At 37.8% G+C, this 72089-nt stretch overlaps 1 protein-coding gene across 1 annotated transcript; it reads right to left on the reverse strand.

Annotated features, from left to right (window-relative positions):
- Window positions 1–44056: 44056 nt before the first annotated feature.
- Window positions 44057–44995, reverse strand: LOC149244038 (uncharacterized). Its single transcript, XM_089371384.1, has one exon. The coding sequence runs from the start codon at window positions 44993–44995 to the stop codon at window positions 44057–44059; it is 939 nt and encodes a 312-aa protein (XP_089227510.1).
- Between the last annotated feature and the right edge of the window lie 27094 nt (window positions 44996–72089).

Below are 72089 nucleotides of genomic sequence, written 5' to 3' on the forward strand. Positions count from 1 at the left end.
TTTCAAGTCAAGGAGAGAAAAATATGCCCAATGTAATCATACAAAACGCCTATAGATCCGTCTTTCTTCTCAAGGAGGGAAGGACTCGAACCGAGGCTAGCCATATTATTTGTAGCAGTGGACCCTGTTGCAAGAACATTCTTGATGGATACGCAGAGGAGATGTTGAGCCCGGAGCTGTTATAGGAGCAACAGCAAGAATGCCATTTAGAGTATCAGAAAAAGAGTGGCAGATACACATTCAAAATTAAAAGTAGAAACCTTTTACCGTTGCACTCACTGAGGCAGACTGATGCCCTGGTTAAGTGCCTGCTCATTTCGTGCTTGTCTTAAGCAGGCTGTTACGGGCCAGCTCAAACATGAAAAACCAGCAGGAATGCCGGTCTCAAGGTATTCATGAAACCCGGCGTTTTGAAACTTGAAAAATTGAAATGTCTAAGCAGATTGTTAGGGGCTAGCTCAAACATGAGCAAACAACATGAATGTCGGTCTTGGGGGATTCATGAAGCCAGAGCTTTTTGAAAATTCAAAATCAAAATGAGAGGGAATGCGTCTAATCAACAAAATTCAAAATTCAAATGAACGGATGGCATCAAATAGTACTGCGTCTTGAAAGCCATAGGTAAATGGATGACTATGTGATGGTCATCCGGCAGGACCATGGCAGCAAGATCCTCCATGGATACTTAAGTTGATGATCATCAGGCATAACCGTGGCTGTTGGATGCTCCATGTATGGATGGCATCCGGCCTGCAAATCTGCAGCCGTATGGATAGCGCTCACTCAGACACTGAGTTTCAGTAAAGTGAAAAGACGTCTAGGAGTCGTCGATTGCGGATTCTTCAACGTTTTTCCGATTTCAAACAGCACATCTTTCTGTCAACGCAAACGGAGCCAGAAACGGAAATAGAAGGGCCCGCAGACCACGTCAACCAGTCTAAGTAATCTGCAATCGACATAAGCTCGGCCTGTTGGGAGTAGCATGGCTATTGCGAAAATTCAATATAAACTGAGGTTGGCACATCAAAATTTTCATTAAAATTTGGACGACACGTTTAAAAGCACGAAAAGGCAAAGGTCACGTGCAAGGTTAATATGTTTTGTTGAAGCCATTTAATCAATATTTCTACGAGCCTTTGCAATATACGTTATAAATTTTCAAAAGTTGCATATGTTTATAAAGAGAGCTTTATAAAAGTTTTTAATGAGAGATATTTTTTATTGAGAGATATCAAAGTGTTTAAAGTGATTTTTGGGGAGTTTTTTTTTAAAAGAAAGTTTACGATTTTGTAAAGGTTTATTTATTTGTAAATTTTTTTTGATGTTTTGTTAAGCATGGCAATGTTTTGGATTCATATGTTTTGGTTTTGAGTTTCATTCAATTAGTATTGGGTGAAACAGTTGTGTGAAATGTAGTAAGGGCTACATCTTCCAAGGAAGTGTGAAAGATTTTGGAAGTAGAATTTGGTGCAAGGGGGAGTGACATGCAGTCGCAAGATGTGTTACAATTTTTTGAGTCAGCCGTAGATTTCAAAGTAGATAAGCAAGACTCTGAGAAGACAATAGAGCTTGGAGAATCTCACTCAAAAGTGGATGATGGTCATCAAGACCATAAAATTGAAACACATTATGCAAGCATGCATATGGATGAAGAAAATGCAACAAAGATTGCAAAGAGAGAAGTTCAAGCTTCTATATGTGAAGCAGAGCAAAATAATATAAATGCTCAAGGACTCCACTGTAACATGGATGGTGCAGATGATGGTGAATCTCATTATGATGAGATACACGTGGATGGTGACTACAAAATGACATGTGAATTTGTGAATCCAGTTGCAACTAATGGATTTGGTGAAGTTGAAATTGTTAATGAGCACATGCGTGCTCAGATATCCCACAATAGACTGGATGGGCATTATGTTGATGTTAAATTTGATGAAGAACATTTAACTAGTGCTGAGTGGTTGCACATGATGCAACATAAAACTCATATTGATATGTTGTTATTTGGTGAGAGAAGCCTACTTGTGTATAAAAACCAAGTGGAACACAACATGTTAGCAGCAGCTAGTGATTTCAAAGAAGATGAAAATGAATTGATTCAATAGTTTTTTATGAGAATGTCCACATAAAACATAAGAGTGGAAGATAGTCTTGATGCAGGGGAAAAGAAGGCAGAGAAGGAAGAGGAGAAAGCTCTCACTGTAGAGCATAATGAAGATATTTTTAACATTGATTTTGAGTGTGCAGGTAAACATGATAGCATTCTATATAAAAGAGAATATGAAAAACGGCATGTTGGAGTAATTATAGTGTCCAACAAACCGATTCGAGTGCGTAAACCGCTTCGGGTTAGCTCCTCCATGTTAAAAAACATAAGAATCAAATTTATTGAATTAAACCTTACCAACTCATAGGTGTGGAACACCACCTGGAGACTACCTCTGCAGAACATGCTCAGCCATTACAATCATTACATGAGAAATATATAATTTACACACAATTAGGGAAGTTGAAACAACACCCTAGAAATCAGGAACAAACTCCTAATCTAAGGTTCAGTTGAACTGTCACTCCATTAATACATTTCATCATTAATCTCAACACTTCCCCTTAATGGAGAAATGGATTCACACATATGCCTAACACTTTTCTAAACAGTTCAAACTTGATCCTACCAAGAGGTTTGGTAAAAATATCAGCAACATTGTCACAACTATTACAATACTCAATATGGATTTCTTTTGACTGAAATTTCTCCCTGACAAAATGAAATTATGTATCGATATGCTTTGTGTTCTTATGAAATACTTGCTTATTTGCAAGTTTGATGAAGCTCTGGTTGTCGCATTTGATCACTGTTGCAACCTTCTGTTCTTCTCCAGCATCAAGGAGAAGTCTCCTCAACCAAACTGCTTCACATGTTGCTGCACACATAGCTTGATATTCAACTTCCGTAGAAGACAAGGATACCGTGTTTTGCTTTTTGTTGTTCCATGTAATGACCCTAGATCCAATGCTAAATTCATAGCCTGTTATGGAACATCTGCCATCTACATTTCCAGCCCAATCAAAGTCTAAAAGGCCTGTCAATTTAACATCACATGAATCAGTGTAAACAATACCAAAATCTAAGGTTCCTTGGAGATACCTTAAAACACCTTTTGCTGCAACCCAATGGCTCTCAAGGGGATTTGACATAAATTGGCTCAATGCACTGACCGCATAAGCCAAATTTGGCCTAGTTGTAGTCAAGTAGATTAGACTCCCAACTAGTGGTCTATACAAAGTCGCATCTGCCTCCTTAGATCCATAATCATTCTAAAGTTTTATATTTTGCTTTGAAGGTACTGCTACAGCTTTTCACCGATCCATTCTAAACTTTTCCAGTAAGCTCTTGACATACTTACTCTGTGACAGAAAATTTTGTCCAGAATCCTTCTAGACTTCCAAACCCAAACAATAATGTGGCTCTCTAAGGTCTTTCATCTCAAAGACTTGTGACATATTCTCTTTGATTTCTTTAATGAGATTATCAACATTCCCTGTAATGATTAGATCATTTACATATAAATAAATCAAAACAATCCTTCCCTCTTTATCAAACACGGTATGAATATTATGGTCATTTTTGCTTCTTTTATAACTGTGATGTAGGAAAAATGAATCAATTTTGTCATACCATGACCTTGGTGCTTGTTTTAGTCCACACAATGCTTTCTTCAACCTGCAAACTAGATGTTCTTCACCCTGTTTGACAAACTCCTCAGGTTTCACTAAGTAGACTTCTTCTTTTAAGTCCCCATTTAAAAAAGCAGATTTAACATCTCGCTGGTGAATCATCCAATGGTGTTTGGTAGCTAAAGCAATTATCATTCTGATTGTGTTTAGTTTAGTTACAAGGGAAGATCTTTCATCATAATATATGCCTTCTTGCTGCGAATACCCCTTTGCAACCATCCTAGCTTTATATTTATCGATGCTCCCATCTGCTTTAAATTTAGGCTTATACAACCATTTACATCCTATGGGTTGTTTTCCTTCAGGTAGTTTAACTAAATTCCAAGTTTTTTTATTTTTTGAGGATTGACTCATATTCCTCTTCCGTAGCAACCCTCCATTCACTATATTGATTGGCTTCTTTATAGCTAGAAGGTTCAACAACATTGATCATACTAGTTATAAAATCATTTTCCCTATATCTTGCTGGCAATTGAACATTCCTACCTGATCTCCTGAGTGGTGGGGTAGCTTCAAACATTGTTTGATCATCCTTTTGTGGACTTGGCTTGACAGCTACATCATCTTCTTTCCCTTCATGTTGCTACTGCTGCTGCTCATTGTTGTCACCTGATTCATCACTTCCTTCTTCCACCAACAAGGGCACGTGCCATTCTTCATTAGCACTCTCATGGCTTCCATCATTAACCTGCTCATGAAACACTACATCTCTACTCGTAAAAAATTTATGAGTAGAGGGATTAAACAATTTGTAAGCCTTAAATTTTGTACAATACCCAACAAAAATACATTTGATGGCCTTTGAATCTAGTTTCTTTCTATCTTCCTTTGGGACATGAGCAAAGGCTTTAGAGCCAAAAACTCTCAAATGATTAACTGCGGGCTTATACCCAAATAAAGATTCAAAAGGAGTTTTGAAATCTAAACTTCTTTTTGGACTCCTATTCTTTAGATATACTACAGTATTAATTGCTTCAACCCAAAACCCATTAGAAATATTCTTACCTTTTAACATACTGCGAGCACCAGGGAAAATTTTAAGAACCCCCCCTAAATTTATATATATAATAAATGGGCGAATCTCCATGGTATATAGGAAAAATGGAAGGCGATTTTATCAATAATATAATATGCATATATAATTTTTTGGCGAATCTCTCACCAGGCATGGCGAATATTTTACTCAATTATAAAATCTTGTGTTTGTTCAATACACAAATGAAATCATTGAATTTCTTCAAAATATCTTTTGAAATCAAAATTACCGAAATTACATATGGATAACCTAGTGGGTGTAGGATAAAAGCATGTGAAAAAACCTAATCAAAATTACCGAAATTACATATGGATAACCTAGTGGGTGTAGGATAAAAGCATGTGAAAAAACCTAATACTATATATAAAACCAATAAAAATTCAAATTCATCACTTCTAGGGACCTCGTAACCACCCTGCTAATACACAAGTATGTTCCCATTTACAGTAAGAAAAATTACCCAAATTACAATCTGTTTACTCCAGCATATGTTGGAAAGTTATAGAAGGATGACTAGTGCAATCAATCCATTCCTTTTAGCCCTAGTTTTGTTTCAATTTAAAACAGAAGTATACAAATATACTTGTCCAATGTCTACGCTTTAACCATTCACCTTAAGATGTTTTTACAATATAATTTCCTAAGTCTATTTAATATCTTCATTATCATAAAAACCAACCTATATCCATCTTGACTCCACATCTACCACTCTTAGGGGGATGAAATCTATTTATCCCTCTGAGCACTTGGTAGACCTAGAATTAAGATGGATCTAAGAAGATAGAATTTCCCCTTGAAATAGGCTATGCTCACATGAATATCATGGTATTACCATGGGTCAATACCATGGGTTATCATAAACCTGGAGCTTAAAAATTACTATTAGTAATTTATAAAAATTAATAAAATTAACAGTTGATTTTTATTTTATTTTTTATTTTAACCAAGCTAAAATATTTAACATACATTAAATTACAACATCCAAGCCCCGAGAGGGATCAAATATTTTCACTCTATGCTAGTTTGCATATCACGATATTTGATACCTCTCAGGGGTCAGTAGATCCAGAGTAAAGATGGATCTATGCTGGTTTAATTCCCCCATTTAAATAGGCTACATTCCAGGTGAATACCATGGGTCAATACCATGTGCCATTTTGGTGAATACCATGGGTAAATACCATGTGCCATTTTTATTTTTATTAATACTAATATTAAGGTTAATAATGTTTTTTTGCATGGTATTAATAACAATCTAGTCCATGGTATTTGTTCCATAGTATTGTGCCCATAGGTTTCACCTAAATATAACGCATTTTTTGAGTATTAGTAAATATAAGGTGACTTATGGAGTAAATATAAAAAAATGTTTTATTTGTTTACCATACCTCTCGTTTATTTATATTTTTATTAATTTACCATACCTCTTTTACAAATATGGTATTTGGCCCATAGGATTCACTTAAATAAAACCTCTTTCTTGAGCCTTCATAAATAGAACGAGGGTTATGGACTAAATATAAAAAGAGGTTTTATTTATTTACCATACGTCTAGTTTATTTATATTTGTATTTATTTACCATACCTTTTGAGTAAGTATAAAAAGACGTTTTATTTATTTACCATACCTCCACTTTACTTATATTTTTATTTGTTTACACCCTTGCATGTATATAAGATGACTTATGGAGTAAATATAAAAAATGTTTTATTTATTTACCATACCTCTCATTTATTTATATTTTTATTAATTTACCATACCTCTTTTATAAATATGGTATTTGGGCCTTTGGCCCATAGGATTCACTTAAATAAAACCTATTCTTGAAAATGGGCGAATGGATTCACTTAAATAAAACCTATTCTTGAAAATGGGCTAATGGAAGGTTGTAACTCCTAATTTCAAGGGCTAAATTTACCTTTTTTACCCTCTCCCTTAAAATAAGGTGGGCTATTTGAGGTGATTTGTAAAAATGTACTATGATACAAAATATTCGCCCACTAAAAATTTAAAACCCCTTAATTTCGCCAAAGGGCGAACATTTGCCCCTAAAATTTTCTATGGCGAGCACACTTCACAAGGGTTCTGTTCTTCCTCTCTGCAACCTCGTTCTGTTGAGGAGTGTGGGGTACTTTAAACTGTTGTCGTATCCCATGATCTTTGCAGTATTTGAGGACTCAAGCTTTCTTGTACTCTCCCCCTTGATCTGAGTGGAGAATCCTCATGCCTTTACCTGTCTGCTTTTCAACCATACTTTTGAACTCCTTGAAGTATTCAAAAGTGTGGCTCTTCTTCCTGAGGAAATACACCCAAGTAAATCTAGTATAGTCATCAATAAACAGTAAAAAATAGTATGCACCACCTAATGACCTTGTCTGCATAGGCCCGCATAAATTTGTGTGTACCAGCTTGATTATATCTCTCCTCCTATCAGAATTCACATGAAATTCATCTTTGTGCATCTTTCCAAGTGCACATGCATCACAATCAATATGGACAGGCTTTAAAATAGGAAGACCTTCGACCATACCTCTTTTCTGTAATAGCAGTAGATCATTGAAGTTAATATGGCCGAACCTCTTATGCATTAAGTCCACTGTAATCATTGTAGATGATGTCAATGCTTGATGTGGTGCACTTTTAACATTTAGCTTGTACAATCCTCCCACATGAATACCTGATGCAATAGGTTTCATACGATCCAATAGGTCTTTGATAACAGAATATGATTTATAAAATTCTACCTTGAGATTCCGATCAGTTATCGTAGAGACATAGATCATATTCTTTTTGATCCTGAGTACATACATTACATTATGAATATGTCTAATATTTCCATTAGGCAAAACAACAGGAATATTACCACAGCCTTTGATTTGGTACCCTCTATCATCGCCAAGATAGATGTTTGCTCCATTGCTGGTCTCTTTGAAGTCTTTAAACCACTTTCTGTTCCCTACCATGTGGATGGATGCACCTCAGTCCACAAACCAGGCATCTGCTTCATCATCCTTAGCCGAAAACGCAGAGTCAGATATGAACAGTTTGAGGCTCTGACTTTGTTCCTCATCAACAAAATGACCAGCATGTTGTTTATGTCTCTTCCAGCCTTCATCAAACTTCTTCTTCATGCAATATCTGGCTATATGGCTGGTTCTACCACAATAAAAACATTTGGTCACAGATTCATTTCTACTGAAAGACGTACCTTGAGCTGGGGGCATCTTTCTCTGTGGGGTTTCACTGCTCTTTTGTGCTGCATTTGGCTTTCCTCTGAAGGGCTTCGTCTTTGCCATTAAGGGTAGATATGAACTCTAAGTTTTATGAGTTAGACACCTTTCCTCCTCTTACATGAGGATCCATGTCAATTCTTCAAACACGGAGGCCTTTTCTCTTGTATTCAAGTTAGTGATGAACATAAGATACTCGTTAGTCATACCATTCATGGTAATCATGACCAAATTTGAATCTGACACAACTTCACCGATGTCACCTATCTTGTTCTTGAGCTCCTTGATCCGCGAAATAAATGGTACAACTGTCTCATTCTCCTCCATCTTGATGGAGAGAATATTGCTTTCCAAGAAAAACAATCGATTAGTGTTCTTGACCTCATGGAGATCCTTGAGTGTCTTCCAGATTTCTGGTGCAGTCTTGCAATCACAGATATGGGGAATAATGCAATCTTTGACTAACAATTTTAGGAGCATTCTCGCCTTAGTCTCCCACTTATCCCAGTCTTGGATTGTTGTTGTTCCTCCTGCAAGAACGTTCAACTTCACCTCATCATTATTCACAATTTCCCATGCATTGTGTCCCTCAAGCAGGGTCTGCAGCTTAAATTTCCAACCAAAATAATTGGATTCATCCAACTTGTTATTCTCATTGAGGTATGCTTCTGCTAACTGATTATTCATCTTGAATGAATAAAAAAAAACTTCAACCCCAACAACTTAAAAAATCAACCCCAGATCTTAAAAACTACTGCAAATTCCAGATCCAATGAAAACTTCAACTAAAATTGAGCCGAGATCCCTTGTTTAAGAGATCACTCCAAATTCCTTCTTTAAAAAAAAATTGCCCCCTTTATCAAATTATGAGCCCCTTTTTTAATCAAAGAATTAAATTAAAAAAAATCAATATCCCCTTCCAATATCACCGTGACTTTCAAACAAACGCAGAAGAAATCGAGCACTTGTGAGTAGAGAAACTAGCCTTAGTTCTTTGACAGACCTCACCAAAACGAAGAGATGAGAGGAACCGCAAAAACAACTTAAAAAAGGGAGTGTGCATGTCAAAGTGCCTTTTAACCAAATGGTGAAGAAACAAGACACTTTCGAGCATCAAGATAAGAGGCCAGCAATGGCGAAGCCCTAGTTGGCAATGGGACCCCAAAAATGAGTTGTTTTGGGGTCGACAGGACTGTTCTAAAATGTTTTGCAACGCTGCCATTCCTTGATTTAGTTGTACTTAAAGTACCCTTTAGATCTGCCAAAGAGAAAAAGGATAGTGATGGTTTCACAATACTCAGAGGTATGTGGGGGTTTCCCTTTCCTTCTCGCTCGATAAAAATAGCTGCAATATGCACATTCACTGCACATAGTCAGTTCTTCATCGTCGACCAACATCTAGTACCAACACACGAGGCTTAAAACTTACCTTCTTAGTATTACATGATTTACAATTATTTGTGACTTGGATTTCATATGTATAACGAAATATATTTTCGGTGTTGCTGCTACCTGTCTCCTTCCAAGTCGCCGATATGTCACTCACGCAATTCGTTGCAGATGCAATGGTCCACAACTCCTTGCGAACCTCCTTGGAGATGCAATGGTCCACAGATCCTTGTGAACCTCCTTGCAGATGCAATGGTCCACAACAACACAGAAAATGGCGGCCTCCTGCGGTGTCCTCCACGTTTCCCTTCATGTTGGCTACAGACTCCTCACAGAGCACAGACAATGGCGGCCTTCGACTTCTTGAAATAGCAAACAACAAACCCCTTCTTTCGTTACAGTGGAAGAGATATGGAAGATCACAGAAAAAGAAAAACCCTTTTCTCACACAGCAAACTCGGCGCCCTTCAACTATGGTAGAGTCGTGTCGTTCTGGAAAATAAAAACGCGTAAGGCCAGGACTGGATCAACGTGACTATGGCGCTGGATCCCACGCTCATCGTACTTAAAAAACCATTTGGTCTAATTTCACATAGATCTGCCACCCAGGCACATAGATCTTCCTCTCAGTCTTCACTATAACTCCTCCACTCAGGGTTACAGGCAGTCCTCAGCCCTATAGCTCTGATACCATGTTAAAAAAAACATAAGAATCAAATTTATTGAATTAAACCTGAGCAGCTCACAGGTGTGGAACACCACCTGGAGACTGCCTCTACAGAACACGCTCTGCCATTACAATCATTACATGAAAAATATATAATTTACACATAATTAGGGAAGTTGAAACAACACCCTAGAAATCAGGAACAAAGTCCTAATCTAAAGTTTGGTTGAACTATAATTCCATTAATACATTTCATCATTAATCTCAACACTCCAATCATATATTCCACTTGCGTAAATACCATGTATGTGTTATTATTTTTAGCATTATTCATTTATTTAATGTCTTAATAATTGTCAACAATTAAAGTGTTTGAATCATTTTTAGGTGGAAATAGATTCAACGCCATCAAAAACATTGAGGAATTCAAAATATTCAGCACTATCAAAAATCTTAAGGCATTCAAATTTTTAAAACTTAACTACTCTAACCCAGATTTCCCAAAATTTCTGCCAAATTTTATTTAAATATTAACAAAATTTCCCATTTTCAAAGAAAAATTATAAACTCTTATGAACTACTCTTTCGGAAACTAGCTTAATCCAAAGTTGCTCTTTTTTAATTAACTTTATGTGACTTGCAACGCATCACATTTACCACATTTATCAATATGGTGAATTCACACGTCGAAAGATAAGTATCCACTGGATGTCCATTTCAGAGGCGAATGTGTCGATCTATTCGTGCTGGAATTCCCTGTAGATTTGTCATCATTGTTGGGTACATTGAAGCAATTTCCTGTGAACCTTAAGTTCCTCAGCATCAAAGGATGCTTTGCTCTGGAATCCCTTATTCTGCGAGGCATGATATCTTCAAAAGATATTAAGGATTAAGTTGCATAAAACGTTTGAGTTGTGTCAATATTTCAATAGACAATGGAATTTTTTCGGAAGATGTTTACGATTTTTTGGTGAGGCTTTGTTCGTTACCCGAACTAGTTCATATAATTTTATTTTTAATTTAATTTAAAACTAGCACAATCATATAGTAAATGTAAATGTGGTTGATATTATATATTAAATAAATATTTATTAATATAAATATTGTTAATGATATATTGTTAATTAATCTTTTATGAAATAAATATTGTTATTTAATATTTATGAAATAAATATTGTTAAGTATTTCATTTATTATTAATTAATTAATTCAATAAAAAATAAGTATTAATTCATTATTAATTAATTAATTATTATTATTATTATTATTTTTTTTATGCTGTGGTTCACGGTCACTGAGTGGCCACTACATCCACGGTAAATATCGGGGCAGTTCCACTCGAAGGGATCTGCCCGTCGGCCAATCTTAACAGGCCTAACCCCGAGGGCGTCGAGGAGATTTGACCCCGTGACCTCCCAACTGGGAAAGTGCTTAGCAACGGGAACTCGACCATTTGAGCTATCCCTTGGGGCTTTTAATTGTTTATTATTCATTAATATTTTCTCATTTAATATTAGTTTTTCATCCATTATTATTTAATTCAAAATAACCGATTAATATTATAAACAAAATAGAATAATAATCCCAAGGGATTAATACCAAAAACCCAAGGAGCAATACTAAACCTAAGGGATTAATATTAAAAACCCTAGGTATATAAATCCTAATATAAATACTATAAACCCTAAAATAAACATGGTTGACCATGTTTTACCATAGTTGATTTTCATATTGAGACAATCTTTGTCACAATGTGACATTTGACCATGGTTGATTTGCTAAATAATATTTATCATAATGTGACATTGGACCATGGTTGCGAATGGTTGACCATGATTATAAACCCAAGGGATTTATATAAACTCTAGGATTAATATTATAAGCCTTTTGAATAATATTATACCCTAGGAATATGAACCCTTAGATTGATAAACCCAAGAGATTTATATTATTAACCCAATGGATTAATTCTAAAACCCCAAGGTATTATAAACTCAATGGATTAATATTATAAACCAAAGCAATATAAACCCTAAGATAAATATTATAAACACAAGGGAATAATTAACCCAAGTGATTAATACTAAAAACCCAAGGGATTATAAACCCAAGGGAATAATATTAAACTCAATGTATATAAACCCTAAGATAAATATTATAAACCCTAAAATAAACATAGTTTACTATGGTTGACCACAATTGATTTTCTTAATAATAAAATAGTTGTCACAATGCAACATTAGACTATAGTTGACCATGCTTGATTTTCATATAAAGAGAACCTTTCTCACAATGCGACGTTGGCCAATTCTTGACCATGGATGATCATGTTGTCACAATGTGACATTGGACGAAGAGACAATCTTTGTCATAATGTGACCACAGTTATTGACCATGGTTAACCATAGTTGATTTTTATATTGAGACAATCTTTCTCAGAATGCGACATTGGAACATGGTTGACCAAGGATGACCATGGTTATCACATGTGACATTGGACCAAGAGACAATCTTGTCACAATGTGACCATGGTTATTGACCATGGTTGATTTTCATATTAAGACAATCTTTGTCAGAATCCAAAATTTGAACAAGGTTGACCATGATTGATTTTCATAGTGAGACAATCCTTCTCACAATGCGACATTCGACTATGGTTAACCATGGTTGAACATGATTGATTTTAATGTCGAGAAAATCTTTGTCACAATGCGACATTGGACCATGGTTTATTTTCATATTGACAAAATATTTATGACAATGTGACGTTGGACCATAGTTGACCATGGTTATAAACCTAAGGCATATAAAATCTAAGATAAATATTATATAAACCTTAAAATAAACATGGTTGACCACAATTGATTTTCATATTGACAAAATCTTTGTCACAATGCAACGTTGGACTATGGTTGACCATGATTGATTTTCATATTGAAACAACCTTTCTCAAAATGTGACATTGGAAAATGTTTGATCGTTGTTGGCTTTCATATTGAGACAATCTTTATCATAATGCGACATTGGACCATGGTTGACCATGGATAACCATGTTGTCACAATGTGACGTTGGATCAAGAGACAATCTTTGTCACAATGTGACCATGGTTATTGAACATGCTTGAACATTTTTTGCCATGGTTGATTTTCATACTGAAACAATCTTTGTCAGAATTGTAACATTGGAACATGGTTGACCATGGATGACCATGGTTGTCACTATGTGATCTTGGACGAAGATGACATTGAACAATCTTTCTCACAATGTGACCATTGTTATTGACCATGGTTGACCAAGTTCGATTTTCATATTGAGACAGTATTTTTCAGAATGCAATGTTGGAACATCGTTGAGCATGGTTGACTTTCATATTGAGACAATCATTGTCAGACTGTGACATTGGACCATGCTTAACCTTGATCGATTTTAATTTCGACACAATCTTTCTCTTACTGCAACGTTGGAACTCACTAGTGGTAATAAACCTAAGAAATTATACTAAAAACCCAAGGGAGTTATATTAAACCTAAGGGATTAATAATATAAACCCAAGGTATATAAACCCTAAAATAAACATTGTTGACCATGTTTTACCATGGTTCACTTTGATATTGAGACAATATTTGTGACAATGCAACATTATTCCATGGTTGACCATGATTGATTTTCATATTGAGACAAACTTTGTCAGAATGTGACATTGCACCATGGTTACGCATGGTTGACCATGATTATAAACCCAAGGGATTTATATTAGACCCTTATGGATAATATTATAATCTAGGAATATGAACCCTTAGATTGATTAACCCAAGGGATTAATTCTATAACCCCAAGGTATTATAAACCCAACGGATTAATACTAAACCCAAGGGATTAATATGATAAGCCCAAGATATATAAACCCTAAGATAAATATTACAAACCCTAAAATAAACATGGTTAACCATGACTGATTTTCTTATAAACAAAATATTTGTCACAATGTGATGTTAAACTATGGTTGACCATGATTGATTTTCATATTGAGACAAACTTTCTCAAAACGTGATGTTAGACAATGCTTGATCCAAGATATTTTGCTTATAGATGTATTAAAGAATTACATGCATAAATTGTAGCTTAAACATAGAAATTTAATGTGCACATGAGAGAAGAGGAGAAACACATAAACCATGAAAGAAGACAAGAGACTTGATAACGGAGTTCGTCTGATTTGGACTATGTCTTTGGGTCTTGCACGATCAATGGGGAGGCCTTCATTCATTAAGTGGCATGAGAAAGAAGAGTACAAGCATTAGTTACAAAAAGGGGGTCTTATACCTCCATACTGAAAAATGGCCGAAAATGCAGAACTTTGTTGGAGAAACAGACAACACCATTGCGTTTGTGGCGTCGAGAAATGCTGAAACCATATAAAATTTGTCAAAATCTGACAAAGTGAAAATCTGCCCCCCGGGAGAAATTGCTTAGATCATGGTTCTTCCCCTCTCTCTGCACTGCTCATGGTTCCGCCACCTACAAAATACCCTGCGTTCAACTACGTGCGCTCTCCTCCTCTACTTGGGTGCATTGATGACTGAGTTTAAATATGAAAAAGATGGGTGGAGTTTAGAAAAACTCCGTTGGCGAATTGGTTAAAGATTCGTTTGTTGTGGAGCGGGTCGGGCTATCAAACCCTGCCCCCTCCCATTTTACATAACAACAATACGTTTTTGGAAGGGAGTTCTAGCTAGGCCTGCCTTGGGTGCCCCGCCCACTTCACGTGTCCCTTATCCTGCTGTGTCGTATCCTTATTAATGGGCAGTGTTTTTAAAAGGTGGTCGTGGTTGGGTTGGTGCCCCAAGGGCCAGCCCACCACTTGTTCTGCGCACAACGGTTCTACCGGGTATGTGGGGAGGGGCCGGGGGTAGTGGCCCACCCCTCCATAATTACAAGATACGGATTGGGGTGGCGGGGTTGGTGGCCAGCCACCCCTTTTTTTAAACAATTTTTTGTTATAAAAAACAATGTGGCAGTTTTTGAAAATCCGGATTTTTGACTGAAGGAGACATTTAACGAGTCGACAATTTCACCTGGAATCTGGCCGGAGTTGGCCAGATTCTATCCATTGGAAAAATTCCAAATTGTGTCTCCATTAATCCTGCCCAGTCAGCAAAAGTCAACCAAAACTTTGACTGCCTCTATCTTCCTCATCCAGACTTGGATTGGAGTGTTGTTCACACTGTTGGAATCATGGCAACGACCACTTCAATCTGATGTCACGTTAATCATATTTCCGCCATTTTTAATTTTGAGCCTTTTCCATGCCATTGGTGTCTGGAGATTCACCTAGATCAATCCTCCCCATTGAGGATCTTTTGGACCACCAAAAGCTTTATCAGTCAATTGGCAAGTGAGGGAATTGTTCCCTCACTCTTTCTTTTTCCATCCATTTTTTCTTGCTAGGGTGCATCCCCTTGAAACGAACTCGAAGGTATTCCACATCTCCCCTTTGTGAAGTCCTGGTTCTTCTATCAAGGATGATGTCTTCAGGTAACTCATCGAGATACTCTGGTGCAAAGTTATCAACTGTAGGAACTGTGCCCACCTCTTCGGTGTCCATAATCAATGGTGGCTCATACAACTTTAAGTTCCACATTCACTATGGAGTACATTTGCATAAATGTCAGCAAATTGAGATGGAAAGCATTGTTTCCAATCTTTTCCAAGATGGTGAATGGACCATACCTGATTGGTCGCAACTTCTTCCCTTTTCCCTTCATCCTTTCCTTGATGATATGGAACCATACTTTGTCGGCCACTTGAAATTAATGGTTGACTCAGTGTTTTTCATGTCGAGCCTTGTACTTGGCTTGACTTTTCTCCAACTACTCCTATACTGCTTGGTGAATCAACTGGATCCGCTAAATGAACCGTTGTGCTTTGTCCCTGTCATCACATCCATTGGAGTCATCTTCCCTTCCAAAGACCATATCAAAAGGATAATTTGGTAGGTAGCCAAAACATGTCTCAAATGGTGAATGATGCGTAGATGAGTGCACTGCTCAATTGTAGGAATGCTGCACACATGGAAGATTCTCATCCCACAACTTAGGATGTTTCCCACAATAGCCTCGCAACAAGTGTACCACGGTGTGGTTGACAACCTTTGTCTATCCGTTAGTCTATGGATGAAATGCCGTGCTTCTTTTCAACTTGGTGTCCATCATCTTCGACAAGTTGGTCCAAAACTCTCTGAGAAAACGAGAGTCCCGATCTGACACAATCAATGTGGGCAACACAAAATGGACCCAAACATGTTGAAAGAAAAGATAAGTAGTTTGTATTGCAGTGATCTTCTTTTTACAAGGCATTAAAACACACATCATACTAAAACGGTCAACGACGACATACAAATAGTCGTGACTTTTTCTAGAAAAATGCAAACCTCCTACAAAATCCATTGACACACTTTCATATGGACGACTCGGAATAGGGAGTGGTGTGTAGAGCCTGAGTTTTCTATTAGAGGACTTTGAAACAGAACACATCACACATCCCTTTACATAGCGAGTCACAATGTTCTTCATATGAGGCCAAAAACAAAATCTTTGTACATGACATAAAGTTTTTTCAACCCAAAAATAACCAGACACAAGGGAGGTGTGGGCCTCCCAGATTACATGTACCCTTTCCCCCTGTGCGTATGCACAATTTACCAAGGTGATACAACAGTTTCTGCTGAAAGTGATAGTTGTCCACCTGTGAACCATGGGTTAGTTTTTCATAAATCTCCTTAAATTCATCATCGTTAGCATATTATTCAGCATAACTTTCAAAAGATAATGAAGCATTATGCAAAATAACAGAAGCAGAAATAGGAGGGCGAGATAGCATATCGGCCACTTTGTTGCTAGTGCCCTTCTTATACTTTATTACCAGATGAAACTACTGAAGAAAACCCATCCACCTAAAATGACGAGATTGCTGCAACTTGGTTTGTGACTGAAGATACTGCAAGGGCTGATGATCCATATGGATGATGGTCTCCTTTCCGATCAAGTAGTGTTTCCACTTTTTCACACTTTGGACCAAGGCATATAACTCCTTGTCATAACTGGGATAGTTTATCACAGCTTGAGAGAACTTCTCTGAATGGTAACATATCGATTTATTTTGCTGCATCAGTATAGCTCCCATGGCATATTTGCTGGCATTTATCTCGATCTCGAATGGTTGTTGGAGATTTGGTAAGGCCAAGACCGGGTGCCGTGCTGATCTTTTCTTTCAATGTTTCAAAGGAGTTCTGCTGCTTTCCTCCCCATTGAAAGACTTTCTTTACATTTGTCCATGTGTGTAAAGGTGCTGCAATAATGGAGAAATTGGCAATAAATCTCCTCCAATACTGTACTGCACCCAAAAATTTGTGAACCTCGGTTACACTAGTAGGCTTAGGCCAATTTACAATTGCTTCAACTTTAGAAGGATCAATTTTTCGCTGACCATGACCAACAATATGACTTAGGTAAACCAAAGAGGTTTTCCCAAACTCACACTTTGACAATTTTACATAGAGTTTTTCTTTTTTCAATACATCAAGCACTTTCTTCACATGGCATACATGTTCATTCAACTTTTATTAAAGACAAGAATATCATCTAGATATACAAGAACAAATTCATCAATGAAAGGCCTAAAGAGGTCATTCATGACCCTCATGAAAGTGGTTGGAGCGTTGCAAAGTTCGAATGGCATCACAATCCATTCGAACAACCACTGTTTGGTCTTGAAGGTGGTTTTCCACACATCCTGCTCTCCAATTTGGACCTGGTGATAACCAATATGCAAATCCAATTTGGTGAAATAGATAACATTCTTTAATTGATCTAATAAATCATCTATGCACGGAAGAGAGTAACAATTTTTCATCGTGATTTTGTTTAGTGCTCGGTAATCCACGCACATCCTCCATGTGCCATCTTTCTTCGACACTAAAGAAATCGATGAGCTGCATGGAGAAGTGCTCGGTATGATGACCCCTTGGTTCAATAGTTCCTGCACTTGCTTTTTGATCTCCTCCATCTCAATGGTCGACATCCTGTACATGCCAATATTTGGTAAAGGAGCGTCATGCTACAAATGGATCTCATGTTGGATTTCCCTCTTCGGAGGTAATCCCCTTGGTTCCTGAAACATCTCATCATAGTTAGAAATTAATTCACATAATTCCTTTTTATGCACATGATCACAACCTTGGAAAGCATCAGATAATTCTGCATCTTTCCCCCTTACAACCATAAGCATGCAACCCTTACTGGAATTCACCAACCTCTTCATTTGTCCTGCACTTACAAGGTTGGCATTGATTTTAGTTTGATGAGTCCTTACAATATATTCTACCCCATCTTTTGTGATTTGGTATTTGTTTTCATGACAAAAGAAGATTGCCTTTCTATCATATAGATATGGACTCCCTAACACCATGCCACAGATATCCAATGGTATCACATCAAGTTTTACCTCATTCACTAACTTAGAAGCAATCACAAATTTAACCTTACACTGCTTAGTTACATTCGGTTTTTCTTATCATGTATCCATCCAAGTGGGTAAGGTTTTGGATGTGGTTTGGTTTCCAAGCCTAGCTTCTTTACCAAGGACTTTGAAATTAAGTTTTCTTGGGATCCGGTATCAAATAGAGTTTCCACTTTTGTATGATTTATGATAACTCTCATATGAAATAGCTCAATTCTCTTTCGTTCGTTAGGAAGAGACTCATCTATTGAATCAGTGCCTTCATGTGATTCAGAATTAACATGAGGTGTAAGAGTACCTTTTGTTCCTACTGTTGTGACCAATGCTTCATCTCTAGAATCGGATCCAAGATCTTGTTGCACAGTTTCCACTATCTTCTCCTTGCCTTTTCCTCCATACTTCTTTGGCCTCTTTTCTGGGTATAGTTTCCAACAATGATCATCGTCATGACCTTCCTTTTTGCAATGAGTGTAATAAGGCCTTTCTCCTTCATATTTCTTGGTTGATGCTGTCCTCTTCTCCTTTCCTTTTCCTTTCATTTTGGGTTTTTCATTTGGAGGTTTGAAAGGTGGTTTCTTGAAATGATCATCTCTTTCATTTTTGTCTCTGTTCTCAAGATGGATGGCCTTTACACTGGCTGAGTCAATAGTAGTTGGTTCAAACAATAATAATGAATGTCTAAGGTAGCTATGTAATGATCCAATATATTTAGTTACTACTTCAGGTGAGTCAAGTGCAATGCCCAAATTAAGTGCTTGTTTTCTAAACTCATCTATAAAGCTTTGAACATTGTGACCTCTACCTTGCCTTAAGTATTGCCAATCCATTAAGGCTTTTTGTTGATAACCCAAGGAATAATATTGTTCCTTTAATGCAAAAATGAAACTAGGCCATGAGGAAAGAAGATTACCCACATTCTTACTGCTTCACAATTTTCTCTCCCACCAGAAGAGAGCGGTGCTACTCAGCCGAAGAGAGGCCAGCTGAATCTTTTCCTCGTCCTCTTCGATCTGATGAATCCTGCCATAGATTTCAATTTGCCTAATCCAGTTATTAAGATTTTGTACATTACTTTCACCGTTAAACATGGGAAGATCAAATTTGACATCTAATTTAAAGAAATGTTTCTTAGATGCATCCCTTGAATTTCTATGATGATGGTGATGAGAGGAAGAAGAACTTTCACTCGTGGAAGGAGAAGGAGGGGGTTCTTCTTCACCATTTCCATGCACTGAACCTTGTTCTTCTACCTTTTTCCCTTCTGCTTTCTCCAGCCTTGAAAGCAACTGACCGACATTTTCTACCATTGTATAGAAGGTTTTGTGGAAATTGAGCTCCTCTTCATAACGAGCCTCTTCATCTGCCATGTTTCTCCTTCGATGTGCACACCTCGCTTCGAGATCAAAAGACTTTAGTTTCCCTTCACATCTTTGGAGCCTGTTTCTTGTTAACATACAAACATGCAATTCACATCTACAAAGACCTGCTCTGATACCACTTGATCCAAGATCTTTTTCTTATAGATGTATTAAAGAATTACATGCATAAATTGTAGCTTAAACATAGAAATTTAATGTGCACATGAGAGAAGAGGAGAAACACATAAAGCATGAAAGAAGACAAGAGACTTGATAATGGAGTTCGTCCGATTTGGACTACGTCTCCGGGCCCTGCTCAATCAATGGGGAGGCCTTCATTCATTAAGTGGCATGAGAAAGAAGAGTACAAGCATTAGTTACAAAAAAGGAGTCTTATACCTCCATACTAAAAAATGGCTAAAAAATGCAAAACTCTGTTGGAGAAATGGATAGCACCATTGCGTTCATGGCATCGAGAAATGCTAAAACCATATAAAATTTGTCAAAATATGACAAAGTGAAAATCTGCCCCCTGGAGAAATTGCTCAGATCATGGTTCCGCCCCTCTATGCACTGCTCATGGTTCTTCCACCTGCAAACCTCAAACTACGTTCACTCTCCTCCTCTTCCTAGGTGCACTGATGACTGAGTTTAAATATGAAAAAGGTGGGCGGAGTTTACAAAAACGCAGTTGGCGAAATGGTTGAAGATTTGTTTTTTGTGGAGGGGGTCGGACGATCAAACCCTGCCCCCTCCCATTTTACATAACAGTAATATGTTTTTGGAAGGGAGTTCGGGTTGGGCCCGCCTTGGGCGGCCCACCCACCTCACCTATCCCTTATCCTACGGTGTCGTATCCTTATTAATGGGCAGTGTTTTTAAAAGGTGGTCCTGGTTGGGTCTGTGCACCTAGGGCTAGCCCACCACCTGTTCTGCACACAACGGTTCTACTGGGTATGTGGGGAGGGGCCGAGGGTAGTGGCCCACCTCTCCATAATTACAAGATATGGGTTGGGGTGGCGAGGTTGGTGGCCTGCCACCCCTTTTTTTTAACAATTTTTTGTTATAAAAAACAATATGGTAGTTTTTGAAAATCTAGGTTTTGGACCGAAGGAGACATTTTAACAAGGCGACAATTTCACCCAGAATCCAACCAAAGTTGACCGGATTCCGTCCGCTGGAAAAATTCCAAATTGTGTCTCCATTAATCCCAGTCACCAAAAGTCAACCAAAACTTTCATTGCCTCTATCTTCCTCATCCGAACTTGAATTGGAGTGTCGTTCGCACCGTTGGAATCAGGGCGACGAGCAATTAGATCTGATGTCAAGTTAATCGTCTTTCCACCATTTTGAATTTTGAGCCTTTTCCATGCCACTGGTGTCTGGAGATCCACCTGGATCAATGCTTAACCATGCTTCGCGATTGTTGACTTTCATATTAAGACAATCTTTGTCATAATGTGACGTTGGACCATGGTTAACCATGGATGACCATGTTGTCACAATGTGACGGTGGAGCAAGAGACAATCTTTTTCACAATATGACCATGACGCTATTAACCATAGTTAAACATGGTTATGTTGATGCCTTAAAATCGTTGCATCAACATCGGGGAAACCACCGGTCCGGACCTTAGTGCATCTCATTTTCCGTTTGGTGTGGTGGCTCCGACTGGATATAATGGGACCAGTTTGGTGTGGTGGCTCCGACTGGAGAACACCTTCAAAAGATGCAAAAGTGCAAATCTTATAAAAGCCTCTTCCACAAAAATGCAGAACTTTGGTCCAGCTTTTGATATAAAAAAAAAATATTAGAAGTACAGTAGTGCAACTCCCAAGTCAAGTTTTTAATATAAATTGAGGACCCTTTCTAAATACATGAAAGGGTCTTAAATACTAAAAATAACAAATAAATATCAGTAAAAATCGTTATGCACTGTTCTAACTGTAGACATGCAAATCTGGGATTCATTATGAAAATAGTAGTGCAGTGGCGGTTGAATGAATTCATTGTATCAGCTTATTTTCCTGTGATTGCAGCTGGAAGATTGCGAGCATAGGCTGGATCTCTGGAGGCTGACTCATCCTAGAGTGTAGCTAGGCTGTATAGGTGGCATCGAAGAGTTTAGAGATCATATAGTTGATTGCATCAGAAAGACATTTCATGGCCATCTGCTGGCTATGCGGCTTGATTAGGAAAAACTAGAATGTTTCCCATGTCAAGTTTTGGATATCTCCAATCTGCTTTTCTCTGTTCGCCAACTCCTGTTTCAAATGTTTTTCCAGTGCCTTTGCTTTTGGGAGATTTACCGGAGAGCAATTGGTGATCAAATTAGACATATATAAGATGTTATTCACTAATTCAATCAAACCGTTCGTTGTGGCTCTGCATCTAGAAGTTGCTCTTTTGGCTTTCATTAGCTGGGACTCCCATTCAAAAAACATGATTTCCTTGTGCAATTCTTGTATTCTTGGCAAGTTGGTAGCCATTCCTTCTTTGGATACTTGCCAGGACAGAAAATTGGTTAACCTTTCATCTATCTTTTCCAATTCAAGTTTGGCGTCCACTGCCTTCTCAATCAATGATGCAGAGATATCGCATAAGGGTTTGGCCAATGATATGTCGTGGCAAAGAATATCCCACTGTCAAGACAAGACTTTGGTTATTTCCAAGGCTTCTGTTCTAAATTCACCTACCTGTGGATAACCCTTGTATTTTTCTATTTGTTCTTGCATTTGTGCGATTTGATATTCCTTTGCCTTCTTCTCTTGCTCACTTATTGTCTGAAGCATGCTTAACTCCTGAGACAACTCCTGTTTTTTATGGAGAGTCTTCTCATCAATCCTTTGTTTTTCTATCTTCAACTGCTCTCTTAATTGCTCATTTTGTTTCCTCTGCTATGTTAACTGCTATTTAAGCTGAGTGAGCTTTTGTTGTTGTTCTGCCGATTGCACCTCAAGTTGGGTAATCTTCTGGTCCTTTTCCCTTATTAGATGGCTAACCTCTAAGGCTTTATCCATTGTCGTCGCTGTGTAGGCTCGTGCATACTGAGATAGCTTTGTTAAATCCTTAGAGTAATTGATTTCTACCTTCCATACCATGTTCATCATTTCTGTCTGAGGAGTTAAAAGAGGACTTTGATCAATTTTTCTCTTCTTCCTCTGTCTTTTAACTACAACTCTGTGCTTCAGACTGTAGAAGACATCAAGAGGTGGTATTTCTTCAGTTTGTAGTACAATCTCCTCTGTAGGATTCTCGGGAATGATCTCTATGTCCTGTTGAATTTTGGCTAGGCCGTTCGCCCCTTCAATCAGAACACTAATAACTTCTGGCTTTTGCACTGTAGGCATTTTTGGTGTAGTGAGATCTTGGGAAATATTCGAGTTATTGATGATTGAGTTGAACTGCTCATATTTCTTGAGTAAGGTAGGATCAATATTGATATTCATATCAAGGGGATCACTAGTTCTTTCCCGTGTCTGCTCCCTTTCTGGGGTCTTCTCCTTTATAGGATTCTTTTCAATGATTTTCTCTTCACAGTGGCCTTTTGGTTGTACCAAAGAAGTAGTATTTAACAAGTCTAGAGGTAGCGTTTCCAATATTTGTGTCCTGAACTTGTAAAATTCCTCTAGTCTCTCAGCTCCTAATTTGGTTTTTGCCAAATGTTGTACTTGAGAAAATAACTTGGCTGAAGCAAAAAAATCATCATAACTATCCTTCTCATGTTCGAACTTGGCGATTTTGGCATGAGAAGTGACATTGTAGGCAACAGATTTAGGATCATACTACCTTTTTGGGATGACTGCTAACTTTAGCATTTTTATTTTCTCATCTTCCTTCTCTGCATGTTTGAAATCATGCAGCGTGAAAGCACCACATCGGAGGGGGAATGAAGGCCACATATGATTTTTTGACTCCTTTAGGTTCCTTGACATCCCTTCTACTGTTATCTAATATGGTAATTCTCTAGCAAGTAACTTATCTGGGATGTATAAGGGAAGGACATGTGGGTCAGTAGTGCTGCCAAAATGTCTGATGTAGGTGAACGTTTCTTCACCAAACCAACTACCAATTGCAGTTAGGTCAACACAGGCTTCCTCAGACAACCTAGGAGCGAGTTTATTGAATATGGCATAATACACAGGGAGGATGAAACCATGCCAGATTCTATAAAGATGATTTTGTAATGGGCTTTCCACAATTCCTTATGATAGATATGAATAGGGTTAGGGTCCTGTGGAGTCCATTTCCATCCTATAATGGGGTATCCGGAATTGAAACAGATAGTGTACAAAATACAGGCACTCATATAAAATGGGGGTATCACCCGGGTAGTCACGAATCCGTTTTTCATATAATCAAGTATTTGGTTGGCCATTTTATGAGACAGAATGGTTGCCAAATCCATCATAAAATAATTAACTACAGCCTCCATTAAAGGTACCATATCTATAGAAAATTTGGCAGAAGCATGGAATCCAAAGAGTGTGCACATCATTGCACGTGCATAACAATTCGGAGATGCTAATGAGTCTACGGAGTACATACCAGATGATTCATGCTTGTGTTTGGTCAGAAAATGCCTCCACTGTCTGATAGGGTCTGACTTGATGGCATTTTCTTTGGCGAAAGCCTCCAAAAATGCTTTGTTATATCGCTTGTGCAGTTAAGGAAAATGGTACATTCTTTTGATATCTTCTGCTCTGAATGACTCGAACATTCTCCTATCGGTCGTAAAGAAAGTTTTGTCTGTGATATTGATGCTTTCAATAACCCATCTGACCAAGTCATTATAGGGTAAAACCTTGGCGCGGGCTGCTATTCTATGAAGAAAGGAGCCGGCCAAATCCTTAAGAGTATTCTTTGAATTGTCAGTGGAATCGACTATTACCACTACTTCTTCAATCTCCTTCGGATCTTCAACTTCCAGCAAATTGTATATATTCTCCCATGAAGCTTTGTCTAGACCGAGGTAAGTAGTATCTGATATCAAGACCTTCTTTATTGGTTCCTCTTTGGCTACCACGGGGGCTTTTGGTTTCTTCAATTTCTTTGTCTTTTTAGTTGGATTCATCAACTCATACTTGCTCTACAAAAGAAACAAAATAATGTAACAGAGAAAAACCTCGTTCAAAGCCAACGCAGAATACAAAAGATTAATGGTAATTCAAGCGTGATAAGCAATATGAACTCAAATATTACCACGGATGAAATCCTCGAAGGATTCAACCTTAACTGCTCTATTAATGACTTCCGTAACCACCAATTGTGATACTTAAATGTCATAATGATATGTCGCATCGCACATATTAGTAACAGTCCTTTAAAGTGGATCTCTTGGCTTTCCCGATCAGCGATTAGCGAAAATCGCATATCGTAGATCGGGAGGTACAACGGCTAAGCTTTATCTATTTCCATACATAGTTCTGATTGTGATAAAAGTAAATTATCATGGGAATATGGGATAATCAATAAATCCTTAGTTTTTTGTTTATAATTGATTTAAGGTTTAAATCCACAAACATTCATTTAAACAACCTTTTATCAAAAAGTGTGCTTTTAATGTAATCGCATCGGCGATTACCAATAGATAGTTATGTGTCTCATGCCTTCAGTGATGGCCGATTGCGATCAGATTATCGCATTGGAAGATTTGAGTGGACTTATTGGAATGGTTCTTTGATGTCTTGCAATTTTGCGCTTTCCGATAGCATTATCGCATTAGAGATTTTCCAATGAGAGTCTTTTAAGTCTATTTTTAAATAAAGGATGCGACATATTATTTTACATTTGTTTTTACAAAAAGGTCTTGGTTGCTATTCATATCGGATCGGACCTTTTCATAAGGACTTTCATGTGTTATGTGGTTAAATCAAAGCTTGCGATTATTATTGAATTATTGATTTTAACTAAGTCTTAAAAAGGCGACCCATTTCTTGTTAAAGTTTTGGATAAAAATTTTGAAATGGAGAGGGTTATTGTATAGCACAACAATTGATGATTCACTGGGAGAAACAGTTATCTCTGAGAAAGTAATGTAATATCTATAACTATTTTTAATTTGGAAACCATTTAGGATAAAGGAAACAAATCTAAGAATAGTTAGATAAAGATTAACTCTAAATATAACGAAAAAATATTGTTGTAATTCCTTTTCCAATCTTAAAAATAAAAACATTTTGGGTTTATTCAAGCTTTGATTGGTTTATAGATAAAGCAAGGGGCTTCTCCAACTTAGCTTTTAAGTTTACTCTGTTGTCACAGGTAGTGCCTCTGCTGCCAGCAGACGTTTATAATCTCGACAGGGTTACCTTTTAACCATTTAATCATTCATTGTCTCATCCATCTAAGAATATTACTTTTGAAAGATAAATTCAAAAACATATGTTTACACATATTTATTATTTTTGTATTTTTTATCCTTTATATTTCTTTAAAAGATAAAAAGCCATTTTCCTGGTTTGGTGGCCAGCTGTGGACAATTCCATTCACTGGTTGTAATTGACCTGAACAAGCTCGTTCGTGATGAAACCCCTTGTTTATTGATTATAAGCCATTACCTTGTTTTGATATGCAGTATTGGTAATGTCAGTTTAATTAGTTCCCTATGATCATGGTAAGCAGGCTCATGATGAGACCTCTTATCTTTTATATCAAACATATTTTAGAATTACACTCTGAAAAATCACAAACTTAATGGATGGGGTAAATGACTTTCTCCTTAAGAGCATATGGATGACAATTTAAGAGTTGTAGATGCTAAGTTTGGAAAAGTCTTTACTTTTTACAAATAACCTTTCTTGGCTCTTTAAAACTTGGAATTATTTACAGTATTTTCAAGGCTTGTGAAGATTTTACAAATCTAAAAGAGGTTCTCAGAGTTTTATTTTTATCTAACTTTCTAGAACTGTTGTCTTATCCTTAAAGGTTTCCATCTATCAAAAGTAAGTATTTACAATATTTCTTTAAATAACTTTCCAATAGTAAAAGGTCAATCGAATACTATGTACAACCTTATTTTTACAAATAAAAATTTAAAATAAACAAAACTACATAATGAATATTTACAAGTAAGAAGGGGTTACCTCCTTAAGTGAAGAAATTTTTCAAGATAAGCCCATTAACAGGAAGAGAATCTCTCTTTCTTGATAGATCTTACAATATGAACGTTGATGAGCCTATCTTCTCAATGACTTGAAACAGTCCAAGCCACATCTTCTGAAATTTAGTATGTTTGCCTTTGTCTTCATGCGCTTTGTCCCATTTCAAAACAAGATCACCAATTTGTAAAAATTTTGGGTCGGTAGAATTTGTATTAAAAGAAGATTTAATAATCTGTTGATGTTTTGCATGTGTAATTCTGGATTTTTCCCTTTCTTCTTATAATTCAAGGATTTGATCATATCTTAATTGAATAGAAGAGGAGGGGTTTTCTTCAATAAATTGCACTAGGGCTAGCGATGTGAGTGTTAATTTTGTTGGTATCACAACTTCTTTCCCATACACTAAGTTGAATGGAGAAGTACCTATTGAGGCCTTCTGTGTTATGCGGTCTGCCCATAATGCAAATATCAAAGACTTGTGCCAATTCTTTTGATTCTGGTCAACAGTTCTCTTAATAATCTTGATAATATTTTTATTGGTTGATTCTCCTAAACCATTACCATGAGGATAATAGTTTGCAGAATATTTCAATTTAAATCCTCTCTGGAGAGCAAATTCAAGTATTGTATTTCCAGAAAAATAAGATGCAGTATAAAAAATGAGAGCATTAGGTATGCCAAACTTGGTAATGATGAATTGATCAATGAATTCAATGATTGCATCAGAGTTGGCTACCTTCAAAGGAATTGATTCTACCCACTTTGTGAAGTAATCTGTGGTTGAAAGGATATACTTGTGCTGCTTGGAAGAATGTGGAACAATCTCTCCTATGATATCCAGTCCCCATTGTTCGAATGGTTGTTCAATATTGACTGGTTGCAAAGGAAATACTGGTTTCCTTTGTCTTCCACTGGCCGTTTGGCAAATTTTGCATTTCCTTACATAGTCATGGGCATCTTTGAATAAAGTGGGCCAATAATATCCAGCATGTATTATCTTGTGAGTTGTTGTATCACCTCCAAAATGTCCACCTGCTGGACCATCATGTAATTCTTGCAACACCTTTTGTGCTTCAATTATTCCAAGGCATCTTAACAAAACTGAATCATAATTCCTTCTAAATAACACATCATCAATGATTTCGAATTGTTTTGCTTTCAATCTCAAGGCACGTTTCTTTTTGTAAGAAAGATTAGGAGGAGCATATCCATTTTTTAAATAAAATACCAGATCTGCATATTAAGATTCAAAGTTCATAATACTTATCTCGTTTATTTGAAGAGCATTCTCTGAATCTTCATGTTCTGGAATGTTAGAAGCTCCTGCTAACAACCTGCAAAAACCTTGACCTCTAACAATTTTTGTTGGCTTAATATCTAAATCATATTCTTGTAATGATGTGACCCAGTTGGCTATCTTCTCTCCCACTTCTCATTGGACTAGTAATTGTCTTACTGTTGAGAATGGGACTATTACTTTTGTATGAGTCTTTAGGAGAAATGGCCTAAAGTGTTTAATAGATTTGAACACAGTGAAAGCTTGTTTTTCTACTTCGGAATAATTAAGTTCAGCACCCTTTAGATTAGAATTGTAAAAGGATATGGGTGCTTCAATTTGCTGATCATTGATTTGTGTCAACACAGCTGCATAAGAAGTTTCGGATGCTAAAGTATACAAAATAAAATGATTAGAAAAATTTGGGGTATTCAATGTAGGAGCATTAATGATGGCCTATTTGATTGAATCAAAGGCTTCCTTTTCGTTATGCCCCCATTTGAACAATGAATTTTTCTTAATCATGGTTTGTAATGGTAAAACAATCTGCGAAAAATCAGGAACAAATATTTTTACAAAATTTATTTGACCTAAAAATGATTGCATTGATTTTTTATTGTGTGGTAGAGGGATATCAAAAATCTCCTTGATTCTTTCCGGATCAATATAAATGCTATTTTTAGATACGATAAATTTTAAGAGTTTACCTTCATCAATAGCAAAGAATGATTTCTTGGGATTTAATGAATTACCATACCTTTTACAGCGTTCAAAGATTTGTTTCAAATCATGTAAATTTTTTGCTTTTTTCTTAGAGAAGACAGTTATGTCGTCTAAGTAGACAACAATTGACTTATTAATCAAACCCTTAAATCCTATATCCATTTCTCTTTGGAAGGTAGCTCTAGTATTAATCAAACCAAAAGGCATTTTCTGATAGGCATACGTTCCCCATTTGGTTCTGAAGGTAGTCTTTAGTCTGTCATCTAGATGCAACAATATCTAGTTATATCCAGAGAAACCATCCAGAAAAGACATTAAATTGGAACCAACAACTGAATGAAGAGTTTGTTCCATTGTTGGCAGTGAGAATTTATCCTTTTGGCTTGCCTTATTGAGATTTCTGAAATCAATGCAGATCCTAATATCACCATTCTTCTTCCTGACAGGTACTAAGTTAGAAACCAATTTAGAATGTCTGACTGGGAAAATTATCTTTGCTTTCAAGAGTTTATTAAACTTTGTTTTGATCTGGTTCTTTAGATTTGGATGAATTTTCCTCAATTTCTGCTACACAAGTTTCTCCTCAGAAATCATTGGAATTGTGTGTTGTATGATAGAAGTATCATACGTTTTTAAATCGTCATAATTCCAAGCGAAAACATTTTTATATTTATTCAACAATCTGATAAAGGAAAATCTTTCTTCTGGAGTGAGCCCTAGTCCCAGATTAATATTTTGTGGTTTGGCCTCAGTGCCAAGATTTATTAATTCAAACCTCAAAGTAGAACTTTGAAGTTTTGAATTAGTGACTTGTTTAAACCTATCCTTGATATCATAAAGATCTTCAAGTTTGACCACGGATTTAGGTATGGAATTCTCCTCTGGTCTTTGCTTTATTTGAAGATCATGGTCATTCTCATCAATAATCTGGTCATCATAGGATTTCTCAGAAGTTAAGAAATTCAAAATGTCTTCGTCATGATTAAATACCCGCCAATTGGTGACATTGTCTGGAATGGATGGTCTAAAAATCAATTCGACTGAAAACGTATCAGGGTTGTAATCCTCCGATGGAAGGAGATTAGAAGCAACATTGTTTAATAAATCAGCTGCTTCATTCCGAGATCTAGGAATGGGAGAGATATTAATTGCTAGAAAATGAAATATGAGGTCTTGAACCAAGGACTGATAATGCTTAAGATGTCCAGAAAGGCAATGGATAGTATCCCTTACCTGCTTTATGACAATCTCAGAATCACTAAATACTTTTAGATATTGAGTCTTCAGTCCTATCACATTATAAATCCCTTGGATCAATACCTCATATTTAGCAGTGTTATTTGTACACTCAAATTCTAGTCTGCATGAAAGCATAGTTTTTGCCCCCTTAGGACTAACTAAAATACGTCCTGCTCCTTCACCATCATTGGATTTTGACCCATTGAAATATAAATACCAAAACACATGCTTATCTATAGTTTTTTACAATTTCTTCAGCGATAATAACACACGTTGATGTATCTATATGAGAAAAATTTTCTATCTGCGATGTGAAACTATTAACAGAGAAAGGTGATGATGGAGTGTTAAAATTACCAAAGAATGATTCGGCTAAGTAATTTCCGAGAATGATATTATTGAAACCTATGGGTTGATTTTCCTGCTCAAACTCAGTTACAGTATGAGTCATGTGCTTCTTCCGATCAATCTTAATTTGATTTGGTTTCCCTTCATAGGGAAGCCACATATAAGACCAATCAGTAGAAATGTAACCATGGAGTTTCTCAAACCAATCTCTGCTTAGAATTAACCCATAGAACTCAGGGATGTCAGCAATCAATATATCAATTCTCTGGACTACTCTAGGATCAGTTGATAACCTAATGGTGACTGAATTAATCTCTCCTAAAACTTGAACCTTAGTTTGATCCAACTGAACAATATGCACTACATATTTTTGGGGCTCAATGTTCAATTTTGAGCAAACCGAGGCTAGCATTATGTTTGAAGAAGCCCTTGAATCTGTTAAGCAGTTGTGTAAATTTCTATTGTAGATTTCATAGGTTAAGAGAAAAGGAGGAGTACGGGAATTAGATCTATCTATAGAAATTTTGAATAATATGACACTTATTCACAGAGATTATCCTGATTATACACTATTGCGGAATACATGCATAATACATAACCCCCTCTACGTTGATCATCAATTTAGCAACATTATAAACAATGAAACATCAATCGGATGCACACATTAACACAGTATGTAACCCAGGGAAAGCATACAGCTGAAAACCCCACACTATCTGTATATTATATGATAGAGAACATGTAACAATACATAGTACAATACTCCTCGCAAGTACTCAGTACTATCTCCACCTGTTACACACAAACTAGCTCAGATCTGAATCATGCACTGGCTCAAATCTCCTCCGCTGCTTGCCTGCCTCTACTGCGCAATACCTGTGAACAATAGGAATGATCCAAGCTCGTTTTGCCTTTGTTTGTACTGCACAATCCTCATTGGCAATCTCCATGCATTGATTGTGCAAATCTCATGCACAACTATAGTCACAACTGATAGCAATCTCAACCTCTAACACTTGTCTCCACTGAACTGTACATGCACTGACATGCACTGAGTTAACTGATGTATTCTTTAGTTGCTTTATGAGTTAATAATTAGTGAATTAATTAATAACTAATTCACACCACTCAACATTAGTCTATTTGTCAGTTAGACTAAATACAACTAGTTCAACTAAGTCAAACTGAACACAACTCCATCAACTCCACTGTCAACTCCACCAAACTCAATCACTTGAGTTCTAACTGAAGTCCTGCATGCAATAGCTCAACTAAACCCATAAGAAACTCGTATTTCCTTCTGGCAGCTGCATGTGCCACATCTGTAGCTCGAACTGAAGTGCTCCAAGAGGATAAGATAATGTTTATAGTCCAAATATTATTATGAGCTAATAATATTCGACTATTTCTATTTTTAACCTGGCAGTCTAAAAATAGACTCCGCCCATATGTCTAAAAATAGAAGTCCATCTATTTTTACCAACATGACCAATCATCCACAAATAGAATCCTGCAACTCATAGACCATGATCCATATGTCTAAAAATAGACTTTGCACCAAAAATAGCCTGCGGGCCCACTTAGTGAAGGCGACTTCTTTCCACTAAGCTCCATCATCTTGTTGCATTCTCAACACTATCTCCGATCAAAACAGTATCAGTAGCATCTACTCTATCTGATGGTGGTTTACCTGTTCCGTTTGCGGCCTTGGACAATACAACATTTGAAAGAGGAGAAGAAGGTACCGAATTTAACTCTTTGAGCAACAATTTTTGTTGATGTTTGAGCTTGCTAAGCTCAAACAAAGAGATATTCACTGTAGTTTTCTTCATGTCTTCTATAATGTTGTAATCCATAGAGTCAGAGACTACCAATGTCTTGGATGATGAGGGCAGATTAGAAGATGATGGCTGATTTTGAGTAGGCAACGCTGTAGATTTCTTCATGGGAGCCTTATCTTTGGCAGTAGGGTTTTCATTTTTCTTCTTTTGAGTTGGTTGAATAGGCTCTGCAGCAACATTACTTCTGGTACTTACTGGGAGAGCTTCGTGTTTGCTTTCAGTATCAGAATTGGGAAAAATGAAGTCCCACATACCATGACATTCAACAACATCATCTTCTTCTGTTTCCTCAGATGACAAGACTGTGTCTTCATCCTCATCATTATCTGGATCTGATTCTGCATTAGATATGGCATTAGGTGGTTTTGATTCAGCTCTTTTGAAGTTCCTAAATGGATTTTTAGTGGAGGTTTCCGCTACTTGTTTCTTTATTTCTACCATTTCATTAGACATAGTCTTTAAAACTTTTTGCAAACCCTCCATATCATATGGATCTTTAGCCACTTTCTTCTTCAAATCATCTTTAAAAGTAACTTTTTTGGACTTTCTCTCCTCAAGAGTGGTTTTCTTTTCTAAAGCGATAATATGTTTCTCAACGGCGATCACTTCTTTCATATTCTTTGCTAAGGTGGGCTTTGCAGCTCTATCAACGAAGATGGCTATATTTGAAGGTAAAACAGAAATATACCATTCGCTTCGGACCTCTTCACCGGGTTTAGACATAGCAAGAATTTTATTTAAGAGCTTATTAAATTGCGATTTGAAGTCTTTTTTTTTTTTAACTGAAACGGTTAATTTTTATTGATAGAAAGCTGATCAGGCATAGCCTAAACGACCATTACAATTTCCAATAATAACTAAAGCACTCTTTCCTCTTAAGGAATGTTTGCCTTGATCAGAAGTTCTGTATTTATGCTGATCATTCCTTCTTGAAGAGAGCATCCAATATTTTCCAATCTGTCCGCATCTTTGTTTAATCCTCTAAGAATGTGGCATATTTGAGCCGAATGGCGATCTTTCAACATTCTGTTTACTCTTGCTAGCTGTTTGTTTAGTGCCAGATCCTTGAGACTTTTCTTTTTTACCATTGTTTTTATCAGCAATTCTAAATCGCCTATGATTAGGATTTCATTTGGGTTTTCTTTTCTGGCAATTTGGCAAGCTTTCCAGAGACTGAGAATTTCAGCTTGATTGTTTGTTTTCAGTCCCAGGCCCCAGTTGAATTTGTCTTTTTTCCCATTCTGGTAGTAGATCACACCTCCTGCTCCTGTCCTCCCTGGGTTTCCTTTTGAGGCTCCATCAAAGAAAATGGTGCATTTGTCCTGGGATTTCCACCACTTTTGGAAGTTGTCCTCAGATTCACGGATCTGCCATCTTTCCTTGTGGATTGGGCGCTTAATTGCTGGATGTCTGTCTTTTCCTGTGTAGTCTTCCAACCACGCTCTTTCTTCACTTCTTAGGGAGTTGTCTTCCTTTGCTGTATAGTGATTGAGAGTTTCTAAGAGGAGCTTCTTTTCCTGTTCCTCCACTTTCACTGCTGATAGCTCAGTGTTATTGAAAATAATCTCGTTCCGGGCTAGCCAGATTTTCCAGCAAACATATTTAGGAGCAGCTGTCCATACTTTGTGCCAAATTGATTTGCTGACAATATGGTGGCGATAACTGGCATTCCAGGATGTAAACATGGAAGCTATCATGCTTTGGGAAGGGGGGCTCACATTCAATCCGAAGAAGAAAATGGACCATACCTCCTTCGTGAAATCACACACTATGAACATATGATTTGCAGTTTCCAGTTCTCTTTTGTAGAGGGCGCATCTATGTGGCCCTGCTATGATCCTTTTGCAAAAGTTTTCTCCCGTAAAAAATTTGTTGTGAAATAATATCCAAAAAAAGAAGTTGATTTTAGGGATGCTGAAGCTGTCCCAAATCTGCTTCCACACAATTCCCTGGTATGGTGAATCTTGTTTGCTTTGCATTTGATAATATCCTTGGCTTGCTGTGTACACTCCGTTCTTGCCCCAGCCCCAAATGTCTTCATCATCGATGTGAACTGGAGCAAAATCAGAGATTGCTTCGATGAGGACAGCCAACTGATTTTTTAATTGTTCTGGAATTCTGGGTAAATTCCATCTCTGCCAATTGCCATTGCTGTCCCATTCTGATAAATCCTCGATTTTCCTGATGCCTTTTGCTCGGAGCCAGTCTCTGATCTCAGCGATCTCCATTTTTTCGATAAGAGGCCGGTGTCCCATTATACAGTCTTTCCATAAATTGGTTTTTTTCCCATTGCCAGGAATGCGGTATAAATGGCTTCTGAAGAACTCTATGCCTTTGATGCAAAATTTCCAGGCTTGCATGCCTTTTGAATGTTTCTCCGGCTAGTAAGTCATGATGGTCCGATTCTTGAGGTATTTCTTTTCGAAGATCTGGCTTACTGGATGGTTGGGCTCAGCGCAGAGCTGCCATAGCAATTTGCAACCTAGAGCCAAGTTTGCATGCACCGGATCGCGAATTTGGAGGCCTCCTTCCGCCATCGGCCTTTTCACTGTTTCCCAGCAGACTAGGTGGAATCGATTGGTGTTCCCTCGCCCACCGTGTTATAGACATTTTTGGGCAACCCCAATCATAAATGTCCATAAACCAAGGGCTCCTAAGTCCCTAAAGGTGTTGTACCAACCCCTAAAAGAACAAGGTCAACTGATTACAGCATCTCCCAGAAGTTCTCCATGAAAAACTACTCAGAACTGGTCAAAACTGGACCATTTCACCTGCTCCATGGTCAAAGTGCGTTGCATCCCACCTGAATACACACAATAGGTGCGATGCATGTTGAAAAGCCCTTTTATGGGGTGCGATGGGCAAGAGTGGACAAATGGCAGGGTCAATCCACAAGGTGGAGGAGCATGGAATCTTCCAGAAACTTCTCCTGTGACACTTGCCTCTCTGTATTCGACCAGGGCTGAGTAAGAGATCATCAATCTCCAAGTGGAATTAAGAACTATCAGAGAGAGGACACTAACCAAATCTTAAAAGCTGACTCACCTCCCTTGCAAACATCTATATATGGATCCCTCATTCTAGAGATCCGGAGGCTGGAATTTTGTATCTTGTAAGGAAGTGTTGTTGGTTTCTTGGTGCAATATCATATTGTTGGGTGATCTAAGCTTTTCATGAGGTGAAGAAGGGCTTTCTTGCTGAGAGGATGATGCTGGGTCAGAACAATTGGTTGTAATCCTCTTTGCTCTTTCTTGATTATCAATAAAGCTATTCAAGTTTTCCTCCACATTCTTGTATGATTGATGTTATATGCATTTGTGTGGTCAATATACATCTGGTCCTATATTGTTTATGATAATAGATCTATGTTCTTGGATAGTGTTATGCTGCTTTGATTCTACAGGTGCTCTTTGAAGCTGGGTAGATGAGGAAGCAAGTGGCAAAGACCTATCAGAAGGGAGAGGAATTGAGCAAGGAACCAAGCACAAGACAGAGGTTGGTCTCCTTATTCCCCTCTTATCTATTTCTCATAAAGGAAAACGAAAGTAGTTTTTAGTTTTTTTGTTTCTAAGGTAGCTACTAGCCTTAGTGGGACTAGTAGCTCTGCATAGACACTAGTTTTCCTGATAAAAAAATGGCGACTCCGTTGGGGAGCGAATAGATTGTTTGTTTATCTACATTTGTTTACTTTATAAACTTACAGATGGAGCCTGAAGTCATGCTAGCTAGCCTTCGAACTGCATTTGCTATGCAAGTGCAAAGTAGATCAATGTTGCTTCAGTCTATCTCCGGGTTTTGTTTATGAATTAAACGATTGATTTACAAGCTCTCTAATTGCCCTTGTGGTGGCTCTAGTAACCTCTTTAGATCTACCCCTGTGATTGACTTACTGATTACCAATTTCTCGGCCTAAATCCCTGAATTGAGCTGCAAACTGTGACCCAGAACCCAGCTAAAGTCTCGTCCCTGGTCCATCGCACTGTGTCTTCTTTGAAACCTGAATGCATCGCACTTCCCGAGTGTAGTAGGTGCGTTGCATTTCAGTTTCTCTGTGCTACAGGTGCGCTGATCAGACCTCTTCTGATCTTAGATTTTGGCTTCTGTGTTCACTCTTTTCAGCTCTTTTAAGGAGTTTTACTGTTTGTAGTAAGTACACCTCTATTTGAAACCCCTTTCCTTGCTGTTATTCCGCCTCCATTGTGCAAAGAACTGTAAATGTTTTTATGTATTTTTGAGCCATTTTCAGTTCTCCTTTACAAAGAAGTAGCGTAATTGAACTGTCGTTTCTTGATTTGAAAGTGTCGCAAGTGTCGTTTTTAGTCATAGAAGAGAATCTGATTGTTCTTGATAGTCGATTACACTGTTACTCTTGTATTTGATTTGAATTAGTAGATTTTCAATTGTCGAAAGCAAGTTTTCAATTCCAAATAACAAAGTGTCGTCATTGTCCTCATTTTGTTTTGAAAAGAAGCTTGTTAGTAATTTTCGCTTTGAAAAATAATTCAGATTTGTGCTTAGCTTTCTTTTTATCATTCACACATTAAGAAGGCTGAAAACAAATACATGCATGTGCATTTGCATTTAGACTGTTTGTTGGTTTGATTTAGGATAGTGCATATAGTGTGTGCTCTCTGCTCTTTGTTGAAAGAAAATCATCTCTCTTTCCTTAGTAGCTAGGATTTTCATTGCAAAAAGAAGATTAAACGACTGTTTATCATCTTAGATTGCATTTTAGGAATCGTACATCTACATCACTCGGTGAACCTGAAAGGAAAATTTCTTAAGCAAGATCAACTATAAAATAAATTTAATGAATCTAAAAACGCTTTGGAACCTAACGCACAACATTTAGAAGTCTAGGCTAGAGACGTATTCCGGCATCGTAAAGCCTGGTAACTGTTTTTTTCACTGTTGGTTGGGTGATTCCTCCACTTTGAGACGACAAGTGCCAGTACGGACTTGTGCTCCCACGTACCGTCGAGTATATTTTGGGAGACCACAATAGGCTATATCCTTTATCCATAGGAAGCCGTGTCTGCCGCCCTATCGATCGCAATGCATTGAACACAACATTCGGGAAGATTGACTGCCGTACTGTAAAAAGTATTCTGCAGTTTTGCGATTGGTTTGGTAATCCCTCTGTCTAGATTTCCAGAGCAGTCCCTTTCGTTCCTTTTAAGACTCCTTAAAGGAAAAGGTCCATCTGAGCACTTGTCACTTCAGGCTCATTAAAAATCGAAGGCAACTAGAGTCATCTTTTTTTTTTCTCGACTCTTAAAAATTGAAAAAACAAGTTGTGTCAAAGCATCTAAAATTTATTTTAAACGGAATAAACATCACCTTTCCTACGTTGATCTTAGGTTGAGAAAAATGGAGTCCACCAACCAAGGAGTTCCCCTTGGAGGAAATCCTAGTCCCTTCTCCTCTTGGGGAGATGTTGGTGCACCCCATATGGCCACATTGTCTCTTCCAGGATTGACAATCGGCTTGCCCGTATGGCTCTTCTCAACTTCTGTCGTTCAGAACACCGTGATTCCTGAACAATCAAGTCAGCAACTAAACGATACTAGAGTTACCCCCCAACCCTCTACTTCATCCAATTCTTCCTCTCCTCCTTCCTCTTCACTTGATGAAGCTGGTAAAGCCCAAAATCAAGTAACTGAGAAGAAGAAGGAGAAGAAGAAGAAAGAGAAGAAGAAGAAGGAGCCAAAGGCGAAAAGGGGCAACCAAGCATCGTCTAGCGAAAATCCACACACTGCACCGACCAGGCCTAAATTGCCATGTGTCATTTGCAAAGGAGACCACTATCATCGAGATTGTCCTTGCATCCCTCGGATCTTAAGGGACTGGTCTCCTCGTTTGCACAATCCGGTGTCATCAACACCTGATGATCATGTTGGAAGTACACCGTCAACTAGTGAAAGTGAAGCCCCTGGACAAAAAGGAAAATATAAATTTCCTTGTAAATTGTGTGAAGCCGATCACGTCGTACACCGTTGTCCCTTCTTAGACGAAGCTAAAAGAGTTTTGGATGACCATCCGGTTTCACCGTTACGGCTTCCTCCTGGATATAAGAAACTCTTGCCGAGTCCGCCACTAGTTGACAATCTGGCTGACACGCCCTTGTGGTCGGCCGAAGCGTCTATCATTGAAGATAAACCATCTAAATCCACACCAGATGAAAGTCAAAAGGACGAGGTGGTAGTTGACCCGGTCTTGCCTTCAGAGGATCAATCTTCAGATGATATAGTCACTGAAGAGAACACGAACGACACTGTTCAAATTCTCTTCGTAAGCACAGACTCCGATGAACATGGGGGAAGTCTACCCGTTCCTTTACCACAGGAAGAAATTTCATCAGAGTCATATCCGGCCGTCTATTCGGTCCCACCTCCAAGCAAGCTGGTTGTTTCCTTTGACTGGAATCTACTAGGCAGACCCTGTTTACTGGCTAGTGTACCATTTCGAATCATTGCTCAAATATATAGAATGGTCATGGCCGGTACCATCATAGATGAAGGGGCTTCTGTGAGTATCCTTTCCTCAACTGCTTGGAAAGAGCTTGGTTCGCCATCGCTTTTGCCTGAGATGAGAAATCTACCAGGCTTTGACAAAGGAACCGGTCGACTGTTAGGGATCCTTCCCGATGTGCCAATAAAATTGAGAAGGAAAACCGTTCACATGAACGTAATGGTAGTCCAAGGACCCCTGGATTATAATCTACTCTTGGACGGGACTATATTTACTGCATGGGAGCCGTCGTCTCCTCACTCTTTAGAGTAATGTGTTTTCCGCACGAAGGAAGAGTGGTCAAGCTCGTAGACCAGCTTTCATTTCCCGGTTCACACATAGCAAATAGTCATATACCAACCCTAAATGGTCTTTTCATGCAAGGAATGTCTCATCAATCCCCAGTCTGTCCTCCTGATGAGCGCGAGTGATTTGGAGGACATGACTGAAACCCAGGGGGCATGCACCCTGGCCTGTTTCGACAGGAAAACCTTGGGTATAGGGTAGGTTTCTGCGGAGGATATATGACTAGTCTGACACACCCGTCCGTTTAGGAAAATGGGATTAGACTGGAATAAGATTCCCTCGTCAAAGTTATGTGAGTGGAGGCGTCTGCGCCACTCACCTTTGTCTATTTCGGTAGACATCTCCGAGGAAGTGTTTTGTCTGTGACACAGATGGAATAATCTTTGGTAATCTGGAAATTTTTCGCTATACTTGGGGGCATGCAAACCTTTTGGCATGTATGCGAAGAGCGACCATTTATTTTTTAAATTTATAGGTCCTCTAACCCTTTAAACTCGTAGGATTGGTCGTTTCCTAACTTTCATAAAGAAAGGATGCAGAGCAAAGCTTTGTAAGGTGCAAGCTTCTTAAAAATGGCATCTTAGATGAGACACCCTTATTATACGACTGGATTGAGCAGTTTTAACGTGGAATTCAAGCTCGTTAAAAAATAAACATAAGCAATGAGCAAGTGTTCCCCCAACGTTTAAGCTCATTAAAAAATGAACCATACCCGGTAAATAACCATCGTGAATGTATTATCATCAGCCTTTGAAGCCTTGGTCGTGTTCTCATCATCACCTCCACTCTATATTGGCCGATCATTCACCTCCACTTGATTGTTTACCCATTTTGAGGAACAGCTGCGAAGAGTGATCCTGTCAGCCATCCTTGTGACACTGCCGTGATTGGAAAATTCCAAACCTTACTTGGAATCAGCTGCTACCCGAATCTATCACTCGTTCCTCAAAGACAAGTCTCCTTGAAGCTCTTTTCAACTGATTTGTAAAATATGAAAAGATTTCCGAGCCATTGGCCTCTCCAGCTCGTTAAAGTGACCGGAAGTGCTATTCCTCCTTTATATTTTAATCTTTTTGGACCTGATGGATTATTACACAAAAAGATCGAGCGCTTGTTTTGTTCGGCTCGTTAAAATTACCAAAAATTCATCTCTTTTGTATTATTTTATACTTTTTTGGACTTAAGGGATTAGATGATGAAAAAGGGTTTTTGGGAGTTTCCTTTACGTCCCTTTTCAGACTCTCTAAAATTGAAAAGGACCGAGTTATCTTTGTCGTTAAACTCTTTAAAACCGAATAGCGACAAACTTGTCCATAACAGACAAGAACGAGTTTCACTATCGCTAAGCTCGTTAAAACATAGCGATGGGTTTGCCCGAAGGGAAAATTATAGAACAAGCACATGTTATCCTCCTCAAGCTTGACAAAAATAAAGAGGTACTGGTCAGCAATGACTGGGGAAAAATTGGGAAGAAAACTTGAAGAAACTTTGTTGGTAGCAAGTCACTCTTGAACATGACACTTTCACTCCGCATCCGAGTCGGGTTGGGTTGTTCCATTCACTGGTCACATCACCATGGTTCCGTCACACCATCCATATTTGGGGTTAATGCTACCAATCCATCATGTCAGTGTCGCCGATATGTTCAAGAGAAGTCGCTCAGAGAATTCACCTGTGTCTCACCCACTGCAATACATTTACACTCCATCCTTTCATGACCGCCACCCTGAACCTTATATCACCAGATCGTTTTCACCTCCATTAAAATCATTTGCTCCGTTTCGTGTCATTGATGTGGGATTCACTAAGGCCCTCCTATGATGGATCGCTTCTTGTCGACATCAGCTCATTATCCAAGAAGTCGATCTAGGAACAACCCTTTCAGTACTTTGAAGCTTGCATGCCTCAATGGCAAGTTTCTCACTTCCGGCGACAGGTTTACATCAATGGCCTAGTACCTTGAGGGTCATCATCATTATCGATGATTCCTCTCGCGCTTGTTAACAGCTTACATCATTGGTTGGTAATCATGCGATGTCTTTCCATGTTCGACTCCAGAACATCTCTCACATGGATCGACTTGTACTTTGAGTGAAGATCGAACGAGATTGAAGACCCCGGATCTAGTTTCATCCATCTGGGCTGCGATATATATTTAGGAAAATAAAGACATCAAATGTACATCATTGCTGCACAGATAATCATCCAATCTAAGGGATGATGGCTCTACCAGAATCATCAGTCTACACTCAGACGATTGTCTGTCCTATGTACATGAAAATGAATTTATAAAGCTGAGCATGGGAAATGCCTGCCTCAGCTAGATCATGAAAATATTATGAAGATAATGTATTGTATTGTATCTTATTACAGGTCGCCTTCTAGCTTAAAAAACTTCGGATCCTCATGATAAAGCATTTCGCTCGACATCAAAAGATTAACGACCTCATGCTTTAGGGGGCAACTGTTATAGACATTTTTGGGCACTGCAACCCCAATCATAAATGTCCATAAACCAAGGGCTCCTAAGTCCCTAAAGGTGTTCTACCAGCCCCTAAAAGAACAAGGTCAACTGATTACAGCATCTCCCTGAAGTTCTCCATGAAAAAGTACTCAGAACTGGTCAAAACTGGACCATTTCACCTGCTCCATGGTCAAAGTGCATCGCATCCCACCTGAATACACACAGTAGGTGCGATGCATGTTGAAAAGCCCTTCTATGGGGTGTGATGGGCGAGAGTGGACAAATGGTAGGGTCAATCCACAAGGTGGAGGAGCATGGAATCTTCCAGAAACTTCTCCTGTGACACTTGCCTCTCTGCATTCGACCAGGAATGAGTAAGAGATCATCAATCTCCAAGTGGAATCAAGAACTATCAGAGAGAGGACACTAATCAAATCTCAGAAGCTGGCTCACCTCCCTTGCAAACATCTATATATGGATCCCTCATCCCAGAGATCCGGAGGCTGGAATTTTGTATCTTGTAAGGAAGTGTTGTTGGTTTCTTGGTGCAATATCATAGTGTTGGGTGATCTAAGCTTTTCATGAGGTGAAGAAGGGCTTTCTTGCTGAGAGGATGATGATGGGTTAGAACAATTGGTTGTAATCCTCTTTGCTCTTTCTTGATTATCAATAAAGCTATTCAAGTTTTCCTCCACATTCTTGTATGATTGATGTTATATGCATTTGTGTGGTCAATATACATCTGGTCCTATATTGTTTATGATAATAGATCTATGTTCTTGGATAGTGTTATGATGCTTTGATTCTACAGGTGCTCTTTGAAGCTGGGTAGACGAGGAAGCAAGTGGCGAAGACCTATCAGAAGGGAGAGGAATCGAGCAAGGAACCAAGCACAAGACAGAGGTTGGTCTCCTTATTCCCCTCTTATCTATTTCTCATAAAGGAAAATGAAAGTAGTTTTTAGTTTGTTTGTTTCTAAGGTAGCTACCAGCCTTAGTGGGACTAGCAGCTCTGCATAGACACTAGTTTTCCCGATAACACACCGTTCCACAGAAAGTTGCGTATATAACTGGAAATTTGATCTGAAATGGATTTAGGTGCCATCATCAGTGAAGCTTGAAATGTGGGCAGATCCGAGAGGACAGATTTAATTAAGGTGAGTTTTCCGCCTATAGATAACCAAAAGCCTCTCCACGCTGCTATCTTCTTCTTAAATTTTGAGATTACTTCCTCCCACAGGTGATTTCTATTGGATCCCAGCGTTATAGGAAGTCCCAAGTATTTGATTCTTTCCCATTCTGCGTGCCCTGTGCATCCCAGGTCTTCTGCGATTTTCCCAATTGAGTGTTGGTCTATATTCCAACCATAGACCACACTTTTCTTTTCGCTTACCAATGCGCCCGTGATGCTGCAGAATTTCTGTAATATGGTTCTGAAGGCTGTTGCTATTCTTGAAGAGGCCCCCCCAGCAATAGCGAGTCATTAGTGAATAGTGCATGGTTCACTGGTTCTATGCCTTTCTCGATTCTAATCCCTGGGATACTACCTTTTTGTTTTTCCATAGCTAGCTTCCTACTTGAAGAATCTGCCATCAGGATGTAGAGAAAGGGTGAAAGAGGAAAACCCTGTCTCAAGCCCCTGGTGGCTGGGAAGAAATTTGCCGGTCTGCCATTTATCATTGGTGCTATCCATATCTTCTCTAGGCAGGCTTTGATTAAGTTGATGAAGTCCTGGTTGAAACCAAAAGATGATAGAACCCTGTACAAAAAAGACCTATTAACTCTATCAAAGGCATTACACATATCCAGTTTGATTAGCATACCTTGTTCTTTTCACATCTGATTGGAGTGCAGAGCTTCCTGAACTTGGATGATGTTATCCAGGATGTGTCGCCCTTTCACAAAACCACCTTGAGCAGGAGAAATTAATTTTTGAAGTAATGGTTTGATTCTATTTGCCAACAACTTGGTCAATATCTTGTAGGATGAGTTACATAATGAGATAGGTCTGTATCTATCGAATGAACCTGGATTTGCTTCCTTTGGAATTAGGGCGAGAAAAGTAGAGTTTATGCCGCCTCCGACCTTTGCCTTCCTCATGAAACCCTAAACCATTCTTAGGAGATCAGATTTGATTATCTCCCAGCATAATCTATAAAATTGAATTGAAAATCCATCGGGCCTGGGAGCTTTATCTGGCTCCATGGACCAGACTATGTTTGATATTTCTTCTTCTGAGACTGGTCTTAGAAGGGTTTCATTTTCATCTGAACTAACTAGCTGGGGAATGTTTGTGAGGAATTCTTCTATGTCCTCCTCGCTCCCATTCCAGCACTGAGAAGGTTTTGGAAATTCTTAACGGAGGCCTCCTTAATTTGTTCAAATCCTCTGCATACCTGTCCACTGGATGTAGTAATTTCTGCAATGTGATTTCGCGAGAGCCGAGCCCTGTATTGTCTGTGGAAATATGTATTGTTTATGTCCCCTGCTTTGAGCCACAAGCTGCGGGACTTTAATCGCCAGTATTCTTCCTCATTTCTAAAGGAGCTGTATGCTTTCCTTTGGGCGTATTTTTCTTTGTCTAGATCCATGGTTGAAATGTCTTTCTCTTCCAATCCAAATTGGAGTTCTTCCAATTGTTTTGTTGCTTCTTTCCTCTGGCTGGTGGGAGTGCTGACGACTTTCTTTATCCATTCTTTAAGAGCCTTCTTGGTGTTCTTCATTTTTTGCTCCCATACGAGGCTTGGGGAGTCTAAGACATCTGTTTTCCATGCTGTTTGTACAATTTCAAGAAACCCCTCTCTTTCGGCCCAGAGAGGACTGAATCTGAATGGGAGGGGACCGAGATCTTCTTCCTCCTTTATGCACAAGAGGATTGGCTTGTGATCCGAAGTTAGTTTAGGAAGGATCTTGGAGAAAACTATTTTGTTGTCCATCATGATTGAGCTGTTGGCGAGGAATCTGTATAGACTTGCTGAAATATGATGTTCCCCTGTTCTATTATTTGTCCAAGTGTATGCTCCTTTCACTGGCTTAAAGTCTACTAAGTCCCATAACTGGATGAGATTTTCCACAGTGGAGAGGAAGGGATCTCTTGTAGAGGATCCGCCTCGCTTTTCTTTAGGATCTAGGATTATATTCAGATCTCCTCCTATGACAATATTCGTGGGGCTGCAATGCTCTAAGTAATCTGATAGGGTCTTCCAGCACTCTTTTTTTTCCTCATAATGCACCGAGACGTACATGTTGAACAAGTCTAGTTTAGCTTTACTTGCTGTGTGCCATAGCTATGTATATATCCAATGTTGGGACTCGTAAAATCTGCCAAGAGTGAATAAGTTCCTAGACCAGAATGTGCCTATTCCTCCAGCCGAGCCTCTTGCACTGATTACCTTCCCCGAATCAAATTTCCATTTGGTATTGCTGGTGTTAAGAAGGGTCTCCCCTTCTATTTTGGTCTCTTGGAGCATGAGTATGTCTATGGGTTCCATTTTCATTAAATCTTTGATGGCCTCTGCCTTAGTGGGATTTCCCAAACCCCTGCAGTTCCAAGAGACCAGATTCATCATTTACAGCTTGTTGGTGTGGGACCTCCTCCCTTGGGGGCCCTTGGTCTGGTATTCCTTCCAAGTGTCATTTCAATAGTAGCTTGACTTCCGAGGGTTTTTTTCCTTTCTGATTCTTCTTCCCTAGCTTCCTTGTTTGATCTCCTTCTGGCTCGCTTGGATGGCCTTTCAAAGGTCTCATCATCCGAGGAGCCAGCATTTTCTATCTTCTTCTTCTTCTGTTTAATTATGTCCGCATATGAAGGGGAAGAGTTATTACTTGGGTTCGGATTTGATGTGTTACCTGGAGCTTGAAAGTCGTTGTTGTTTAGCTGGGGAGGATCTTCTTGTTCTGTCTCCAGAGGCTCTGAGGGAGGTGTGAGAGATTCGAAGGGGTTTTTGTCCTCCACTGCGCTGGTGACTTCCTTGTTCCCGGCGTTTTGGTGACTTTCGGTTTCTTGCCCTGATTTATTCCCTGTCTCCTTGCCTTTGTTTTTGTTGTTCTGCCTGTTGTTTGCTGCTTTCTTTACTTGCTTCCATTGTTCTCCTTTTTCTCTCTCTGTAGTTTCCTCGTTTTTCTTCTTACAGTATCTTGCGAAGTGTCCGTATTCGTGGTAGTATCGACATTTGAAGGGAAGCTTCTCATAGTCGAGCTCTTGGATATGCGTCCAGTCCGCCACCGAGAGCTTAATGGCTTCAGGAAGCCCGATTTCTAGGTCGACCTCTACGCAGATTCTCGCACAGGAGTATTGATCCTTCCTTGGCGCCTGGTCTATATATCTGCCGAGAGCATTTCCGATGGATTGCAGCGAGTTCTGACTCCAGCAATGGAGGGGGAGGTGAGGAAGGCGCACCCAGACTGGCACCGCCGTGGGCACATCTTGAGCTGGATCAAAGTCGGGGGACCATTTATTCAAATATAGTCCTTGAGGGCCCATAAAATATGGCCCGTTTCTGAAAATCAGGCTTCTATCTTCTGCATTTTCGAACACGAACACAAAAAAACCCTTGCCCACGAAATAACTTTTTATTCCTTCTTTGACCAGGGGGGTCCAGTTGCGCTTTACCCAATCTTCAACGGCTTTCGGGGAGGGCCATAACCCTGTAAACTGGCCGATTAGTCCTCTTTCGGCGAGATTCAATGTTGATCTGCAAGTGTCTTCCACCGGCAAAGACACCGTTGGAATACTTCCCAGTTTTTTGACGAACCTGAGCTGAGGTCCAGAAGGCTGACGTTTTCCTGAGGCTGCAACAAGAGACCTGAACGCTTCCAGTTCAGGAGGAGGTGGAGGAGGGTCTTCGGAACCATCGCCATGTTCCATGGCAAAGGAGGTCACCTTCAAGGAGGGAATCAACCCGTGCTAGGCCGTAAATGGAGCCCCCATGCGAGGGCACTGCAGCCTCCAGCAGAACCGCGGCCACTGCCAGCCAGCACCACGCGAGAAAGGGTTAAGCACCGCCACGTTTGCCTGATGCGAACCCTAGAGGAGTTGTAGAGCTCTCTCCTGTTTGAATTATTTCTCGAAAAATTGCACTAGGAAAAAAAAGAACAGAGATATTTCATTTCGAAATATCGAATAAACGAATAAGTCACAAGAATTTTTGAAATCTTTAATGGGTTCTTTAGATTCAGTTTTAAGATTGGAGAGAACATTGATTAATGTTGCTGTGGACCTATCATCTCCAAACTTAGTCAAAAATTTCTCTTGGAAAGCATTCCAACTAGTAATGGATCCTGTTGGTAATGAAAAATACGATGATCTAGCTGCTCCTTGTAAGGTGTATGGGAAAATCCTCACAACAACGTCTTCTTCTGTCACTCTGTTTAAGTTAATTGACAACATAAAATTGTTTATGTGTTCTTCTGCTAGTATGCCAATATTTGGATTAAACTTTGGCAACCACTTTTCAGGATGGGTCGGTAATTGACTCAAGGGTGCAGGCATTGCGACTACCCCTGTATTTGTCCATGGCCTTGGTTGTGGTTGATTGTGTGCCATTGTTGTGCTAACAGCAGAAGAAAGTTAGGATGTAGTTACAAGTGGTTGGGTAGAGGATGTTGAAGTACCTGTACCCTATTGGACAATGATATGAAGTTGGGGAGTGGATGGTTGACTTTGAAATGGATGATGATGATGAAAGAGTCTTAGTGTCAGACTCTTCAGGTGTCTTCCTATCTCTTTTTCTTTTAGGCAGAGGAAATTCTATTGGTTCAATACCAAGCTTTTCACTCTGTAATCTTGTAAGAGGCTGAGACAGAATGTATTGTGAAGTCACACTGCCTTGGGATAACTCAGACTTTTCTTGAGATATTGAAAACCCTTGAAGTTTATGAATTAAAGACTAAACTTTAGGGGGTTCAAGGGTGGATTTGTCTAATATGTTCAAGTTTTCAACAGTGGTTATTATATTTTCAACTTCTCTCAGAATGGGATATGGATTTGGACTTGCTTTCCATTCACAGTTCATGCCCTTCTTCTAGTGCCAAAAATGTTGATGCCTCTAAAATCGCTGCATCAACATCGGGGAAAACCACCCGGTCCGGACCTTAGTGTAGCTCCTTTTCCGTTTGGTGTGGTGGCTCCGACTGGATATAATGGGACCAGTTTCCCAGTGATATATGAGTTGATGGGTGATTGGTTTGTAGTGTATAACGAAAGTGATATGTGTTTTATCCTACAATGTGAAAATATACAAATATAACTTATCTATCCTGGGTATTCTTTCAACAACACGACTTTTGATTGTTTCTACTAAACAAATAACCATAAAATGACTTATTCATAAAATAGAAATATGCATTCATATGATGATTACTTCGTTTAAGTAGTTAAACAAAGTAGTTCTAAGACAAGTTAAAGAATTGCTTGAAAACATATCTATATATCTATATATATATATATATATATATATATATATATATATATATATATATATAATAGCAATGGTGAGAAATTTTCATTCACATAGAGAAATAAGACAAAAACAATGATAATAGTACCATATGCATTTGAATTCTCCCGATGTACACAACATTCAGATTCTGCTTTCCTATTTGAGAACGCCTTCAAAGATGCAAAAGTGCAAATCTTATAAAAGTCTCTTCCACAAAAATGCAGAGCTTTGGTCCAAATTTTGATCTAAAAAAAATATTAGAAGTATAGTAGTGCAGTGGTGGTTGAATGAATTCATTGTATCGACTTATTTTCCTGTGATTGCAGCTGGTAGATTGCGAGCATAGGCTAGATTTCTGGAGGCTGATTCATCCTGGAGTGTAGTTGTTCTGTATAGGTGGCATCAGAGAGTTTGGAGATCATACAGTTGATTGCATCCGAAAGACATTTCATAGCCATCTGATGGCTATGCAGTTTGATTAGAAAAAACCAGAATGTTTCCCATGTCAAGTTTTGGATTTCTCCAATTTGCTTTTCTCTGTTTGCCAGCTCCTGTTTCAAATGTTGTTCCAGTGCCTTTGCTTTTGGGAGTTTTCCCAGAAAGCAACCAGTGATCAAATTACACATGTATAAGCTCTTATTCACTAATTCAATCAAACCGTTCGTTGTGGCTCTGCATCTAGAAGTTGCTCTTTCAGCTTTCAGTAGCTGGGACTCCCATTCGGAAAATAGGATTTCCTTGTGTGATTCTTGTATTCTTGGAAAGTTGGCAACCATTCCTTCTTTGGAATCTTGCCAGGACAGAAAATTGGTTAACCTTTCATCTATCTTTTCCAATTCAAGTCTGGCATCCACTGCCTTCTCAATCAACGATGCAAAGATATCGCATAAGGGGTTGGCCAATGATATGTTGTGGTAAAGAATATCCAACTGTTGAGACAAGGCTTTTGTTCTGAATTCACCTACGATTTGATCTTCCTTTGCCTTCTTCTCTTGCTCACTTATTCTCTGACGCCTGTTTAACTCCTGAGACAACTCCTGTTGTTTATGGAGAGTCTACTCATCAATCCTTTGTTTTTCTATTTTCAACTGCTCTCTTAATCACTCATTTTGTTTCCTCTACTCTGTTAACTGGTTTTCGAGTTGAGTGATATTTTGTTGTTGCTCTGTCGATTGCACCTCAAGTTGGGTAATCCTCTGATCCTTTTCCCTTATTAGATGGTTGAACTCTGAGGCTTTTTCCATTTTCATCGATGTGTAGGCTCTTGCATACCGAGATAACTTTGTTAAATCCTCAAAGGGATTAACTTCTTCCTTCCATACCATGTTCATCATTTTTTCCTGAGGAGTTAAAAGAGGACTTTGATCAATTTTCCTCTTCTTCCTCTGTCTTTTAACTACAGCTCTGTGCTTCGGATTGTAGAAGACATCAAGAGGTGGTATTTCTTTAGTTTGTAGTACAATCTCCTCTATAGGATTCTTGGGAATGATCTCTATGTCCTGCTGAATTTTGGGTAGGCCGCTTTTCCCTTCAATCAGAACACTAATAACTTTTGGCTTTTGCATTATAGGCATTTTTGGTGTAGTGAGCTCTTGGGAAATATTCAAGTTATTGATGATTGAGTTGAACTGCTCATATTCCTTGAGTAAGGTAGGATCGATATTGATATTCGTATCAAGGGGCTCACTAGTTACTTCCTGTGTCTGCTCCCTTCCTGGGCTCTTCTCCTTTCTAGGATTCTTTTCAATGATTTTCTCTTCACAGTGGCCTTCTGGTTGTACCATAGAAGTAGTATTTAACAAGTCCAGAGGTAGCATTTCCAGTCTCTGTGTCCTGAACTTGTAAAATTCCTCTAGTCTCTCAGCTCCCAATTTGATTTTTGCCAGATGTTTGACTTGAGAAAATAACTCAACTGAAGGAAACAAATCATCATAACTATCCTTCTAATGTTCAAACTTGGCGATTTTGGCCTGAGAAGTGACATTGTAGGAAACATATTTAGAATCATACTGCATTTTTGGGATGACTACTAACTTTAGCATTTTTATTTTCTCAGCTTCCTTCTCTACATGTTTGAAGTCATGCAGCGTGAAAGCACCACATTGGAGGGGAAATGAAGGCCACATATGTTTTTTTGACTCCTTTAGGTTCTTTGACATCCCTTCTACTGTTATCTGATATGCTGATCCTCTGACAGGTAAGTTATCCGAGATGTATAAGGGAAGGACAAGTGGGTTAGTAGTACTGCCAAAAAAATCTGAAGTAGGTGAACGTTTCTTCACTAAACCAACTACCAATTGTAGTTAGGTCGACACAGGCTTCCTCAGACAACTTAGGAGCGGGTTTATTGAATATGGCATAATACACAGGGAGGATGAAACCATGATAGATTCTATAAAGATGACTTTTGTAATGAGTTTTCCACAATTCCTTATGATAGATATGAATAGGGTTAGGGTCATGTGGAGTTCATTTCCATCCTAGAATGGGGTATTCGGAATTGAAACAGATAGTGTCCGAAATATAGGCACTCATATAAAATAGGGGTATCACTCGGGTAGTAACAAATATGTTTTTCCTATAATCAAGTATTTGGTTGGCCATTTTATTAGACAAAATGGTTGCCCAATCCATGATAAAAGAATTAACTGCAGCCTCCATTAAAGGTACCATTTCTCTAGAAAATTTGGCAGAATCATGGACTCCAAAGAGTCTGCACATCATTGCACCTGCATAACATTAAGGAGATGTTAATGAGTCTACGGAGTACATACCCGATGATTCATGCTTGTGTTTGGTCGGAAAATGCCTCCACTATCTGATAGGGTCTAATTCGATGGCATTCTCTTTGGCGAAAGCCTCCAAAAATGCTTTGTTATATTGCTTGTGCGGTTAAGGAAAATGGTACATTCTTTTGATATCTTCCGCTCTGAATGACCCTAACATTCTCCCATCGGTCGTAAAGAAAGTTCTCTCTATGATATTGATGCTTTCAATAACCCATTTGACCAACTCATTATAGGGTAAAACCTTGGCGCGGATTGCTATTCTATGAATAAAGGAGCAGGCCAAATCCTTAAGAGTATTCTTTGACTTGTTAGTTGAATCGGTTATTGCCACTACTTCTTCAATCTCTACCGAATCTTCAGCTTCCAGCAAATTGTATATATTCTCCCATGAAGCTTTGCCTAGACCGAGGCAGGTAGTATCTGATATCAAGACCTACTTTACTGGTTTCTCTTTGGCTACCACAGGGGCCTTTGGTTTCTTTGATTTCTTCGTCATTTTAGCTGGATTCATCAACTCAGAATTGCTCTACAAAAGAAACAGAAGAATGTAACAGAGAAAAACCCCGTTCAAAGCCAACGCATAATACAAAAGATTAGTGGTAATTCAAGTGTGATAAGCAATATGAACTCAAATATTACCACTGATGAAATCCTCGAAGGATTCAACCTTAACTTCTCTATTAATGACTTCCGTAACCACCAATCATGATGCTTAAATGTCATAATGATATTTCACATCGCACATTAGTAACAGTGCTTTAAAGTGGATCTCTTGGCTTTCCCGATCAACGATTAGCAAAAAACCGCATATTGCAGATTGGGAGGTACAACGGTTAAGCTTTATCTATTTCCATACATAGTTCCGATTGCGATAAAAGTAAATTATCATGGGAAGACGGGATAATCAATAAATCCTTAGTTTTTCGTTTATAATTGATTTAAGGTTTAAACCTGCAAACATTCATTGAAACAAACTTTTATCGAAAAGTGTGCTTTTAATGCAATCGCATCGACGATTACCGATAGATAGTTATGTGTCTCATGCCTTCAGTGATGGCCGATTGCGATCGGATTATCACAACGGAAGATTTGAGTGGACTTATTGGAACGGTTCTTTGATGTCTTGTGATTTTGCGCTTTCCGATAGCATTATCGCATCAGAGATTTTCCAATGAGAGCCTTTTAAGTCTATTTTTAAATAAAGGATGCGGCATATTATTTTACATTTGTTTTTACAAAAGGTCTTGGTTTCTATTCATATCGGATCAGACGTTTTCAAAAGGACTTTCATGTGTTATGTGGTTAAATCAAAGCTTGCGATTATTATTGAATTATTGATTTTAACTAAGTCTGAAAAAGGGGACCAATTTCTTCTTAAAGTTTTGGATAAAAATATTGAAATGGGGAGGGTTGTTGTATAGCACAACAATTGGCGATTCACTGGGAGAAACAGTTATCTATGAGAAAATAATGTAATATCTATAGATTTCTTAATTTGGAAACCGTTGAGGATAAAGGAGACAAATCTAAGAATAGTTAGATAAAGATTAACTTGAATATAACGAAAAAATATTTTTGTAATTCCTTTTCCAATCTTAAAAATAAAAACATTCTGGGTTTATTCAAGCTTTGATTGGTTGATATAGATAAAGCAGGGGGCTTTTCCAACTTAGCTTTTAAGTTTACTCTGTTTTCACAGGTAGTGCCTCTGCTGCCAGCAGACGTTTATAGTCTCGAAAGGGTTACCTTTTAACCATTTAATTATTCATTGTCCCATCCATCTAAGAGTATAACTTTTGAAAGATAAATTCAAAAACATATGTTTACAAATATTTATTCTTTTTGTATTTTTTATCCTTTATATTTCTTTAAAAGATAAAAAGCCATTGTCCTGGTTTGGTGGCCAGTTGTCGACAATGCCATTCACTAGTTGTAATTGAACTAAACAAGCTGATTCATGATGAGACCCCTTGTCTTATGATTATAAGCCATTACCCTATTTTGATATGCAGTATTGGTAATGTCAGTTTAATTAGTTCCCTATGATCATGTTAAGTAGGCTCATGATGAGACATCTTATCTTTTATATCAAACATATTTTAGAATTACGCTCTGAAAAATCACAAACTTAATGGATGGGGTAAATGACTTTCTCCTTAAGAGCATATGGAGGACAATTTAAGAGTTGTAGATGCTAAGTTTGGAAGAGTCTTTACCTTTTACAAATAACCTTTCTTGGCTCTTTAAAACTTGGAATGATTTACAGTATTATCAAGGCTTGTGAAGATTTTACAAATCTAAAAGAGGTTCTCATAGTTTTATTTTTATCTAACTTTCTAGAACTGCAGTCTTATCCTTAAAGGTTTCCATCTATCGAAAGTAAGTATTTACAATATTTCTTTAAATAACTTTCCAATAGTAAAATGTCAATCGAAGACTATTTAAAACCTTATTTTTACAAATCAAAATTTAAAATAAACAAAACTACATAATGAATATTTACAAGTAAGAAGGGGTTACCTCCTTAAGTGAAGAATTTTTTGAAGATAATCCCATTGACAGGAAGAGAATCTCTCTTTCATGATAGATCTTGCAATATGAACATTGATGAGCCTATCTTCTCAATGATTTGAAACGGTCCAAGCCACATCTTCTGAAATTTAGTATGTTTTCCTTTGTCTTCATGCGCTTTGTCCCATTTCAAAACAATATCACCAATTTGTAAAAATTTTGGGCCGGTAAAATTTGTATCAAAAGAAGATTTAATAATCTGTTGATGTTTTGCATGTGTAATTCTGGCTTTTTCCCTTTCTTCTTCTAATTTAAGGATTTGATCATATCTTAATTGAATAGAAGACGAGGGGTTTTCTTCAATAAATTGCACTAGGGCTAGAGATGGGAGTGCTAAGTTTGTTGGTATCACAGCTTCTTTCCCATACAGTAAGTTGAATGGAGAAGTACCTATTGAGGCCTTCTGTGTTATGTGGTCTTCCCATAATACAAATGTCAAAGACTTGTGCCAATTCTTTTGATTCTGGTCAACAATTCTCTTAATAATCTTGATAAGATTTTTGTTGGTTGATTATGCTAAACCATTACCCTTAGGATAAAAATTTGCCGAATATTTCAATTTAAATCCTCTCTTGAGAGAAAATTCAAGTATGGTATTTCCAGAAAAATAAGATGCATTATAAAAAATGAGAGCATCAGCTACGCCAAACTTGGTAATGATGAATTGATCAATGAATTCAATGATTGCATCAGAATTGGCTACCTTCAAAGGAATTGCTTCTACCTACTTTGTGAAGTAATCCATGGTTGTAAGTATATACCTGTGCTGCTTGGAAGAATGTGGAACAATCTCTCCTATGATATCCAGTCCCCATTATTCGAATGGTATTTCAATGTTGACTGGTTGCAAAGGAAAGGCCGATTTCCTTTGTCTTCCACTGGCTGTTTGCAAATTTTGCATTTCCTTACATAGTCATGGGCATATTTGAATAAAGTGGGCCAATAATATCCAGCATGTATTGTCTTGTGAGCTGTTGTATCACCTCCAAAATTTCCACCTGCTGGACCATCATTTAATTCCTGCAACACCTTTTGTGCTTCAATTATTCCAAGGCATCTTAACAAAACCGAATCATAATTCCTTCTAAATAACACATCATCAATTATTTCAAAGTGTTTTTCTTTCAATCTCAAGGCACATTTGTTTTTGTAAGAGAGATTAGGAGGAGCATATCCATTTTTTAAATAAAAGACCAGATCTGCATATTGAGATTCATAGTTCATAATACTTATCTCGTTTATTTGAAGAGCATTTTCTGAATCTTCATGTTCTGGAATGTTAGAAGCTCCTACTAACAACCTGCAAAAACCTTGACCTCTAACAATTTTTGCTGGCTTAATATCTAAATCATATTCTTGTAATGCTGTAACCCAGTTGGCTCTCTTCTCTCCCACTTCCCTTTGGACTAGTAATTGTCTCATTGTCGAGAATGGGACTATTACTTTTGTATGAGTCTTTAGGAGAAATGGCCTAAAGTGTTTAATAGATTTGAACACAGTGAAAGCTTTCTTTTCTACTTCGGAATAATTAAGTTCAGCACCTTGTAGATTAGAACTAAAAAAGGATATGGGAGCTTCAATTTTCTGATCATTGATTTTTGTCAACACAACTGCATAAGAAGTTTCGGATGCTAAAGTATAAAAAATAAAATGATTAGAAAAATTTGGGGTATTCAATACAGGAGCATTAATGATGGCCTGTTTGATTGAATCAAAGGATTCCTTTTCATTATGCCCCCATTTTAACACTGAATTTTTCTTAATCATGGTCTGTAATGGTAAAACAATCTGCGAAAAATCAGGAACAAATCTTTTTACAAAATTTATTTGACCTAAAAATGATTGCATTGATTTTTTATTGTGTGGTAGAGGGATATCAGAAATCTCCTTGATTCTTTCCGGATCAATATAAATTCCATTTTTAGATACGATAAACCCTAAGAGTTTACCTTCATCAAGAGCAAAGAATGATTTCTTGGGATTTAATGAAATACCATACCTTTTACAGTGTTCAAAGATTTGTTTCAAATCATGTAAATGATTTGCTCTTTTCTTAGAGAAGACAGTTATGTCATCTAAGTAGACAACAACTGACTTATTAATCAAACCCTTAAATGCTATATCCATTGCTCTTTGGAAGGTAGCTCCAACATTAATCAAACCGAAAGGCATTTTCTGATAGGCATACGTTCCCCATTTGGTTTTGAAGGTAGTCTTTAGTCTATCATCTGCATGCACCAATATCTGGTTATATCCAGAGAAACCATCTAGAAAAGACATTAATTTAGAACCAACAACTGAATGAAGAGTTTGCTCCATTGTTGGTAGTGGGAAATTATCCTTTTGGCTTGCCTTATTGAGATTTCTGAAATCAATGTAGATCCTAATATCAACGTTCTTCTTCCTGACAGGTACTAAGTTAGAACCCATTTAGAATGTCTGATTGGGAAAATTATCTTCGCTTTCAAGAGTTTATTAAACTTTGTTTTGATCTGACTCTCTAGATTTGGATGAATTTTCCTCAATTTCTGTTGCACAAGTTTCTCCTCAGAAATCATTGGAATTGTGTGTTGTATGATAGAAGTATCATACGTTTTTAAATCGTCATAATTCCGAGCGAAAACATTTTTATATTTATTTAGCAATCTGATAAAGGCAAATCTTTCTTATGGAGTGAGCCCTAGTCCCAGATTAATATTTTGTGGGTTGGCCTCAGTGCTAAGATTTATTAATTCAAACTTCAAAGTAGAACTTTGAAGTTTTGAATTAGTGACTTGTTTAAACCTATCCTTGATATCATAAAGATCTTCAAGTTTGACCACGGATTTAGGTATGGAGTTCTCCTCTAGTCTTTGCTTTATTTGAAGATCATGGTCATTCTCATCAATAATCTGGTCATCATAGGATTTCTCAAAAGTTAAGAAATTCAAAATGTCTTCGTTATGATTAAATACCCGCCAATTGGTGACATTGTCTCGAACATATGGTCTAAAAATGATTTTGGCTGAAAACCTATCAGGGTTGCAATCCTCCGATGGAAGGAAATTAGAAGCAACATTGGCTAATAAATCAGCTGCTGCATTTTGAGATCTAGGAATGGGAGAAATATTAAATGCTAGAAAATGAAATATGAGGTCTTGAACCAAGGACTGATAATGCTTAAGATGTCTAGAAAGGCAATGGATAGTATTCCTTACCTGCTTTATGACAATCTTAGAATCACCAAATACTTTTAGATATTGAATCTTCAGGTCTATCGCTTTATAAAGCCCTTGGATCAATGCCTCATATTTAGCAGTATTATTTGTACACTCAAATTCTATTCTGCATGAGAGCATAGTTTTTCCCCCTCAGGACTAACTAAAATAGATCCTTCTCTTGCACCATCATTGGATTTTAACCCATCGAAATATAAAGACCAAAATACAGGCTTATCTATAGTTTTATTTGCAATTTCTTTAGCGATAGTAACACACCTTGATGTATATGTATGAGAAAAATTTTCTATCTGCGATGTGAAACTATTAACAGAGAAAGATGACGATTGAGCGTTAAAATTACCAAAAAATGATTCGGTTGAATAATTTCCAAGAATGTTATTATTGAAAGCTATGGGTTGATTTTTCTGCTCAAACTCCGTTACAGTATGAGTCATGTGCTTCTCTCGATCAATCTTAATTTTATTTGGTTTCCATTTATAGGGAAGCCACATATGAGACCAATCAGAAGAAATGTAACCATGGAGTTTCTCAGACCAATCCTTGCTTAGAATTAACCCATACAACTCAAGGATGTCATCAATCAATATATCAATTCTCTGGACTACTCTAGGATTAGCTGATAACTTAATGGTGACTGAATTAATCTCTCCTAAAACTTGAACCTTAGTTCGATCCAACTGAAAAATATGCACTGCAAATTTTTGGGGGTCAATGTTCAATTTTGAGCAAATCGAGGCTGGCATTATGGTTGATGAAGCCCTTGAATTTATTAAGTAGTTGTGCAAATTTCTACTGTAGATTTCATAGGTTAAGAGAAAAGGAGGAGTATGAGAATTAGATCTATCTCCGATCAAAATAATATCAGTAGCATCTACTGTATCTGATGGTGGCTTACCTATTCCATTAGTGGCCCTGGACAGTACAACATTTGGAAGAGGAGAAGCAAGTACCGCATTTAGCTCTTTCAACATCAATTTCTGTTGATGTTTGAGCTTGCTAAGCTCAAACAAAGAGATGTTCACTCTATTTTTCTTCATGCCTTCTATAATGTTGTAATCCATAGAGTCAGAGACTACCAGTGTCTTGGATGATGAGGGCGGATTGGAAGATGATGGCTGATTCTGAGTAGGCAACACTGTAGATTTCTTCATGGGAGCCTTATCTTTGGCAGTAGGGTTTGCATTTTTCTTCTTTTGAGTTGGTTGAACAGGCTCTGTAGTAACATTACTTCTGGTATCTAATGGGAGAGCTTCGTGTTCACTTTCAGTATCAGAATTTGGCAAAATGAAGTCCCACATACCATGACATTCAACAACATCATCTTCTTCTGTTTCCTCGGATGACAAGACTTTGTCTTCATCCTCATCATTATTTGGATTTGATTTTGCATTAGATATGGCACTAGGTGGTTTTGGTTCAGCTCTTTTGAAGTTCCTAAATGGATTTTTAGTGGAGGTTTCCGCTACTTGTTTCTTTATTTCTACCATTTCATTAGACATAGTCTTTAAAACATTTTGCAAACCCTCCATATCATATGGATATTTAGCCATTTTCTTCTTTGAATCATCTTTAAAAGTAACTTTTTTGGACTTTCTCTCCTCAAGAGTAGTTTTCTTTTCTAAAGCGATAATACGTTTCTCAACGGTGATCGCTTCTTTCATATTCTCTGCTAAGGTAGGCTTTGCAGCTCTATCAACGAAGATGGATATATTTGAAGGTAAAGTAGAAATACACCATTCACTTCGGACCTCTTCATTGGGTTTAGACGTAGCAAGAATTTTATTTAAGAGCTTATTAAATTGCGAGTTGAAATCTTTAATGGGTTATTTAGATTCAGTTTTAAGATTGGAGAGATCATTGATTAATGTTGCTGTGGACCTATCATCTCAGAACTTAGCCAAAAACTGCTCTTGGAAAGCATTCCAACTAATAATGGATCCTGCTGGTAATGAAAAATACCATGATCTAGTTGCTCCTTGTAAGGTGTATGGTAAAAGCCTCATAACAACATCTTCTTCTGTCACTCTATTTAAGTTAATTGACGACATAAAGTTGTTTGTGTTCTTCTGCTAGTATGCTGATATCTGGATTAAACTTTGGCAACCACTTTTCAGGTTGGGCCGGTAATTGACTCAAGGGTGCAGGCAATTGCGACTGTCCCTGGATTTGTCCATGGCCTTCGTTGTGGTTGATTGTGTGCCATTGTTGTGCTAACATTAGAAGAAAGTGAGGATGTAGTTACAAGTGGTTGGGTAGAGGATGTTGAAGTACCTGTACCCTGTCGGCAATGATATGAAGTTGGGGAGTGGATGGCTGACCTTTCAATGGATTGGATGAAATGGATGATGATGATGAAAGAATCTTAGTGTCAGACTCTTCAGGTGTCTTCCTAGCTCTTTTCCTTTTAGGCAGAGGAAATTATGTTGGTTCAATACCAAGATTTTCACTTTGTAATCTTGTAAGAGGGTGAGAAGGAATGTATTGCAAAGTCACACTGCCTTGGGATAACTCAGAATTTTCTTGAGATATTGAAAACCCTTGAAGTTTATGAATTAAAGATTGAACTTCAAGGGGTTCAATGGTGTATTTGTCTGATATGTTCAAGCTTTCAGCAATGGTTATTATCTTTTCAACTTCTCGCTTGAAAATTGGAGATTTAGAATGCAAGGGAGAAGTTGGAGGAGATGGTGAGGGAGATTTACTCTTAGAATGGGCTATGGATTTGGATTTGCTCCCCATTCATAGTTCATGCCCTCCTTCTAGTGCCAAAAATGTTGATTCCTCTAAAATCACTGCATCAACATCGGGGAAAACCACTCGGTCCGGACCTTAGTGCAGCTCCTTTTCCATTTGGTGTGGTGGCTTTGACTGGATATAATGGGACCAGTTTCCCAATGATATATGAGTTGCTGGGTGATTGGTTTGTAGTGTATAGCTAACGTGATATGTATTTTATCCTACAATGCGAAAATATACAAATATAATTGATCTATCCCAGGTATTCTTTTAACAACACGATTCTTGATTGTTTCTATTAAACAAATAACCATAAAGATGACTTATTCATAAAATAGAAATATGCATTCATATGATGGTTACTTCGTTTAAGTAGTTAAGCAAAGTAATAATAAAAAACATTATCGCATTGATCATAATATATATCACTGACATATATATCCAAATGATAACAGTTCTAAAACATTCAGAAATGACAAGTTAAAGAATTGATTGAAAACATATATATATATATATATATATATATATATATATATATATATATATATATATATATATATATATATATATATATATATATATATATATATATATATATATATATATATATATATAGCAATGGTGAGAAATGTTCATTCATATAAAGAAATAAGACAAAAATAGTGATAATAATACCGTATGCATTTGAAATCTCCCGATGTACACAACATTCAGATTATGCTTTCCTATTTGAGAACACCTTCAAAAGATGCAAAAGTGCAAATCTTATAAAAGCCTCTTCCACAAAAATGCAGAACTTTGGTCTAGCTTTTGATATAAAGAAAATATTAGAAGTACAGTAGTATAACTCCCAACTCAAGTTTTTAATACAAATTGAGGACCTGTTCTAAATACATGAAAGGGTCTTAAATACGAAAAATAATAACCAAATATCAGTAAAAATTGCTATGCACTGTTCTAATTATAGACATGAAAATCTGGGATTCATTATGAAAATAGAAGTGCAGTGGCGGTTGAATGAATTCATTGTATCGACTTATTTTCCTGTGATTGCAGCTGGAAGATTGTGAGCATAGGCTGGATTTCTGGAGGCTGACTCATCCTGGAGTGCAGCTGGGCTGTATAGGTGGCATCAGAGAGTTCAGAGATCATGCAGTTGATTTCATCTGAAAGACATTTCATGGCCATCTGCTGGCTATGTGGCTTGATTAGGAAAAACCAGAATGTTTCCCATGTCAAGTTTTAGATTTCTCCAATCTGCTTTTCTCTGTTCGCAAGCTCCTGTTTCAAATGTTGTTCCAGTGCCTTTGCTTTTGGGAGTTTGCCCAGAGAGCAATCGGTGATCAAATTAGACATATATAAGTTGTTATTCACTAATTCAATCAAATCGTTCGTTGTGGCTCTGCATCTAGAAGTTGCTCTTTCGACTTTCATTAGCTGGGACTCCCATTCGGAAAATAGGATTTCCTTGTGCGATTCTTGTATTCTTGGCAAGTTGGCAGCCATTCTTTCTTTGGAATCTTGCTAGGACAGAAAATTGGTTAACCTTTCATCTATCTTTTCCATTTCAAGTCTGGCGTCCACTGCCTTCTCAATCAATGATGTAGAGATATCACATAAGGGGTTGGCCAATGATATGTTGTGGCAAAGAATATCCAACCATCGAGACAATGCTTTGGTTATTTCCAAGGCTTCTGTTCTGAATTCACCTACTTGTGGATAACCCTTGTATTTTTCTATTTGTTCTTGAATTTGTGCGATTTGATCTTCCTTTGCCTTCTTCTCTTGCTCATTTATTGTCTGAAGCCTGCTTAACACTTGAGACAACTCCTATTGTTTATGGAGAGTCTTCTCATCAATGCTTTGTTTTTCTATTTAAAACTACTCTCTTAATCGCTCATTTTGTTTCCTCTGCTCTGTTAACTGCTGTTCAAGCTTAGTGATCTTTTGTTGTTGCTCTACCGATTGCACCTCAAGTTCGGTAATCCTCTAATCCTTTTCCCTTATTAGATGGCTGACCACTGAGGCTTTATCCATTGTCGTCATTGTGTAGGCTCCTGCATATTGAGATAGCTTTGTTAAATCCTCAGAGGGATTGACTTCTATCTTCCATACCACGTTCATCATTTCTACCTCAAGAGTTAAAAGAGGACTTTGATTAATTTTCCTCTTCTTCCTCTGTCTTTTAACTACAACTCTGTGCTTCGGACTGTAGAAGACATCAAGAGGTGGTATTTCTTCAGTTTGTAGTACAATCTCCTCTATAGGATTCTCGGGAATGATCTATATGTCCTGCTAAATTCTGGGTAGGTCACTTGTCCTTTCAATCGGAACACTAATAAATTTTGGCTTTTGCACTATAGGCATTTTTTGTGTAGTGAGCTCTTGGGAAATATTCAGGTTATTGATGATTGAGTTGAACTGCTCATATTCCTTGAGTAAGGTAGGATCAATATTGATATTCGTATCAAGGGGCTCACTGGTTGCTTCTTGTGTCTGCTCCCTTTCGGGGGTCTTCTCCTTTCTAGGATTCTTTTAAATTATTTTCTCTTCACAGTGGCCTTCTGGTTGTACCATAGAAGTAGTATTTAACAAGTCCAAAGGTAGTGTTTCTAGTCTCTGTGTCCTGAACTTGTAAAATTCCTCTAGTCCCTCAGCTCCCAATTTGATTTTTGCCAGATGTTTTACTTGAGAAAATAATTCGGCTGAAGCAAACAAATCATCATAACTATCCTTCTCATGTTCAAACTTGGTGATTTTGGCCTGAGAAGTGACATTGTAGGCAACAAATTTAGGATCATACTGCCTTTTTGGGATGACTGCTAACTTTAGCATTTTTATTTTCTCAGCTTCCTTCTCTGCATGTTTGAATTCATGCAGTGTGAAAGCACCACATAGGAGGGGGAATGAAGGCCACATATGATTTTTTGACTCCTTTAGGTTCCTTGACATCCCTTATACTGCTATCTGATATGCTAATTCTCTGGCAAGTAACTTATCCAGGATGTATAAGGGAAGGACATGTGGGTCAGTAGTGTTGCCAAAAAGTCTGATGTAGGTGAACTTTTCTTCACCAAACCAACTACCAATTGCAGTTAGGTCGACACAGGCTTCCTCAAACAACCTAGGAGTGGGTTTATTGAATATGACATAATACACAGGGAGGATGAAACCATGACAGATTCTATAAAGATGATTTTTGTAATGGGCTTTCCATAATTCCTTATGATAGATATGAATAGGGTTAGGGTCCTGTGGAGTCCATTTCCATCCTAGAATGGGGTATTCGGAATTGAAACATATAGTGTCCAAAATATAGGCACTCATATAAAACGGGGGTATCACCCGGGTAGTCACGAATCTGTTTTTCCTATAATCAAGTATTTGGTTGGCCATTTTATCAGACAGAATGGTCACCCAATCCATGATAAAAGAATTAACTGCAGCCTCCATTAAAGGTACCATCTCTATAGAAAATTTGGCAGAATCATGGACTCCAAAGAGTCTGCACATCATTGCACCCGCATAATAGTAAGGAGATGCTAATGAGTCTACGGAGTACATACCTGATGATTCATGCTTGTGTTTGGTCGGAAAATGCCTCCACTATCTGATAGGGTCTAATTTGATGGCATTTTCTTTGGTGAAAGCCTCCAAAAATGCTTTGTTATATTGCTTGTGCGGTTCAGGAAAATGGTACATTCTTTTGATATCTTCTGCTCTGAATGACCCGAACATTCTCATCGGTCGTAAAGAAAGTTCTGTCTATGATATTGATGCTTTCAATAACCCATCTAACCAAGTCATTATAGGGTAAAACCTTGGCGCGGGCTGCTATTCTATGAAGAAAGGAGCCGGCCAAATCCTTAAGAGTATTCTCTGACTTGTCAATGGAATTGGTTATAGCTACTACTTCTTCAATCTCCTCCGGATTTTTAGCTTCCAGCAAATTTTATATATTCTCCCATGAAGCTTTGCCTAGACCGAGGTAGGTAGTATCTGATATCAAGACCTTCTTTACTGGTTCCTCTTTGTCTAGCACAGGGGCCTTTGGTTTCTTCGATTTCTTCGTCATTTTAGCTGGATTCATCAACTCAGACTTTCTCTACAAAAGAAACAGAAGAATGTAATAGAGAAAAACCTCGTTCAAAGCCAACACAAAATAAAAAATATTAATGGTAATTCAAGCGTGATAAGCAATATGAACTCAAATATTACCACGGATGAAATCCTCAAAGGATTGAACCTTAACTTCTCTATTAATGACTTCCGTAACTGCCAATTGTGATACTTAAATGTCATAATGATATGTCGCATCGCACATATTAGTAACAGTGCTTTAAAGTGGATCTCTTGGCTTTCCCGATCAGCGATTAGCGAAAATTGCATATCGCAGATCGGGAGGTACAACGGTTAAGCTTTATCTATTTCCATACATAGTTCTGATTGTGATAAAAGTAAATTATCATGGGAAGATGGGATAATCAATAAATCCTTAGTTTTTTGTTTATAATTGATTTAAGGTTTAAATCCACAAACATTCATTTAAACAACCTTTTATCAAAAAGTGTGCTTTTAATGCAATCGCATCGGCGATTACCAATAGATAGTTATGTGTCTTATGCCTTTAGTGATGGATGATTGCGATCAGATTATCGCATTGGAAGATTGAGTGGACTTATTGGAATGGTTCTTTGATGTCTTGCAATTTTGCGCTTTCCGATAGCATTATCGCATCAGAGATTTGCCAATGAGAGTCTTTTAATTCTATTTTTAAATAAAGGATGCGGCATATGATTTTATATTTGTTTTTACAAAAAGGTCTTGGTTGCTATTCATATCGGATCAGACCTTTTCATAAGGACTTTCATGTGTTATGTGGTTAAATCAAAGCTTGCGATTATTATTGAATTATTGATTTTAACTAAGTCTTAAAAAGGGGATCCATTTCTTGTTAAAGTTTTTGATAAAATTTTTGAAATGGGGATGGTTGTTTTATAGCACAACAGGTTATTAACCATGGTTGAACATGGTTTACCATTGTTTATTTTCATACTAAAATAATATTTTTTTATGATGCGACGTTGGAACATAGTTGACGATGGATAGCCATGGTTATCACCATGTGATGTTGGAACAAGAGATAATCTTTGTCACAATGTCACCATAGTTGACCATGGTCGATTTTTATATTGGGACAATATTTGTTAGAATGCAACATTGGAACATCGTTGATTTTCATATTGAGACAATCCTTATCACGATGCGACATTGGACAATGCTGGACCTCACCAGTGGTAATAAACCCAAGGGATTAATATTAAAAACCCAAAGGATGATAAACCCAAGGGATTAATATTATAAACCCGAGGTATATAAACCCTAACATAAATAATATAAAACCTAAAATAAACATGGCTGATTTTAATATTGAGACAATCTTTGTGACAATGTGACATTAGTCCATGGTTTACCATGGTTGATTTTCATATTGAGACAAACTTTGTCACAATGTGACATTGCAACATGGTTGTGCATGGTTGAGCATGGCTATAAACCCAAGGGATTTATATTAAACCTTAGGATTAATATTATAAACCTTATAAATAATATTATACCCTAGGGATATAAACCCTTAGATTGATAAATCCAAGGGTTAATTCTAAAAGCACAAGGTATTATTTTTTTTTGTAAGCTTGGTAGATCGCTTTGTCTATTAATATTTCATGAAATTTGATTTAAAAAAAACTACAAGTGGCCCTAACCTGCCCATAGGAAACCAAGTTTGTTGGCCACCTATCTGCATCAAACGTTGTCTAAAATTTAAAAAGAGTTTTTCTTACCATCCATGCTACATTGATGACTTTATCATCTATATAATTCTCGCTAAAAAAGTAAATGCTAGCCATAATCTGGACAAAAATATACTGGCTCGTTTGCTTCATTCATCTGAAGAATCAAATGGGGCTGGGGCTTTCGTGCTTGAACCCAAAGCTTCACTTCTCATCATATTCTGAAGACTCTGTTCGATCCTGTTCAGACTGAGGTTGTTGTGGTACAACTGCATTTGGACATATTGTATCTCCCTCTACAGGTCCTTCATACTTAGCTCTTCTGGTCTATCCTCCTCCAGGTCTTATCTTTCCTTATAGGTTGTCATAACGCGGGCCAGGATGTTTGTCATGACCCAGTACTGTTGGATGGATTGGCGAAACAACGTTTGGCGACCTTTGGTATTGCCTTGATCTTTGACGATTATTTCCCATTCCTCTACCTCAATCTCTTGATTTTAAATGTTTGTGTTTTTTTCTCTTTCCCTTTCGAAGATTACTACTTTCACCTCAGCCAGGGTTCCTACGTAGTATGCGTTGATAAGGTTATGCATACTCTCCTTCCCTATTTTCCTACCTCTTTTGTTCGGTCCTTTGCTTGAAGTCGGTTTGAGGCCTTTCATCTTTTTTCTTGTCTTTCCTAGTCTTTTGTTTCCTTTCCTTCCCAGTTGGTTGCCTTCCTTCGCCATCCAATTCTTCTTTCTGCTTTTTTCTTTCCAATCTAAGCGACTCGCTTAGACTAGGTCTTGGTGCTCACTAGTGTGGTTCAAGTGCCGAGTTGTCAGAGTCCTCTACACTCTAGTTTTTAGACTACCTATAATAGAAACCAAAAATAAATATTTTTAAACCATCATCAAATTTGCCATAGTGGACTCATAGTATTTTGTGCTCTGTAAGTTGTTCTTGTAATTGACATCATTCCTTATGTTCTTGTTTGGATACTTGGCCTGAGGATTGGCCTTGATCGTTTCAGGAGTCCCCACATACTTCCCCCATTTCGAGTGAGGCTTCTTAGGAGCAAGTGTTTTTATCCTCTCTGTTCCCTGAAGACTATGATGACCCCCATCTACACCCATGTTCCCCACTCTCCCCACAGAGATTTGAAGGATAGTAACAACACCATCGTCCTGGGTGCTTACCATGAGAATTTGAATAGCCCCTCTATTCGGCTCTCGCAAGAATTCCCTCTACCTCCACCCTACTATAATCTCAACCCTGCCACCTGGTTTCCCACGTTCCTTTCTTCCCTAGTTTTTGCCACCCCAGAGGGCAACACAGTGCTTCTCGTTGTCCCACCAGACTACAATTCTTACTCCGGTCCACAAAAGAGCTACCCTTCGCCAATGGGTCCCCTCGAAGGAGCTGAGAAATGTTAGGATATTTTGACACATAGGAAATAGTTAAGTATAACTTGGTCTAGTGTAGAGTTAGGTAAAGTGTGTTTCTTTACTATGTACTTTTGTAACTTATAATCTGACGGTCACAATATGTAGTGATCCGACGGTTCATTCTCTCCTCGGTATTACCGACATTTGATCTATGGTTTCACACCTGATTGGTCCATGATCTCTATTTAAAGAGCATGCAGGGTAACCATTCATGAGAGAATCTCATGTAAATTTTGATTCTTTTATTAATAAATTTCCTGAAGTGGCCTCATTGGCTCAAGCCGTAGACTATTTCCCTTTTTGAGGGTTTTAACCACATCAAGAATACTGGTGTATTGATATGTGTTATGTTTGTGAGTGGTGTCCTTTGGTGTTATGTCTGAGGAACTTACCCTGTAAATTCATACATGGTATCAGAGCTATTTGAGGGCCGCATCCGTTGGTGATCCAAATTTGAAGCCAGTAGAACTGCATTCGACTGTAATTTCCTAGATCTGTTGTTTCTGACTGCTTTCGGGCCAAGAGGACTGCTCTATTGTGTTAGAAGCATCTATTCTAGTGAGGAAACCCTTTCGTTTGATGTGAAAAGGTTTCTGGTAGCCCTATCTATGTCATTTTTAAGGTCTGGAGGTATACAATGTTTATTTGCAGTTTTTAGTTATTTTCTCTCTGTTTATTTCGGTTTATTTAGCTCTCTGTTTTTTAATTACCGTATCTATACCTTTCATTTCTGCGTATACTCTTTTCCCCGCAACTCTGTGCGATCTGGGAAAATTAGAAATAGAAAGGAAGGATTTTTCTCATGCGTATGCTCTTTTCCACCGTGCCTTATTGTGATCTCAAAAAATCAGAAACATTGAGGAAAATATTTAGTTTCCGGCTAAAGCTAACTTAAAGACGTAAGGTTTTTTTTTTTGTATGTCCGTGTTGGGTTTTTTGTTTTTTGTTTTGTAGGCGAAAAAGAGATTTCTCAAGTAAGCACACACCCCAAAGCTTCAGTGACTAAAAAAATGAAAAAAACCCGTTCCTCTTTTCCAAAAATTACTAACCTTTTAAACTAGCTCACTTGGTCCAAAGATACTTTATGACAATAGAGGTCTTGAGTTCAAGTCTTTCTTTTTGTTGAGTTACTTTTTCAAAAAGCACATGTAATTTATGTTTTAAAGTTACTTTATGTAAAAGTGTTCTCACCCATTAGAAAAAGTGAGTCACTTATAATTCGAAAATCTCTTTATCTTTTATTTAAGTTACAATTTAGTGGGTAACTCATAAAGTACCATTGTAAAAGTGACTTTCACTTACGTATAAAAGTGAGTCACATAAAATATTTTTTTTAAGTGAGCTAATTAGATTAAGTTTGGAAAAGGGGGGATTTTTTTAAATATAACATTTTCATTCATTTCCGCACATTCACGCACTACATCGGCATCTTCAACAACTTTTATTCAAAAAACCATAACTTCTTTATCCGGAAGCCATTTTCAGAGCCGTTTTTTTTAAATCAGCCTATTGTTTCGAGATCTTTCCATTGGAACACTTAATTTCAGCATCTACAACTTCAGTTTTTGTTAAAATGGAAATTCCATGTCAAGTTATTCTTGACAGCACCAACTACTTCCAATGGTGGTCCTACATTGTGGATTTACTTATAAGTAAAAGGTCTTTACAGAATAGCCTCAGGCCAAGAAACCAAACCTAAATATGAAGATAAGGCAGCCAAATGGGAAAATAGGCAATATCAAGCACATGGGTTGATAGGGATGTCTATTTCTCTAGACCTTAGATTCCATATCGCAGAACTTGATATCCCTAATGAAGCAATGAAACAACTAACTAAAGTTTTTGGAATTAAAAATGAAATTAGAGCCCATCAACTTGAAAATGAGTTGCTTACGTTGGACCCCAATAATTTTCCTTCCATTTAAGATTTTTTCTCCAAGTTCAAGACCCTTAGACTTCTCTTGGAAGGTGTTAAGGTTAAGAAAGAAGATGGTAGCCTTATCTATTCCATTCTTACTAAGTTGGGACCAGCCTACTCTATGTTTGTTTCCACATTCCATTCTACAAGAGAAGCCTTCATTTCTCAAGGACAAGACTACAAGTCCCCTTCCTTTGATTCCTTTTGTGATTATTTAATAAGAGAACAAGAAAAACTCTTACATCTTGGTCTTCTTAATCTTGGAAACTCTTCTAAGAAAGCCTTAGCCACCCAGCATCAACCAAATTCAAAGAATCCTAAGAAGCTGTATCCTAAAAATAATGATCCTAAACCAAACAAGGGTCCTAAGCAATTTCAGTCTCAAAATGAAAAATCATTTCAACAAAATGATAAGGCAAATAAAACCAAAGGGAAGAAGATTGATAGACATTTCCAAATTTGTAGTTGAGATGGCCACTTAGAATCCAAATGCTTTAAGAAGATGGAAGCCTTGGAAGCAGCAATGAAGAAGCATAACATCCATTTGGAGCACTCTTCAACTTCAACTTCATCTTCAAGAATAACACTTTCTGGATGTGGTTGTCAAGCATCTCGATCTGGATATGCACTAAATGTATCTTCTTCTTCTCATTCTCATGAGTGGCTCATTGATTCTGGAGCTTCTTATCACATGGCCAAAAACAAATCCATGTTTTCTTTTTTAAATGATTGTAACACCAAAAATATATGTGTTGTTGATGATAGATCTCTTAGTGTTGTAGGGACTGGAACTGTTCATATAGACAATGGTCAATTCAATGATGTATTATGTGTTCCAACCTTATCCTGCAACCTTCTATTTGTATATCAGATAACTCATTCAGGTGAAGGTAAAATCATTGACATATTTTAGCTATTGGCATTGCTGATGATTCTACAAGGTTGTATAAGTTTAGCAACTTTGGGTCATCAAATATTCCCTCGGTATTTGTTGCTCATAATGATGAAGTGAGCAAACTTTGGCATGAGTGATTTGGTCACTTAAACTATCGCTCCCTTCAGAATCTATGTAAAGAAAATATGGTGAAAGGTCTTCCAATGGTATCTTGCAGAGATGGTGTTTGATCTGGATGTGTACTCGGAAAACATTATCGGGATAGTTTTGAAAAACGTGCCTCTTGGCACGCCTCAACCCCTTTACAACTTGTGCATAATGATTTATTTGGTCCACTTCCAGTTGTTTCATTCTCTGGCTACAAGTATTTCATAACTTTCATTGATGATTTCTACAAGCACACTTTGGTATACTTCTTAAAACTCAAGAGTGAAGTATTTAACATGTTCTTGGCCTTTAAGGCCTTTGTTGAAAAACAATTTGGACATCAAATCCTTAAGCTAATATTTGATAATGGTAGAGAATATGTTAACAACAAATTCATCAACGTTTTCACTGAGAATGGAATTCAAATGCAACATACTATTCCATATACTCCACAATAAAATGGTGTAGCTGAGAGGAAGAATCACACCTTAAAGGAAATGGCTAATTGTATGCTTCAATATAAAGGACTTAGTCTTAATTTTTGGTCAGAAGCAATTAACTGTGCAAATTACATAGTAAATCTCACTCCTACTAAGGTTTTAAATAATATCACTCCAGAAGAAGCATGGAGCTCAATTAAACCAGATGTAAGTCACTTTCTTGTTTTTGGAAGTGAAGCATGGGCCCATATTCCAGATGAGAAACATAAAGCTTTAGAACCTAAGAGTGAAAAATGAATTTTTGTTGGGTATTCTGAAGATGTCAAAGGATATAGACTTATTCCACTTAAGTCCAAAAATGTTATCATTAGAAGAGATGTAAAGTTTGCTGAAAATGTATCGGCCTACAATCCTAGTTTGGCGAATGTACCACCTCTCTCTATCCCTTCTACTTTTGAAAATATTTCTTCTTCAGATGATGACATCGAGGATGACAATCCTCCCCCACCTTCTCAGGATCCTCCTTCAGCTCCTCAACTTCCAAAATGGGTCTGTGCTACTCGGGATGAAGCAGGTGCTCTTGCTGGTGATCCTACAGATCATCAATGTACACGTTCTTAGTTTGATAGAGCCTCTTCATTATTATCTCAAGCTTCAACGAATTATGATCTTGAAACCTTTGCAGAAGCTTCAAGCCATCCAGATTGGGACACAACTATGAATGAAGAATATAGTTCATTATTGGCAAATGATACATGGGATCTTGTTCCTCTACGAAAGGGACAAAAACTTGTTAGATGCAAATGGGTTTATAGAACCAAGTATGGACCAGATGGAAAAGTTGATAAACATAAAACTCGTCTTGTTGCTAAGGGTTTTTCACAAGTAGAAGGCATTGAATATACTGAAACCTTCTCCCTTGTTGCCAAAATGAACTCTATCCGCCTTGTTCTTTCACTTATTGCCTCTTTCAAATGGGAAGTCCATAAGATGGATGTTAAATCTGCCTTCTTGCATGGGGACTTGCATGAAGAAATCTATATGGAAGAACCTACTAGCTTTATAAAAATAGACTCCAGCCTTGTATGTCGGCATAAGAAATCCCTTTATGGTCTCAATAAATCCCCTCGGGCTTGGTATGCCAAAATGGATAGATTTATTTTAGAAACTAGTTTTTCTAGGTGTCATTCTGACAATATTGTCTACACCAAGAAAGTGGGCAAGTATCTTATCATTCTTGTTCTTTATGTTGATGATCTTATCCTTACTGGTAGTGATCCCAACCTTATAAACCATGTGAAGTCCAGCCTTAAAAAGAAGTTTGAAATGACAGACTTAAGACACTTGCATTATTTTTTTGGTCTTCAAGTCTTGCAATCCAAGGAAGGTATTTCCCTTTCCCAGTCCAAGTATGCCTATGATCTTCTATGCCATTTTCACATGGAAGACTGTAAGCCAACCCCTTCTTCCTTTTAGTCTGGAGCCAAACTTTTAGTCACTTGTACTTCCCCTGAAGTTGATGCTACCTTATACCGTCAACTTGTAGAAAACCTTTTGTATCTGACCCATACTCGTCCTGACCTTTCCTTTGTTGTTGGCCTTATTGGTTAGTTTATGCAAAACCCACATGAAAGTCATTGGAAAGCAGCTAAAAGAATACTTCGTTATGTTCTAGGTACAGTTTATTTTGGGATTCATTACAGTGTAGAAGCATCTCCTCTATTGGTTGGTTTCATTGATTCCGATTGGGTTGGTGACCCTGATGATCGGAAGTCTACTGCAGGTTATGTGTTCACTCTTGGTTCAGGACATATTACATGGGCTTGCAAGAAACAAAGTGCCATTTCTCTTTCTTCAGCAGAAGCAGAGTATCGTGGTGTCGTAGAAGCTAGTAAGGAAGCCCTGTGGCTTCGTCAGATCCTATTAGAGTTTGGCTTTCAGCAGCAACATCCGACTCCACTTT

The sequence above is a fragment of the Pinus tabuliformis genome, chromosome 8 (assembly GCF_031772625.1).
Source record: "Pinus tabuliformis cultivar Carrire ecotype Pingquan chromosome 8, CPIR1, whole genome shotgun sequence".
In the NCBI taxonomy this organism is placed as follows: Eukaryota; Viridiplantae; Streptophyta; class Pinopsida; order Pinales; family Pinaceae; genus Pinus; species Pinus tabuliformis.

Excerpts from the sequence above, each read along its gene's own strand:
- LOC149244038 (XM_089371384.1), bottom strand. The coding sequence starts at position 44,995 with ATGTACGTCTCGGTGCATTATGAGGAAAAAAAAGAGTGCTGGAAGACC.